Source organism: Chelonia mydas, chromosome 13 (assembly GCF_015237465.2).
Source record: "Chelonia mydas isolate rCheMyd1 chromosome 13, rCheMyd1.pri.v2, whole genome shotgun sequence".
Classification (NCBI taxonomy): domain Eukaryota; kingdom Metazoa; phylum Chordata; order Testudines; family Cheloniidae; genus Chelonia; species Chelonia mydas.
The window spans coordinates 21,409,087-21,481,175 of record NC_051253.2 but is presented as its reverse complement, the minus strand read 5'-3'; the positions used below and the strand labels follow the sequence as shown (position 1 = coordinate 21,481,175).

General features: G+C 43.3%; 1 protein-coding gene and 1 long non-coding RNA gene across 2 annotated transcripts; one reads left to right on the top strand and one right to left on the bottom strand.

Annotated features, from left to right (window-relative positions):
* Window positions 1-47,776: 47,776 nt before the first annotated feature.
* Window positions 47,777-50,681, top strand: LOC122462736. Its single transcript, XR_006285482.1, has 3 exons — window positions 47,777-47,810; window positions 48,742-48,851; window positions 49,463-50,681. It is a non-coding gene; the product is annotated as an uncharacterized LOC122462736 (long non-coding RNA).
* Window positions 50,682-65,049: 14,368 nt separating this feature from the next.
* MAFB (MAF bZIP transcription factor B) lies at window positions 65,050-68,782 on the bottom strand. The gene has a single exon (XM_037916056.2). It carries the CDS (start codon window positions 67,984-67,986, stop codon window positions 67,042-67,044), a length of 945 nt encoding a protein of 314 aa, XP_037771984.1. The 5' UTR covers window positions 67,987-68,782; the 3' UTR covers window positions 65,050-67,041.
* Window positions 68,783-72,089: the final 3,307 nt, after the last annotated feature.

Below are 72,089 nucleotides of genomic sequence, written 5' to 3'. Positions count from 1 at the left end.
TGCTTACTCATCAAAGAAACATTTCTTCTGTCACCATGAGTATAACTGAAGCTGTAACAAAATCTGTGCACATGCGTTCTGCAGAAACCAGAATAAATCCAAAATAGCCACATGTGAGTAAACCCCAATACAGCCAAATATCTTGATATCTGTGGGTTTGTGATCATATTTTCCACTGTGTTTTCTAATGCCTTAGGTAACCATTGAGGGGGCCAAAATAACGAGACCTAGTCTTCTTGTGGTATTTCCATTATCAAACTAAGATACAATGAGATGTCCAGCTTTTATATTATTTGGGACCCATAAATAGCTACCTAAGTCATTTAAAAAGTCTGTGGGGTTCCCTGGTACATTTAAAAAGCACCTAAAAGACATAAAGACGAAAAAGTACAAGCCCTTGAAATATAAATGATAGACAGCATGTACAGCCTTGGTGTTCAGCGTCTGATTCCATGGTCCTAATTCAGCAAGGCACACAAGTACATATCTAATAGAACTGCTTGAAAGTTTTCAACAAAACAGTTTTTCTCTAAAAACAGCTTGTTTTCAACAACGAAAAATTTTATGAAAAAAAAACTTGTCTTTGTTTAATGTTTTTAATCAAAATTTTACTGAAAATGATGCTAAAACCAGTTTTGAAGGGGTTATCCAAATTTTGCCTTCAAAACCCAGTTGTCCGAAAGTGAAAATTTTCCATAACGGTTTTGATAACATTTTCAATAAAAAATTGATGAAAAATTTCATGAAAAATGTTGAAATACTGGAAAATGGATCCATTTAGACTCCTGAGAAATGGAAGCAGTACTGAAATGTCAAAATTAAAAAGAAAAGTTTTGACCAGCCCTAAGCCAATATTTTCAAAGGTGATTAGTGGCTTTGTGGGCCCAACTTCTGATGCCCCAAAGGACCCTGGTTTTCAAAAAAGTGCTGAGCATCATCCCTCTGAAAACCAGGCCCTTTTACAATGTCTCCAGTTGGGTACCCAAAAATTGAGGACCCCAAAACCAGTAATCACTTCTGAAAATCTTAGCCCTAATATCTAACTCTGAGTATGTGAGTGGTTCCACTGAAGTCAATGTTTAAGGGTAGGCATTTATGTTGCTGAATCAAGGCCTTTCACGGTTCTAATACCACAGCTATATGAGAGTACATGCCAGCAAGGATAGCTAGAATCACGCCTGTTGAAGACAGGAGCAGATACTAACCCCTCAAGGATGCTTCAGGAGAATGTTCATCAGCGGTCAGCTACACCTGTTCTAAAGATGCAGATTGTTCTCCCTGCAATGGTGCCTCTCACCCAGTAGCTGATGCAGAATCTGCCCCCTCCCTATTCAAATAAACCTCTTTGGGCTGTAGGCACTGCAGGCAGTGGTGGCTGGCTTCCTATCCTTGCATGTTGAGAGCCATCCAAATGGCAGCTGCCTTCTGCATGCATGTGCGATGGACCCCACACCAGAGACTGAATATGGAGATTGAACCTCCATATCTAAAAGTACAAGCTGCTATAGCTTGAGCTAAAAAGCTGAGCTTCCTTAGCCAGCACTCAAATTCTCTCTGCACCAGAAACAGAGAGGGACCAGTGGGTCCCACATACATTGGCATGGAGAATTCTCCACACTTATTCACAGATAGATAGATAGATAGATAGATAGATATTCATAGGGATTGATGGCAATAGGTGTCCAGATATCTCAGTGATGGGCATGACATAAAAAGTAATTAAATTAAATTCATCCCAGTTTTAATTGAAGCAGCACAATAATTATTATAACTTGAATTACCCTTATGCCAAAATCTAGCCACTAACTAGTCTGTATATCTGATCATTTATACCGGTTTCTTTTTATTATTATTATTATTTATAATTATTGTTTGATGATTCTCAATTGCACGACAATCACAAATAACTGCTGTGATTGAGAGAGAGTTTTTATGAGCAAATATTAGGCTATCACATTGCTTCTTCTCAGCAACACTGTGCTGTTGTTAATAACCCAAGATTGAGTTGAAACTGGAATACTTAACCTTTAATATATATTTCCTGCTCCCATATATTTCAGCAAAAAGTATTGAATTTATTGGCAAGAAGGACCCAAAAAAAACAATCCCTCTCTAGAGATGTTAAGCACATAAGAAAAACCAGATGTTTCCAGCATCAGGAGGTGGAGTGTTTTGGGGTTTTTTTTTTTTTTCTTTTCTTTTGGTGTCTCTTTCCTGCCAGGCCTACAGGAAAAGACACACACACACACACACACATATAAATGAAATCCTTCTAAAACTGTGTCTTCAAGGAGAGAACTCAACAAACAAGAAAAAACAAACATGGTCAAAATCAAGTGTTTTCCTTTTCTGCCATTTGTGACATTACGGTTGCCAAAATCCAGATTCATACATGGGTACGTGTATTTCCTGCTTCTGCCTAGGCCTTGCTTATGTGACCTTTGAACTCATGAAGGGGATTTCTGTGTAAGCCACTCACAGCTCTTTCCTGTGAGATGTCTAAGTGATGAGTGCTTATTGATTCTGGGCCTACATATGGTGATGGGAGATAAAGTTGTGTTTGTTGTACATCTTGCTGTGGTCAAGGCATCAACATTATCTTCACTTAGGGTCAGGGGCTCTACTGTTTCTGTGGATTCTTGGAGAGGTGGGGTGGGGGGGAAGGAGGGGAAGGCCTTGTGCTAAGAACTAAGGAATTTCCCTTTTTATCTGATTAATCTTTAGGACTTCCCTGCCTTCCTTCCCTTTGTCTTACAATTGCATTGTGTATAGGCCTGGAGGACTCCAGAGACTTTGCAGGACACACTGATTTATTCATTGTTATATTATTGCATTAATTAGGGGCCCTGGTATTTCCAACTCAGTGGGTTATGTAGGCTTGATAAAATATACAGAGGAAAACTGGAAAACCTAGTGTACTGTTACAGCATTTTCTGCTCATCAGATCATCCTGGCTTTATGCATTAGGAAGCGGAATAATAATGCCTGATTCTGGATGCATAGCTATGTAAATGTGACACTGAATTGCAAGTATGGCAGGATGCTCTCTTGCAGGTGCTAGCTTTATTCCAGGAGCATTGTGTACCAACATACTATTCCAGCCTGATGCTGCACCACTGAAGTCAGTGAAATATTTACCATTGACTTCATGGAGACGTCACAATGACAAAACTCCCATTGAAATTACCCCTGAATGTGTGTGTCCAGGTCATTGTTGGTACAGAGAAATAGTTTCTGTTATTCCCTCACGGCTGTAACAATTAGGATATACAGCAAAAACCTGCCAGAACAGCTTAAAAGAGAACAAACATATATACATATAAAGTCAGCAAATAATATTTTTAAGTTTAAAGTATTAAGCAGGTACCATATTTTTAACGTTTGATGAAAGCAAAGCAAACTTTTTTTTGTGGATTATCAAATTGATCTAATCAAAATTGTATTGTACTTTGCTTGTTAAAAAAAGCTGGAAGCCAAGAATTTCTGATAATTGCACACATGCACAAATTGTGCACGCAATGCACAGTTACATGCCTAAAATTATTTTTTTTAAATCCAGACAATAATAGCTAATCAAGCTGGTTGAAGAATTGGAGGTGAAATCCCCACAATTTTGTAATTTTTTTTTCCTTTTTAATAATCAAAAATTGATGTAAAATATCAGAATTTTGAACAATTTCAGTCAGCTCTAATGGATAAATCGATGAGCTTCCACTGATCTGAATGTGTCCCAGAATTGCAAACTCTTGATGTGACATCCCTTGGTAGTGGAAGAATTTTGTCATTATCCTACTTTCAAAATTGTTTCCACCCACTGCTTCATCCACAAAGTTACATTTATGGAAATATTCAACAATGCGCACCTAACACTCAGGTAGTGTCAATAATGTGGATTGCATCCAGTATATTAACACACCAAGCAATGGCCAATGACCATCTGTCATTTGTCTCCTCAATGATTTTGCTTTTCAAGGAGTGAAGGCAAGATTTTTCAAAAGCTGGTGTGGTGCCGTAGTGCCCTGGTGTCAGGGTCCTGCCAAGCTTACTACAATTGTGGGAAGAAAGACAGTGCTCATACTGCAAGGGAACATGTTGCATCGAACCAATTTGACCATCTTAAAGGGACATCAGTAATGACCAAAGTCTCTGTTTTGTTTTCTAAGCAAGGTACCCGACTCAGGGACAGTCATCAGTACATTTCTGTTGCTTCTGTGTGCCTCAAACGGGCTGCCTACCCCACAAAAAGATCAAGGCCAAGATTTTCAAAATTGGGTGCCTGAAGTTATGCTCCCAAATCCATACCTAGGCAGCAAAATAAGAAGCCTGATTTTCAAAACAACTGAGCTGCACTCGGCTCCCTGGACATCTGTGGGAGTTCCTGGGTGCTCAACACCTCTGAGAATCAACGCACTAATTTAGCTGCATGAATCTGAATACAGGAGTCTAACCTTAGTCATCCCATTGTGAAAATCTCAGTCTAATCATTCTTGTAACAAAAGTACTTCTCATCACTTCCAGGCAAGCTGCTGCAGAACAGAACTGTGACCCATCCTTTCATATTAGCTTTCCTCCAGGCACAGAAAGGTCTTTAAAAGGCACTGTCCCATTTCTGGTTACATGCCAAAAACAGCCAATCTGATTGCAATCCTCACTGTTTTCATTATCTCCATCCCCTAAAATAAGAGGAAATCTCAGTCTTCCAGGCCTAGGATGCACTGAGATCAGCATCTACCTTCTCTCCATGAATTCTTTTGAAAACGATATTGTTTCTGTAATTCCAGCAGCTAAGCCAAGCTTTGGTCACTGTAAAATTTAGTTTCCCCACTGTTATTGCAAGATAGTTGGCTTTCTGGAGTGGCAGTGGACCAGTCAGCTGCAAAGAAGGAGCACGTGCCTGTTGCAGCCAGCATAGTAGCACCTGCCATACAGCTGGCTATTTGGCTTTTCCACTTGCAATTGGGTTTCAGATATGTCAGCCAATCACTCGACATTTTCCATTTGTTATGGGGGTTTGTGAGCATACAGACCCAGGGATATTGAAATGCTTTGCCAGATTTCTTTGGCTTGCTTTAGGCATCATTTTCTCAATAGGTAGACCTGTAGTTCCCCAAGACTGTTGACTCTAATTATTATGTTCCTACTTGATTCCAGCATACAACACAAACAGGATACACAAGGGTTTGGTTCCCTGAAACTGATCACTGTAAACATTAATCACTAAAAGCAAATTGAACAGCACTGAGAGAGAACAGGGTAGAATCAGGCTGATTAATTCACAATCTCTGCATTGCGAGCTGAATGTGTTTTCAGTTAGTGATACATACATTTACAGACAGACAGTCCTCTTTTTCTTTCACTTTAATTTTATTTTCATTTTTGCACTCATCAAAGCTAGAGTCAGACTTCTTGCAAGCAGGTGCTGTGTAGACGTCCTCTCCGCTCATTTCTCTGTCCATATATCTAACCCATATTACTTTTGGTGTTCTAGTCCTGCACTCCCATAGAGCTCTGTCAATGCAACCCACGCCTGCTCCTTGACCCTTACCTAAAATGGACCACCAAGTCATGCACATTAGCATGATGGTCTTGTGATGTGGCCAATCAACCTTCAGGAACTAGAATGAAAACATATCAAAGTCATGTTGGGCCAGATTCTCACCTGAACCAGACCTCTGTTTTGTACGCCATGAGAGGGTGTCAGAGAGCTGCTTCTGGCTCCCTGGTTTCCCAGGGGCAGTCCTAACCTTAGTCCCAGTGCAACTTAGAGCTGCTGCTGGACAATCCTAAATTTGCCTTACTGATGTAGAGACCTCGATGGACCGCACAACAGTGGAGAACAGGCAGAATGCAGTGGAGTAGAACACCCACTCCCCACAACCTGCTATGCCAAGAAGGAGGAGTGGAGGGAGGAGGGGCAGCTGGTGCACTGTCCAAAGCTGGCACACTTGCACCAGCAGGGAGTTCTGCTCTGACAGGGGAATTCTCTGCTGGGCATTTGCAGCCAGTTTCCATAATCACCTGTTTATCATTTCAGAGTAACAGCCGTGTTAGTCTGTATTAGCAAAAAAAGAAAAGGAGTACTTGTGGCACCTTAGAGACTAACCAATTTATTTGAGCATAAGCTTTCGTGAGCTACAGCTCACTTCATCGGATGCATACTGTGGAAAGTGTAGAAGATCTTTTTATATACACAAAGCATGAAAAAATACCTCCCCCCACCCCACTCTCCTGCTGGTAATAGCTTATCTAAAGTGATCACTCTCCTTACAATGTGTATGATAACCCCCCCGCCCCCGACGTTCTTGTTAAACCCTGGATTTGTGCTGGAAAAGGCCCACCTTGATTATCATACATATTGTAAGGAGAGTGATCACTTTAGATAAGCTATTACCGGCAGGAGAGTGGAGTGGGGGGAGGTATTTTTTCATGCTTTGTGTGTATAAAAAGATCTTCTACACTTTCCACAGTATGCATCCGATGAAGTGAGCTGTAGCTCACGAAAGCTTATGCTCAGATAAATTGGTTAGTCTCTAAGGTGCCACAAGTACTCCTTTTCTTTTTCTGTTTATCATTAACATTGAACAGAAAAAATATGCAACAGTGTACAAAGGTGCCTCAAAGAGCTTATAGTCGAAATCAGTCCTGATCCATTGCATGTAATATATAGGACCAGATTCTCAATTGGTGTAAATTGGTATCACTCCATGGAAGTCTATGGAACTACATTGGTTTTATTGTTAGCTGAGGATGTGGTCCATGGGCTTTGTAGGTGTGCATGTGTGATGTCACTCTCCACTGGCTAGCTCACAAATAACATACAACTAGTTAAAGGAGCTTGTCTTTTGCTCAGATGATAGAGACCTGTGTTTATGGAACTGGATGAAGAGGATTTTTGGCCCCGCTCCCAGGGCTGGGTGTGTGAATTATATTTTAGACAGCAAACACTATGGGGCACAGACTTTGTCCCCCTATATGTCTATGCAACATTTGGCATAATGGGGACCCTGATTGAGGCCTCTGGGTAATGCTGTTGCAATACAATTCAGAATAAAAAATAGTAATAGTGGCCAATATGTTCAAATGTTATTGTCTAACTATGGGCACACAAGTCTGAATATATTCCCTTGTATCTGTTGTCTGCAGCACATGGATGCCTTATAACAATGCACTAAAAACAGAACAAACACAGACAGGGGTGGCAGATTTGTAGAAATTTTGGTGGTACCCAGAACCTGCCCCCCCCCGAACTCTGCCCCCCCAAACTCCACCCCCCACCTGCCTAAAGCTCTGGGAGGGAGTTTGGGTGAGGGGAGGCGGTCTGAGGTGTAGGCTCTGAGCTGGGGCAAGGGGTGGGGGTGAAGGAGGGGGTGAGGGGTGCAGGCTCTGGGAGTGGGTGCGGCGCTTACCTGGGGTTCCTAGGCCGGGCGGGCTGGAGGTCCTCCATGTGCTGCTACCCCCAGGCACTACCCCTGCAGCTTCCTTTTGGCCGTAGGGGCGCTTGGGACAGGACACAGACCCACCCCGCCCAGGGGCTGCAGGGAGGGGCCGGCAGCCACGTGCAGCGAGCAGGCAGGAAGTCACTCAGCTCCGCTGCACTGCCGGTAGTGGGTGGGAGCCCCGGGCCATTTTAAATTGCCTGGGGGACACGCCGGGGGGGAACGCCCGGGGGCCGAAGGTGGGGCCGAGGGAGAGGCCCGGCCTCAAACGTTGCGGGAGACAGGCTCCGGGCCAGGAATATTCCTGGTGCCCAGGCACCACGGGCCCATAGAACTTGCTGCCCATGAGCACAGAATGACATATGGTTGTTATAGCCACAATGCTGCATGGAACTGATGTGTTTATAGAAGCTGTTTGGCGGTATTGAGGGAAGGAGGCTGGCATACTTCAATTGCAGTACTGTCTCCTGGATAGTTGGAGGCATGAAAGAGGGCAGGAAATGAGTGAACAAAGAAAGCAAAGGGAGAGGTCAGCTGAGAAGTTTGGGTGGAGTGCAGAGTGTGGGGTGGGATGAGCACAGAGGTGTAGGTGGCACATTGTTCCAAAGGGCTTTGAAAGTCCGGAGGAGAAGCTGGAATATTCATACAGGAAAACATGGGGAAGCCAGTGTAGACTCTCAAGGGGTTAGAGAGAACAGATGTGGCAGGAATGGTAGGAAAGGACCAGAATATCCAAGGTGACACGTGGATGTCCTCTCTGTAAATGAGACGCCATGAGCCAAACACATCCCTGGTGAACTCCATTGACTGCAGTGGGGTTACATCAGGGGTGAGTTTTCTCCTCCTAGTTTAATAGAATTTCCCCACAGGCAATGACTCTTGAATGAAAACCAAGTTTTGCTCACTTCTTTGGCTGACAGGACTTGGGAGTGTTGCTGGAAGTATCGGCCTCTGCCCTTGGTGGAGGAGAGAGGAAGAAACACCTCTCGCTGTTCCAAACAATGCATTCTGGCCTACTGAGTAAAAGACAAAAATGGACTCTAGAGGGCTTTATGTTCAAACCATCTTAGCCAGAGGACAAATCACTGCAACATGGAGTCTCTGTGGATGGGAACAGGAAGTAAAGGAGAGTAGGAAAAGGGGGAAGAATGGGAGGCATTCAGGGGATCTTCCCTCCTGATAAAATATTTTAACAAAGTCCTTTTATTTCTTCCGTGTCAGAGACTCACACTTAGGTATAAACAAGCCTTTTTTGGCTCAGCCTTCATTATATACACAACATGGAATTGCACAGAGTGTTTCCAAATTCTGCAGCATCCCCCACCCACAAAACCTCTCAGGGGCTGCTTACTGGATTTATTTCTGTTTGGAATTCCATCAGTTCTCTGATGTCATCCCCCGCTGGGGTTTGAATTCATTTCAAGTAGATTGGCCCAGCCCGAAGGAGCTTTGCTGGGTTAAAAATCTATCTATGGTACATAAAACAACACGCAGGACTGAGTGGCGAGAGAATAAGTGATAAACCCATGCCAAATATTTATATCATTCATCTGAAAAAAGGAATTTTTATTGATTGCATGCATCATTTTTTCCCATTACACATTTGGGGCCATTTAAATGAACTCTGCTCAGTCCAATTCAGGCTCTGTCTATTACACAGAACACAACTCAGTGATTGGAAGGAAGCTTATGAGCCAAGTTTAGTGTACTAATTAGTAGATACAGTCTCGTGTTTATTAGATTCCTTTTAAAACTGGTGCTTGTTACCTTTAAAAAGGAACTCAGGGCTTAGCTGTGCAAATGCTCCATCTGTATAGCCACTCACACACAGAGACTGCAAGTGAATTATTAGCTTTACTACCATGAAAACTCTGCAGAAGCATTTGCTTCAGTGCTATTGATGAAATGTTTCAGCATGTTCATTTTAACATCAAATGGGAAGAATTTGTGAACAATTTATGGCTCTTCAGAGCCTTCATCAGTGAGAAGTGAATGTTTTGTCCCAGCAATGATAAAGACCTCCTATATAGTCCTTGCCTAGGGTTGGGCTTTAAACTTTAAAGTAATGAATGTAGACAAATATGAAACAACTCAACAGATTACAGTTTCTGTTTTACAGTGGATTTTTCTCACAGCTTTTCAAGCCTCAGCCAGGGACAAAAATAATGTTCGATCAACATTTAGCTCACAATTTATTTACTGGGGATATTTTGCACTTCTGTTGGAAGCTTCTGCATCTGAAGGAAACATTGCTTGGCAAGATAGAGGAGGAGGAGTGAGCAATATAATGGGTGAAATGTTACCAAATAATTAAAATGCAGTGGTACTGTAAATCCTAATGGAAACAACAATGCGTCTTTGTGTACAATTAACTCTGGGCTCTGGTTCATGATAAAAATTCTAGCTTGTAAAAAGCCCTGACCTCAATACCAAAAGCTCAATGGAGGTTTACAGATCTGGTAACAAACAAAAAAAAAATCCTGGGGAAAAAATAATGGTTGGACTGGATCCCCTAAATATCCTTTAATTATTCAGAATGGTTGAGGATAAGAAGATACAGCAGAAGTAACAAGAGGGGGAAAAATCCCACAGCCCAGTGAAACTTAAAAAATGCTGTTTTATTTCTGTAGGGAGAATTTACTTCTCCCCCACTTTTTTTCCAAATCATACATTCTATGGGGCACCATGTGTGTTACCACTGGAGTCCTATAAGATCTTTTTTATTATTAGTTAAATAATTTTTTATTGTTAACAAAGCAGATAAAATGAGTTGCTCATTACTGCGAGCAACTGACAAGGAAACATGGAGGGCTATTCATTAAGTAATTACTACTTTTAGGCAGAAAAAGTTACAATTCTTAAAGGAGAAAAAAACAAACCCAGAATAAAACCAAATTGTCTATTCTTTTTTTTTTTTTGGGGGGGGGGGGTGGTAATGTTTCATGGAAAAGACAGTTCTACAAATGTCAATCAGTTTGACAAGCAATTATCGGCTTAGTTTAAGATGAGGACATAGGCTGCCAGTAGAACATCCCAGAGCAGACTAACTTGGTTGCTCTATAATATAATGGTAAGTAGACTTGTACCTCTCCAGTACAATACATCTGTGGCTTGTCAGAGTTCATGCAGAAAGGGGAGCAAATCTGTTTATATTTTCCAGCTAAGAACAATTCAATCTGCATAGGATTTTTTTTCAGCATCTCAAAATTACTAACGATAATATTGTTTCTTACAAAAAAGCAGTGTATTCAGTGGTTTTTATTTGGGAAATAATTTTGTTAAAGCTGGGCCAGCCTGCATTCCCACTTAAACAATCTGAGCCTGACTGGCCACTGCACTGAATTCAGTAGTCTTACACTGGCATGAAGCTGAAGCCTCCACCAAAAAAGGCATGAGGTAGAATTTTCAAAAGCACTTAGGTAATGTAGGACCACGAATCCCCATTGAATCGGTGGGACTTTCGTTCCTGGCATGGCTAAAAATAGCAGTGTAGAGGTGGCAGGGCTGGCTTCAGCAACACAAGTACATACCCAGCCCCCGCTGCCGCATCTACGCTGCTATTTTTAGCAATGAGGGTGTGGGCGAAGCTAGCGCAGGTATATCTATCCAAGCTGCAGTCACCCTCAGATTGTAGAAAAGACATATCACAGATGACCTTGGTGCTCTCAAAAATGTTGTCTAATACTCCCAAGTCACTTACGCATTTTTGAAAATTTTAGCAATAAATCCATGTTTAGGCACCCAAATAATAGAGGGCTGCTTGGTTGCTGAGCATTTACAGCTCCTTCTGGTCTCAATAGGAGTTCTGGATGCTTAGCACCTTTGAGAATCAGGGTATTTAGTTATGTGCCTAAATATAGATTTGGATGCCTCTCTTGCTCTCTCTCTCTATATATATCAACACAGAGAGAAAAATAGATACACACACACACACACACACACGTATAGCGAGAGAGAGAGAGAGATACAATATGTATATATGTGAGTTTGTGCAAGGTCACAAGGTTATGGAACATAGTTTTTAACTCTGGATACAATCTGTTGATTGAGGTTATATGAGTCACTCGATACATGTCATGGCAATTATGGTGCTTCAGATGAATTGTAGTCATCCTGGTTTATGAAAATATTTCTCACATTACAATCCCCACCATTACGTGTACTTCTCCATCTGAACCTACAGTATGAGGAGCATATTTGCAAGCCCAGTTAGAAAGGACCGTACACCTCTTCTCAGCAGACCTCAGGATCTGAACAATATTCCTTTAATTCCTTGACAGCAAACATTTATTTACTAATCAAACACAAGACATGAGCATTTACAATTCTATGTCTGGTTTCTTCTTTTAATTCATCTTCTCTGAAAGTCCATTAATAAAGGCTGCACATTTTAGCTGATGCTCAGGGTTGAAGGATCTGATTTTATTCTGCAGATTCAAGAACTAAAAGGATTTCAGTCTGTTTTTAACCATAGGTAACATTAGAGGGGAAGCTCCTTGTATATGTTACAATTCGTTAGCTTCTGACATCTGAATTTTATTCAGAAGGAATATAGTAGTTTCAGCAAGAGGTGGTTGCATGTTGCAAAAAGGGATTACTGACTATTTCCACAAATAAATGTAACAGTCTCCGTTCACTGCACTTCATGGGATCCTATTATTCATTGTTCATGAGTATTTGCGAGACAACTGGGTATCTGTGAAAATTAGCGTAGAACCTGAAAGCTTCATGAATTTTAGCACAAATGGCTATTTCTTCAATAACTCATACAGGAAAGTACCTTATTCACTATTCATTCATCATTATTCTCATGTTTAAAAGGTTTCAGTCATCCTGTCGTGTGGTGTACTGAAAACTGTGTTAAAAGTACAAGCTATCACTTTAAGTTTGTGAGGGGTTTCCTAGTCCTGCTTTCAGACTAGGGGGCTGTCTAGGGAAGCATGTAATCTGAGTCTTTTGCAAAGAGCTAGCCTAGAGCAAGGTCAGGTGAATGGTGCCTCTATGCCTTCAGGAGCAGTCTGCTTTCTCTCTCTCTGTTTTGGTTTCTTGTCTGATAGGGTTCTGGATTCTAAGAAATAAAGTTGTGTTCTATTTCAATCTTTCAGAAAGAGTATTTCATGTTTGTAACTAACTTCTCTCTGTGTGTGCCATGAACGTAACAGCAGAAAGCAAAAACAATGCCATGTGACCTATATGACTATAGCGGGGCAGTTCCCCACTCCTGGGGGGGAAAGGTAGGCTGATTGGGGAAGCAGCCAATCAGGCCACAGCTGGCCCTGATAGAAGGGCTAAGGGAGGAGCTGGGTCAGGCTCACTCCAGCCTTGGAGTGGGAAGGACCTAGCTGCCTGGGAGTACAGGGTACCTGAAGCAGAGGAGTTCTGAGGAAGGGCAAGAGGAGCTGGGGAGCTCCAGCCCTTGCAACTCTCCAGGATGAGGTCTTGTTAAAGCCCTAAGCAGGTACTGGGGCTGAAAATGTGCAACCCGGGGATAGGCAAAGGCAGCAGGTCCAACCCCCTTGCCAGTGATGAGTGGCCTTTACAGACTGCCCTAGAGAAAGGGGGCTAGATGACGACTGGCAGTAGCCACTGAGGCAAGGTGGGCAGTGAGGGTGGGGGCTTCCCCTGGGAGGGGACACCCAGCGTGTGGGGGTACTGCTGGGGGCAGAACCCCAAGGAAAGGGGCACCAGGGCCCGGTAGGGGACATGGGGGCCTGAGGCAGGAGAGACACTGGCCAGCAGGAGGCACTCCGAGGCTGGAATTGAGCTAATTCCCGGACTGACCAGCAGGAGGCGCTGCGGCGGTGAGGGCTCAATCTGCTACAGAAAGGGTGGCCAACTTGTGGTTCCGGAGCCACATACAGCTCTTCAGAATTTAATATGCGGCTCCTTGTAAAGGCACCAACTCCGTGGCTGGAGCTACAGGCGCCAACTTTCCAATGTGCTGGGGGGTGCTCACTGCTCAACCCCTGGCTCTGCCACAGGCCCTACCCCCACTCCACCCCTTCCCACCCCCTCCCTTTAGCCTGCCATGCCCTCACTCCTCCCCCCTACCCCCAGAGCCTCCTGCATGCCACAAAACAGCTGATCAGGAGGTGCAGGGAGGGAGGGGGAGGCGCTGATCGGGGGGCTGCCAATGGTTGGGAGGCGCTGGGAGCAGGAGGGAGCTGATGCGTGGGCTGCTGAAGTATTAATGTGGCTCTTTGGCAATGTACATTGGTAAATTCTGGCTCCTTCTCAGGCTCAGCTTGACCACCCCAGGGCTACAGTGGAAAATCACACACCACAAACAGTGGATAGCAAACAGGGAATGGCATGAGTGCACAGTTTTGCAACAATCTGTAAGCTAAATTTTGTTCGAGCAAAGGATTTGGCAAATATTTAGGTATACCAAATGCATTCAAGATAAGTTTGCAAATAATATGCGCACAATAAAATAAGCTACATTCTCAGTAAAGATCCATTAGCTCTAGTCTCAAGCTGTGTCTAAGGACTTGGGTATACTTAAAACACTGCTACAGCTGCACAGCTGCAGTGCTTCAGTGAAGACACTACCTATGCCAACAGGAGGGGTTTTCCCATCAGGGTAGGTAATCCACCTCCCCAAGAGGCAGTAGCTAGGTCGACAGGAAAATTCTCCCAGAAACCTAGCACTGTCTGCACCAGGAGTTAGGTCGGTTTAACTGTGTTGCTCAGGGGTGTGGATTTTTCACACCCCTGAGCAACGTAGTTATACTGACCTAATTTCCTGGTTTTGACCAGGCCTATGTCAAGCTATGTCTACTGTAGCTACACCAGTGCAAATCCCTACTGTAGATGTTCTGAACTGGTTTAAGATGCGGGTTGTACCAATGTGAATTCACTGTCAGTCAGACCTGTACAAGACTCATTTTACAATGGTGCAGTGTGCCTACATTAGGGTTTTGTACTGGCATTAATGTCCCTAATTATACAGCCCTCAGCTTTATTCCAATATTGGGCCAACTTCTATGCTCTGTTATAGCAGTAAAAATCACTCAAGTCAATGGCGTTATTCTGCATTTACACTGGTGTAACTGTGATCAGAATTGGACCCATTTTATAGAGGATAGAAATATGAGTGTGTGTGCATGCACAAGGCTTTTTATGCCTTTTAGGGCCAGATCCTGCACCAGTTAAAATCACTGGCAAAAATTTCTACTGAGTTCAATATTGCAAGATTAAGTCCTTCATCCCTGCACTATTTCCAAGCTTCCTGTTTTGAAATTAAAATAATTAAACTCTCAAGAATGAAAAAGCGCCAGATAATTTGCCAAGTTTCTGTCACGTTTTATCAGGTGATCTTATAGTAATCCTGTAAGTAACATATCATGGACATCAAGTCTAAGACTTAAATCCTATTGAGATATGGGTTAAAAAACAGACATAAACAAGAATCAAACATTGAAACCTGCTATCCTACAGCCAGAGTTAATCCCTTTGGGGAAGTGAATTTCCTCCAGAGCTATAGGAATCCAGCCCTATACTGCTTTTCTCCTATGGCTTCATATTTACACACAGACAAGCATTTTCTTTGGCATGCACAATCAGAAGGAAACTGCAGTTGTTGCTTTTTGCTCTTCTGCATAGAGCATATTAAATACACCCCAAAATTTTCTCCAAGTATTAAATGAACTAAAGAATACATCAACACTATCGAGCTGACCTGAATGAGATGGAATTATTATTTAATTAGTTATTTCCAATAGTGTTTGCAATGTGTTATATGCTGTAGAAACATAAAGAAATGCACCATCTCTAGCTGCGAGAAGCTTACAGTCTAACAATATCTAACGTGAGGTCTGTGGGTTTGTTGTTCTCAAGTCATTCTTTTGACTGCCCTAATGAATCTGCATAATTTGGCATAAGACCAACAAGGCACCATTCAGAACTGGCCCAGGCAGTGGATGACGTGACTCGTACTTCACGAGGGGGCACTACCCTACATCCAAGCCACATCAGCATGTGGAAGTGCAGTCCAGGATTTTGACCTGTCACTATAGCAGGTAAAAAGATGTAGTTAATAAAGTCTATGTCTAGGACCAAATTCAGTTTGGACATGATCTGCACTAGCTCCATGGCTTTCTATGAAGGTACATTTGCTTACATTAGAACTAAATTTGGCTCCTTGTAGCGGCTCTCTTTCTCTGAAAGAGATTTCTGTGCTTCCTCCCCATCCTGACCCCCTGACATGAACTCTAGCTATACCGCTAGTCCTTTTGCAAAACACTCAGAAAGACTGGTACTATACACTGCAGTGCTTTAGTCAGGCACCCCAGTAGAGAGCCCAAGCCTGCAGCCTTACTCAGACAGCCTCACTGACAAAGGGATACGTCCAGCCTTCTCCTCTACAGCTACTGTAGCCCCTGGGCAGTAGAGTGGTGAAGTTCTGTGCAATAATGAGCTGGATGCAGGGGAACAATGCAAGAGATGAGCACCCTGAGCCAAGTATCAAGCCTGGCTTTGAGGGTTTATCCTCACTTGGACATTTAACAAAATAGGTGTTCCAGTTATTATTCTGGAATACTTAATTTGGCATAAGTGCCTTTGTGGACACTCTTATTCTGGAATATGAATGTCCACCCAGGGAGTTATTCTGGAATAGCTATTCTGGTAAATTTCCAAGTGTAGACAAGCCCTCAGTGAGCCCCCTTCATGGAAAGTACTAGGGGAGAGGCACAAGAGATCCTCCAAACTTTCCCCTCCTGCACATGCAGCTGGTCTAAAGAGGCTCCACCAGGCATCCCTCTTGGCTAGCACTTGGCCCTGCTACTTTAGTTGGGTGCTGGGCAGGTGATTTGCCTGTAGGTGAGTAAGGCCTGCTGGTGGGGTCCTGTGTCTCCAAATTGTGCTTTGCACAAGCAGCTTCAGTGAGGAAAGTAGCAGTGTATCTTGCCCCTTGTACATATTAGAAACGTCCATCTTTACTCTCCCATTCCTTTCCTATAAAATGTCTTCAGGATAAAGAGGAAACAAAAGTCACGACATTTTTAGTCCTGGTGCGGTGCACTATGCATGTACCTCGATAACACCTTTCTGCCTCAATCCATCCAAGTGAAGCCACATCACCAATTACAGAAGGTGAGCACATTTCAGCTGACTGTGCCCAGGAAACAGAGTTACAATCAGGGCTTAAATTCAGCTGGAGCCATCCAGGGTGGAGCTCCAGTAAATATTTTCAAACCTGCGGAAGTCCCAGCATCATGCTCTATGGGGCTAAAGCCCCGAGCTCAACACCTCCTGCAAGTCTAAAGCCCCGAGCCCCGGCACACTCAGCGGGGATGAAACCCCGAGCCCTAGAGCTCCAGGAAATACTTCGTGAGTATACTTTAAGCCCTGGTTACAATTATATGCACTGTTGCAATAATTTCCAAAGAGCGCTCCTTTTTCTATGAAGAAGGTGGTCAGTGTGAATTCTGTGAAGAGAGGAAGACTCTTGCTCTTTATAGCTATAGATAGCAGATGACACATGCAATTTTCTAGGAACAACAGTCTAGCTAGAAGCTTGAATCTATCCTATGCTAACTGTAGCCAAGTAAACTAGTGTATCCAAAACCAGCTAGAAACATTAATACCCACATGGGAAAATATATATTTCAACATACACTACAGTGTGTCGTATGTTTTCAATTGATTTTAAACATATGTCACGATATGAAGTTTATTTGGCATTATGTGGTGTGACAAAATACATTTTAAATCTATCTCAGTATAAACAGATTAAATCTGTTTTAATTAGTTTTAAAATATATACACATGTATCTATAGGTATAGATGACATAGATCAAAATTAAGGGTATTTTTAGTAAAAAACATGGAAAGATCATGGGCAGAAAACAAAAATTCACAGCCCGTGACCTGCCCATGACTTGTATTATATACCCCTGACTAAATCTTGGGAGCTCTGGAGGGGGGGCTTCAAGGGCACCACAAGTGCTCTGGGGCAGCGGGTGCCCCAGGACCACCACTGGTACTCAGGGGGAGGGGCGGCGGTGCATGGCCTGGGACCACCACTGGTGGTCGGGGGAGGGGGGGAGGGAGAGGCACATGGCCCAAGACTGCCACAGCTGCTGTGGCGGAGAGGGAGCGCGGTGGCCTGATCCTACCCCAGCAGCAGCCAATGTGCTGGCCCAGGGGCCGCCCAAACTGCTTGGGTGACCCTGGAGCCAGTCGCACCAGCCACTGCAGAAGTCACAGAGGTCCTGGAAAGTCACAGAATCCATGACTTCCGTGACAGACTCGCAGCCTTAATCAAAATCCAAAGTGACTCCTTGCTCTGGGTATCCCAGTGCCTTTTGTCTTTGTGTGTCTGATTTCTCAGTTGTAAGCTCTCCAGTGCAGGGACTGCCTTGGTATTTGCCCAGCATTGGCTGCCTTGGCTGCACTTTAATAACAGTAATAATGAGGAGAGGGAATCATGGGACAGAAGCAGCATTTAGACACAGGCCTGCACTCCAGGTGGTGTGCAGCTGCCCCATCCAGGGAGAGTCTGGGGACACAATATTGGGCCCAAGGGCTGGTAGGAGACCCAGGGTTCAGCGGGACATAAGGAAGCACTAGCCTTGACCTCTTTGCCCAGCCACACTCTCTATACTGGCAGCAGAGAGGTTGGCTGGTGCTGGTGCCCAAATTGTATTGATCCTCCTAAGACCAAACCCCAGCAGAGGTTCTAGGCTACCTTAGCTTACCTTCCCATAAGGTCACTGGTAGAGCTGTGTGAGACAAATTTCTAAGAGGCTAAGTTTTCAAAGCAGTCCATATAGGGCCAAATTCTCACAGGTCTTGAAACTACATCCTTTACATTTGCCCTGGCAGTCTTGTGTGCTCAGGTGGCATTTGCTCACACAGTTAGCCATCTATATACCTGCAAGTTAGGGGGTATCTCTCATGCTAACTGGAGGCATCACATCAGAGTCTGTGTTGGAGAGTGTGCCCTGTATCATTTATCCTTGCCCCCTAAAATGTTGTCTTGAAATATAGTGGATTGTTGCTGTTTTCCTTCAGCATATCACTGGACAGACTTAGATCATGAAGCATTACACACCATGTCCTAGAAGGGCCACTCCTTCTCACTGTAATACCTGGGCTACTCAAGTTCAAGGCTGGTCTTGTTTTAAACACATTCCCAGGTCCCAAAGGTCAGTTTCCACTTCAGACACAGCAAGTCTCTTGTGGCTGCACTGCATATTGCTAATGCATTTTTGGAAGGAAATGCAACGTTAATTTTTCCAGATACCAAGATTTGTAACATAGAAGAAATTCAACTACAAATGAGTTCAGAGTGCTAACAAATGGGATGTAGATTCTCATTGGCTGGCAGTGATGTCACAGCCATGCACCTAATGCCCAATAAATGGCTGAGTTGTATGGACAAACTCCATTTCAAAATGGTAATAAGTAGAGCAAGCAGAACATAGCAAGAAGATTAGTGCACTTCTCAGCTGCTTAGAGTCACTGGTGCCCTCAGCCTTGTGCTTCATAACTGAGTGCCTGGCAACCTATAATTACATAGAAGTGAATTGCTTGTTGAGTTTTATTGCTTGAGAAAAAAGAAGTATTGGGAATCTGAGTTGAGAACATGCCTGCAAATCTCATCTCTAGTGCACAGATCTCTCCCCTGCTCTCACTGGTACAGCACAGAATACATTCCTCATAGTCTTGGAATTAGATGTGGGAAGGTTTTACCCTGGATGAGCAAAGGATTGAGACCTAACCCCCCAGGGGAAATCCCATCCATCTTGAGGCCAAGGGTGACAACTACAGATCAGGAGTCTTCAGTACCCTCTTACCTATTTTAATGTAAAATGCAGGGCCCAGATGTCCTGATGCCCCTGTCCACCTCTATCATTCAACTGGGCTGCAAGCTAGAATGCTCCAAATCCAAGTGCACCAGAGATCATTTATCCAGAGCACCAAGAATTCTTAACAACCAATATAATTCAAACATGGAGAGGGAAGGGAATGGGCAGCAGTCAGCCAGGAAGCTAAGCTAGAAACTAGTACTCTGAATGTTGTACCTTTTCCAGACACACACAACAGGAACTCTGCCTCCCACCCATAATGCTGGCTGTGCTGGTCCATCTTCTTGCAGTCTGCAAGAGCCTGTCAAGATCCAGTGGTGTCCTTCTGGATGCTCTTACATGACACATTGGTATCAATACTCCTAGCTACCCGCTGACAGCGGGTGTGGTCATCTGGTGTTCATGTAGCTGCCTGAAGATGATTATCAGAATATGAGTCCCATCCCTATTCAGATCCTCGCTTCTGCTCAGCCATAATTTCATATAACTTGGTTGCGAAGTTTCAAAGCTCCTAATGGCCAATAACAAGACAGAGCCATTCCTACAGTGAACACTTCCCCTCACATCGCTATCAGCAGCTGGCTAGCACCTTCACTTTCTTTGTTCCCACCACTGCTAGTTTGCTTAAAGAAATGTTGATCAGCTGACTTTTCAGAATTCATTGTAATGCTCTTACACACTGTTGGCTACATATGAACTTCGCAGGTGTCACTAGTCTACTCATACCAGGGTCACTCAGAACTTCACAGCGACAGTGCAGATAGAACTCAGACCCTCCTTTTCCAAAAGCCCAGGACTCACCATTTAGACGAATGGACAATCTCCATTAGCTGTTAGGGGCCTGTGACCTGCAGATGACCAACTCTGATTCCATCCAGTAGAGAGGAGTGGTATATACATACACTCTATGGAGCTCAACTGGAATATTATAGTTCAAGAATTATATACTCCTGTTGAGAGCAACATATCTTAATATCTTTTGTCTGAAAATCACTAGTGGTTTGTGTATGTGGGAGGCAGGGAAATATTTTTATACCCTGCTGCGAAAATGCAGGAGTTTCTAATTGTGCAGTTTGAAAGACACTGCTTAGCTTCTATGGCTAATAAGCCAAATCAATGCATTTAAAAGAGAATCTTCTTCCCTGTGCTTTTACTCCTCTGTATTAAACTGTATTTTATTTCCATTTCAGAAACTGTATTTACTCTGCCTTTTTCCCCACAGGGAATGTTTCTGCACAAGAGACTATTAATAAGCAGCACCTACTGTGCATTTCCTCTTCCTTTCCTCACACTCCCCTGACTATCTCCTTCACGCAACTTATTCTGCTTCTTATCCCTTCCACGCAGTTGATTTACAGATGTTGTCCCACTGAATAACCCCAACTTCTCAATACACCCACCCTGATCCTTTAACATGCTTTATACACGAAGGCTGGAGTTCAGCGTGCAAAAGCGGTTTCAAAATGACACAATGCCAGGCTTATTTGTGGAGAGTTAATGACAGAGAGTAAGTGCCAAGTTTAAAAAAAATCAATTAACCAGATCATTTGGTGAGAAGAAGAAAGAAAGAGACTAATTCCTCCTTTTCAGTGTTTGCCACAGTTCCAGAGGGAAAGCCCTGTTACATTCAATAGGCTGAGCGTCAGAAGGTTCAGAAAAGCCAGTGTAGTATGATTTATTCCATCTTTGGGCAAGGGAAAATATGATAGATTTAAAGATGATAGATCAAAATCATTTAAAATAATAGATTAAAACCTTTGAAATCTGGCCATTGTCAAGTTATTTTTAATGAATCACCATCATCCTCTTTATAGATAATCTGTTGAAGTTTTAAAACTGAAACTGATCGGTTCTTCAATGCAATTAACCACTTTTTTGTTTTTGAGATTTTGTTTTTTGGTTTCTGGGCTCTGGGCTGAGCCCATGGGTTTGTTATTGTAGGGTTGCCCAGGAGCTGGTATTGTACTGGTATTGTAGAAAGTGCTGGGCTGGGCCTGCTGTGGCTCAGACTTTCAAAACAGTTTGATGCTTGACTGTGCTTTCAAAAAATGGTGTCTATCCCGCAAACATGCACTCACATGTCTAATGGTCAGCATGTGAGTGGTCCCCTAGAATTCAATGGGACTAAAATTAAACACAGGTAGAATGTTGGCAGGGTCAGGGCCTATGTAAACAACTCTGTACCTACTTTGTACATAAAATTACCATGATTGCATGGGTGACTCAGGCAGCTGTGTGTGGGCAATGGTAATGAAGAGCATCTGCACATGTGCAATCATAGTTATTAGCCCAGCCGGGACTAATACATTTTTTCCACTGGGTTATAATGGTTTGGTCTGACATAGGTGGTTCTAACTTGTTTGGCCATAACCAACATTAGCAACCTCTATTACACTTGGGTATTGTGGCTAGGGCCTTATATGCCCATCCGTCCAACTCATATTAATAAACAGCATGCATATAACTGAGGGCAGAAATATTCCTGTACTATGTTATATAATGGGGAGGGAAATAAAAACACACCAAAGCCTTTCAGTCGTGTCCTTTATTATCATGGCGCCTGATCCTACAGAAGCGGAGTCCCTACTGAGCAATTTAACTCCCCTTGCAGTCAGCTACTGCTGTGAGGAGCAGCGTTCCCTTTCACTTGGCTAGCTGTTCAGATAGCCTCCAGCTCTGGGGAGGAGCATGCCATAGGATGCAGTTGTTCACCTGCCCAGAGCCTGCTCCATCCCCATATCCCCAAACCCAAACTTTCTGTGGTTCCTGTGAGGAGCTCTTCACATGGAGGGGCTTCCACTGGAATCTAAGGAGGGCAGCAGGCATTGTTTAGAAACAGCGCTATTCCTCTTCCAGGCTCAGTTGCCTCAGGCTTAGCTCCCTCCTCTCCCCCCAATAGCAGAAATTGAAGGGAGCGTATGGGCTTTGGTCTCTCTTCTGCAACACAAAGCCCCTCCCCACAACTTGGCATGGGGGCCAATTTCTGATCAAGAGAGGCTTAGGCTATGGCTATACTTCAGCTTAAGTCGACATAAGTTATGTTGTGCAGGGGTGTGAATTAGCCACCCCCTGAGGGACATAATTTATGCTGACTTATGCAGCGGTGTGGACAGCGTTACAGCAGAGGGAAAGCTTCTCTCACCCCCTAGGTACCGCCGCCGGCAGGGGCTGGAGTAATTAAGCCGACGGTTGAGCTCTCTCCCGTTGGCTTAGAGCAGTGACACTAGAGAGTTTACAGAGTTTACTGTAAGCTCCCTAGTACAGTCATACCCTCAAGTTAGGACTGGAATAACAGGGAGGAAAGCAGCCTCCTTCAAGGGAGTGTAGCATGAGTATCAAAGTTCAAGGCTGTAAAGGCCCTGTACTTTACCCTCAGAATGTGAAAGCACAAATATTTCAGCACTCTAAGAACATCTTTGAACTCTCTCCATTCATTGGTATGTCTCCCATGTGTTACTTCCGCTCTCTCATAGAGACTGCTGTCTTTTACCTCAGGGTCGTGCTACTTACTCAAGATATGATTCTATCCCCCTTTGTTACCAGCCCCCCCCCCTCTGTTTATACTTTGGTTTCATCTTTCTAGTCTCCGCTCCATCTCCGACTCGAGCACATGTCATAACTGGGGTCTGCTTCTCTTTTTTCCAGAGATTAGAAGTGATACCTGTTTTCGAGCAAATAAAGCCTAAGACACTTAAACATTACAGGTGGCTGCTTTACCTGTTGGTGCAGCTCTCCAAAGGTTTAGGCTGCAAAAAGTGACATTTCTCAGGCAATGATTCTATCATCATCATTATTAGTTGTATTACATTAGCTCCTAGCAGACTCGGCTGAGATCCGGATCCTATTGTGCTAGCTGCATTGCCTACCTATAATAAGAAACAGTGCTTGCCCTGAGCAGCCTTTGATCTAAATTGACAGGACAGACAAAGGATGGGCGAAAGGCAGCACTGTTATTATTCCCACTTTTGAGGCACAGAGAGGCTAAGTGACATGCCTGAATTCACATAGAAAGTCTGTGGCAAAGCCAGGAATTAAACCAAGGTTTCCTGAGTCCCACTTTAATGCCTTAGCCACAAGAACACGCTTCCTTCTAATGCGGTGTAATCTCTTTGAGTATTTTGAAAAATAAAATGGGTGAGCTATTGTTGACTGAAAATCATCTGACATGCCTGGGCACAATGGTTTCTGATGACAGATATTCATAACAGTTTTATTACATCTCTCTAAGTACACAGTTACATGATACGGTATCCCAAAGAGTTCAAAGGAACTTGTCCTGCCTTGTGATCTATGGCATAAAAAAATTACCCTTTTTAAAACAAAGAATCTGATTTGGGGTGGGGAGGTTAATGACTTGCTTTAAGAAAGTCACTACACATATTACATATTATTGCTTGTTAACTCTGAGCAGATTTCTGGCTCATGAAAGGTTTCAAATTGATAGCACAGCTATAGTACAGGCAATTGTATCACTAGTTTCCCTACATTGCCCATCGATGGGCTTCAGCCCTGGCCTGGAGGGACCACCTCTAGGAATGGCAGGGTAGATCAGTCCTTGGCCCCCTGCTGAGGCTGCCCACAAGGGAACCAGCTGTCATGGGTGATGTGAAGACGAATCTACTAGGGATGCTTGGGGGCAGGGCCGGCTCCAGCTTTTTTGCCGCCCCAAGCGGCAAAAAAAAAAAACAAAACAATTGAGCTGCCGCTGAAGTGCCGCTGAAGTGGAAAGGAGGGAATGAAGGACTCGCCGCCAAATTGCCGCCGAAGACCTGGATGTGCCGCCCCCATAACTGACGGAGTGCTGCCCCTTTCTATGGGCCGCCCCAGGCACCTGCTTCCTTCACTGGTGCCTGGAGCCGGCCCTGCTTGGAGGCCACCAGCTCATTTCAAATAGCCGTTAGGTGGTAACAAACTTGCGTCACTATTGGCCAGGGTCAGACTGGATAGCTAATAGCTTAGAAATAACATGCACATTGTTATTACCAGTTCACAATAAACGGCAGGGCCAATCAGAGGGGAGGGGGGAGGCCAGGAGGGCTATTTGGCCTGGGCCTCAAGCTCAAAGGGGGCCTCAAATTTGGACACTTGTTAATTTTTTGACATTTGATAAGTTTCGCAACTTTTTTTTATGCACATCCCTATCGGACCAAAATGTGACAAACTCTCTCAGCTTAGAGCTGCAAATTAAGCAAATAAGAGATGTGATTTGGTAAAAGACATAATTTTTTTGTTAACGGATATAGATTTTGCCATATTAAAGAGTTTAAAATGTTCATAAATATTAATTAAAATATATTGGTTCTGATGGCACAAGATTAGACCATGATGAACATGTCCTCTCAGATCATCTGATTATATAAACAAACCACTACTATTGGCTGGTGCTGGATCGAGTGCATGTTGAAAGGTAGAGAACTGTTACATTTTAGTGCCTTATTTTGGTGCCTTATTTTGTTTTCATGTGTCGTCTTTTTTTATTTTTATTATGGCTAGGGGCCTCAAAAGCTGGAAGTGGCCCGGGCCTCTGGACCTCTGAGTGGGCCTGATAAAGGGCATGTTATCAACAGGTAACTCAGATACAAAAAGCTCTTATTCCAACACCACCAGCTAAATCCTTGAATGTCCCCAGGCTTCTCATTCTTAGAGGGCTGTGCATCGTACAGTATCTTTGTATACTCATTGCAAGAGAATGCTCATTGATGACATGGAAATGCATGCTTTTAAAAACAATTGCTACTTAGGGTACGTCTACACTGCAGTAAAGCCCACGGCACCGAGTCTCAGAACCCAGATCAATTTACTCGGGCATGCAGGGCTAGGGCTCTGGGGCTAAAAATTGCAGTGTAGATGTATGGGCTCAGGCTGAAGCTTAGGCTCTGAGACCCCTCCCCCTCCTGGGGTCTCTGAGCCCAGGGCTTCAGCCCAAGCCCAAATGTCTACACTGCAATCTTTAGTCTCACAGCCCAAGCCCCATGAGCGTATAAGTCAGCTGATCCAGGCCAGCCATTCAGTCTAGATGTTCTTTTAGTAATGTGGATATATACAGAAACATACTCTAACAAATCCACCTCCACCTAGTTTTTCATGGTTGTCACCCATGGCCACACAGAATTTCACAACAGCAGTGAGGACAGACCTCAGATCCACATGTTTCCAAAGTATTTGAACTAAAGGAGAATCACCATTAACTGTTAATTGTATAGGCCCTATGGCATACAGTTGTGTAGTTCTAATTCCAACCAGCAGAGAGAAGTGATGCACATCCACTCTAGACAGCTAATGACAATGTAGCTGTTGTATTAGATTGAAATGGTATCATCTTGTCGGAGACAAAATAACAAACATTATCCACAATAATTTTAGATGCCTAAAAATATTCTGCCAATTTACATGCCTTTTTTTTTTACCCAAGAGATTATTTTGCAAGTAAATAACTGGCATTTCACGAAACTACCTCATTTGTATATGTGGGGCCACATTTTCCAATAGCCAGATTGCCAAAAGTACTTAGGACCCAGACACTCCCATTGTAACCCTTTCTGCCTCTGTGCTCCAAAAGAGCTCACAGCACCCAATGTGCGTTCAACATGCTGAGCACTTTGAAAATCAGACCACTTATTCTGGTGCCTAAATAAGAGGTGAGCTCTTTTGAAAAGCTGGCATCTAGTGTCGTAATATAAGGCAACAGCCATGAAGGAAAATAAAAATACAAGAAGTTTAAATACCATTACAGCTCCAACCCCTTATCAACAATGGGCAGAAAATTGAAAGGTAAAACTGACAATGCTTAACAGCAGCCATTATAGTTTATTTTTGCACACCAGGATGATTTAAGGACAGCGCGTCAGCCATCAGTCTTGAATTTCCTGCCTTCTGTTAGTCTGAGTCAGCCTTTTAATGTTATATCTCTGTAGGACGGTGTGGGCTTTTCTCTTATTTAATTTTTAAAAGCCCTGTGTCTTTAACCTTCAGGATAACCTTGTCTCATTCTGGCTCTCCTCATTGGGTTGTTCCTTGATGAGCTTTTTGTGCCTGATTAATTAGTAAGCTGGAGTGGGGGCTGCTCTCTTTAGCAACTCATGCCTCCCTCTGACTAACTCCAGATCCAGTATTAAATCTCAGTAAGATTTGCACTTACTTGCCTTGTCGTACAGTGTTTCGGTATCGATACATCTTTATAACTTTTGATTTTATTTTTTTATATTTATTTAGCCATTCACTGCGAGGGAAGGGGGCAGACTATAGACCTGTCGTTATCCCAAACACTTTTCAAAGAGACAACAATAATTTTTCAGCACAATTGCGTGTTTTCAAGTGTTAATAATTTTGCTTTCTGGAGCATTAAGCTTACAAATGCAGCTTTGGTCATTCCCAGGGCGTTAACAGACTTTTTCGGAAGACACTGTATTTGTTTTTATGTATGCACAATTATTGCATATGCACGTGCAATTGTGGTACTAGGTCATGCACATTTGTGGTCATGCATTTTTGACAAGCTGGGCCCAAAAGAATAATAGAAGTGTAATCATAACAATACTGAAGCTAGACAAATTCAAATGAGAAATAATACTCAAATTAACAGTGAGGGTAATTAACTATTGAAACAACTTACCTAGAGACATGATAGATTCTCCATCACTTGCAGTCTATAATTCAGGATTGGACATCTTTCAAAAAGAGATGCTTTAGCTCCAACTGAAGCTATGGGCTTGATGCAGAAATTACTGGGTGTGGTTTTCTGCCCTAGACTAGCTCATGATAATGTCCTTAAAATTTATTAATCTATTAACTTAAATTTGACAATGTTATGCATAAATGCAGTATTTTTGTCCCCATAGGGGACAGGAAAGGAGTAGATGTTATTTTGTCAATAAGATGAGGAAAAGTTTCTGCTTGGGACAAGTACAAAGTTTTTTAGCTCCTTACCTGAGTTGAGTTTGTGGCTGCTCTGTCCAAGTCTGTTATTTCATTGATCTTTAAAAAGACCAGTGTGTCAGTGGACTGAAAATGGACTTACATGAGCCACTTCAAAAAGCAGAGCCTGACACAACATTTTAATAATTAGCCAATATCTGATAGTGTTTTTCAAAGAAGCAGGAAGTGTGGGTCAACTTGAGTGCACCTCAGAGTTCAAGCTACTATGTTTGACTTAAATAAATGTAGATATGAGTTAAATTGGAAACTAACCAGCTCACAAAGATTTTACTCAAGTCACAAAACACAAAGAACCAAATCCATCCTTGGTCTGATGCCACTGAAACCAATGGAGTCACAGCAGGGATGAATTTGTCTGGATTGACTCACAGTTGTGGTAGGAGAAGATAGCTCTCGAAGTGAAAATATTCCTTACAGTGCCGGGATGGTAAGAAACTCTGGAGATAATAAATACATGTATCCCACCTGTCAGTCTGGCAGCCTGCTATCCAGTTGAAAACATTCATCAATGCAGGTAGAAAGCTATACCAGTGGTCAGCTATGAAATCAAGACCGGAGGGCTGATTTTCCTCTGCCTTGTGCAGGCAGCTACCCAATCCAAATGGTAGCTTGTTACAACCCCTTTTGAACTAGATAAATGACTGTAGTAAAATTCTAGTATTAAAAGGGTGAGACTGTAGTGAGTTAGGGCAATGGTCTTTCACCTTTCAAGACAGAGTCAAATCTTGATTTCAATTCATAAAGAAAAAATAAATGAGTAGATACCAATGATTGCTTAACACTTTTCATCTTCAGAGGAAGTGAAACGATTTTAGTGGTCTCAACCTAGTTCTGACTAGTGCTGTGGGAACCCTCTCAATTCCGGTTCGCACAGAACTCGAAGAACTTTCTTGTTAACCTGCTTCATGCATGAGCTGCGAGCTGTGACAATTAAATGATTCATGCATATGCAAATGGTGAGGACCAGAACGTCAGGCCAGACTATGCTGTGCTTCGTAAAGGACCTAGAGAGGAAAGTAGATCTAAGCAACCTTTCTGCTGTAGTCTTGTGGGCAGCCAGTGGCATCTTTGGCCCCTGGCAAAACTTAGAGCACCCCCATGGCTGCCTGTGTTTGCATTTTTTAGGTCTCAATTCAATTGAAAGCAGAAATCAGGTTAGAGGTGCACGTATGTTGATTCACACAATTTATTTTGTGGGTGAAAAAATGCAGGTGCAAGCCACTGTTCAGTGTGTGTTACAAGTTCCCCTCTGTGCCCGATGCACAGAGGATATAACCCCATGACAGCTAAGGGACTTAGTCCTTTAGCTTTGGAGTTTGTGGGTTCACTGGTCCATTAAACAAACACAAGATTTAGTTTTGTTGTCTCAGAACAAGTCCCTATATGAAATGAGATTAGGCTAAATAAATATCATAAAACAATTCCCAGACAATGCTTAAGGAATTCCCAGAGACAGTGCTACAAACCTGGGAGCACAGACCTCTGCCCAGGGTTAATGCAGAAGGGACCTCAGTCTGATGGCACATACAAACACTCTGATATCAGGAGAAAAAATACCTTTCTTCCTCTGAAACTGGGAGACATTTACATTAGCCAAGTATGAAATAAAAATAAGGTTGTCCCCAAAGAAATTACAGAAGGTAAAAAATATCTTAGGCCATTGACTGCCAAGGGTCTGAAAGAAACAGGGGCTGAGATTAGGAGAATTTTTGCAAGGAAAATTCCCCTCCTCCTCCCTCCTTTTCTTTGGGAAAAAAGGAAGAAAGTGAGAGAAAGTAGATGGGGCAAAACCCCATCAAAACCAAGGAAGAAAAAATGAAACAATTTTTTTTCCAATTCAAAAATAAAAAAATAATTATAATTTGTTTATGAAATTCAGTTTCAGTTTTTTGACCACCCTGATTAGTTCAGTGACCATTATACAAGTCAGCCGTATTGTCCTCCTTTACTTAGGAATGGCCCAGACCCAGAATAGCAAATGGTAAAGATGAACAGGCACTGGAAGATCTGTGCAGAAGAAACAAGTGCAGAACTAGTCCACATTATTCTTTGTTCTTCCAATCAGTGTCATCCCTTCCTTGTTTTCGTAAACACCGATCCTGCCCCATTAAAGTCAGTGGGAGCTTTGCCTTCAGTGGGAGCAGGAAGAGGTCCTAGCACTTTTACATCATCATCTGTTAACTGAAGATTTTTCATAGCTGTAAAAGCTTAAAGAAAAAGTATAAGGAAGAAAGTACATGCTACTACATGTATATAACATGAAAATATGCAAAACCAAATTATTGTTTATATTACAGTAGCATCTGTGCACCCCAGACAAGATCAGGGCACCTTTGTCCTAGGTGCCGTACAAATACATGATGAGAGATGGTCTCTGCCCTATAGAGCTTACAATCTAGATAGACAACACAATCACAAGGAGAAAGGCAAAGGCCACACAGCAGGTCAGTGGCAATGCTGGGAACTGAAATCAGGTCTCCCAATCCCCAGCACAGTGCAATGCCCTAGGTACTGGATTAAGCTGTGTGCTTCCTCACAGGCATAGACTTGGACTGCACAATGTACAAACATATCCGATTTCTTGGGGCTTTATATTCAAACCAGGTCTCTGTTTTTGTGGGACTAATGTTGTGTCCATTATTGATTTGTGCTTCTGCTTGCAATTCACTGCAGGGGTAAAATCTCACCGGAGCTGAGAACTGACCTGAACACAAACCAACAAACAAACGAAAATCCTCTCTTTTGGCCATTTATGCTTTAAACCACACAGGTACATTTCAAACTTTTTTTTTTCCAAACATTCCTGTTCTTTTAGCGGATACAGACTAACACGGCTGCTACTCTGAAACATTTCAAACTTTGTCAATCTAATGAACTTAAATAAACAAAACAAAAATGTAGGCCAAATTCCCTGGAGCCTGTGGCAGTGCTCAGAAAATAACCTGAGCGAAGAGCAAAAGGTCCAGGCGGACCAAAAAGAGAGTCAGACTTTACAACTGTTAGACATTGCTGGCTGCTAAAGGAGTGGAACAAAGTGAAAACCAGACAGTGAATCATCTGCATTGCTGTATACAAAACCCAACTGGGAATTCAGGCAGAGCCTTTCATTTTGTTGCACCCAGCCCTTGGTTCAAAAAAAAAAAAAAAAAAAAGTGGGTATTAATGTTCTCGTTAAACAGCCAGGAGAGGCAGCCCAAGAGTCAGGTTCCTTTCACTTAAAACTTCTCTTCACTCTTCAGCCTCCCCCTGCTTCTCTTCTGCTTGTACAGTTCACCGCCTTGGACTGCTACACTAGCATGTTTTAGGCATTTAGGAGCTGACCCAAAGCCCACTGAAGTCAATAAGAGTCTTTCCATTGACTTCATTGGGTTTTGGATCAGGTCCCTCGCTCTTGTCATGCTTCAGCTCGGCTTTTGGGAGAGGCTTTGAAAGACGAAATTAGACGCGTGAGGCACAGATTAAAAAAAAAGTGGGGACGGGGGAGGGAGTTGGAAGGAAAGGGACATGTTCTCTCCTGACAGACATGTCACATCTCTGGCTAGTTAGAAGGTTAAAGTCTGGGTGCCAAAAGGGAGACCATTTACAGAATATGTTGACTGACAGGCAGGCAGGCAGCTGCGGGGAGCAGAAGGACAAACTCCTTTGGTGGAGCCCAGTTGCTAGGGGAGGCAAGACCTTTTAAATGCTTTTTATTTGTGGGGTGGGGAGGCGGCTGGAATATGCATTGCAAAGCAGTTTTATTATTTTATTTTATTTGCATGGGACTTGTACGGTAAGAACACAGGAGCTGGAACGTAAAATATGACACCTTCTGATCTCTCTCACCTCGATGACTCCTGATTTATGCTGGTGTAAACCAGACCAGAATCAGCCCCTCTGAGGCTACATACGAACGCACTGAAATGCTTAATCTTGAGCTGTCTCTGCAACCTTTGAACAAGCCTCAGCTTACCATCGAGGTATATAATCACCAGCCTCAGCTCAGTTACAGAACCTGTCTGACAGGCTTAGGGTGACCCAGTCCTGCAAAGCAGAGCATCAGCCTCAGATCTTGTAGACAAGTTACGGAGGCGTTGCAACAGCACCAAGGATCCTGGAGCAATTGAAAACACCAATTATCTCTCAGCCTGCCTTTCAGCACGGCCTGTTTAAACACCTGTAATTTACTGAAGACTCAGTCAGGTTACTGGACTCATCAAGAGTACTGCTTTGTGGCAATAAGATATATATATATATATATATATACATATATATATATATATATATACACACACACATACAGTTTACCTTAATTTTAACCCCCTCTGTCAATGTGTAATGTATTTTAAGTGTATTGAGTCCAATTTTAGTTTATTTCCAAAGTGCTAAAATACCTTCTGAAATTGTACTAGGCTTAATTGCTGAAAATTAAGAATCATGATCCTTTTGGGGGGAATCCTCAGGAATTCGAGATTAAATTAACACTTGCGTGATGTATCCATATGTGAAGATATGAATTTTAGTTCTCTGGTTTTCACATCTGCCAGGTGCCTGGGTCCAGCTGAACTGTGCTTAGTGCAGGGGAAGGAGCGGTGGCTCTAAGCTCCCCTGATCTTGGAGATGGCTGAGGTTCAAAACAGCCCCCAGCATACGTAGGAGTCCAGAGTAACTTAAAGGTTGCTAAATTACACCAGATGGAACAGTCCTAACTAATGACTGGGGACCACCAGAGTACATGACACTCCAGTCAGGCCCCTTCTCCCTGGCTACACCCAGCCTGCCCAGGAATGCCTCCTCTGCCTGGGAACAAGTGGCAAAGACATTGCTACGTCACTTTTAGTGCCCTGGTGGAACTGGAGCCAGAGCCCAGGATGTGTCCCTGGATTTTGAGAGAGGTTTAATCAGTGAATGTGCTCACTGTTCCCTTCACTGTATTCTATTGAGGTCATAAATGAAATGAGTCTGATAGTCACAACCTTACTCTGGTGTACGTTTCATAAAGGCAGTTTGTCATGACTGGAAGCATTTGCCCAGGTGAGGCTCATGACAGCAATGATGCATTGGCAGAGCTTGCAGGGGACCACAGAACTAGAAATCTTGGGGGTGGTGCAGGTTTGGACTGAGAAGCATTGTACTGGGGGAAGCTCATACTGGTCCTGCCCTCACAATCCCTGGTTCCTGCCATTGCTATCCATCTCTTACTCTCATAAACACTGATGTTCATTCACAAATTTAAAATAAAACAAACAGGGAATAAACCCATTGGTACTTCCTATTTCTGGACTAACTGGAAGAGAGAAAAGAGGTTGCAATAGCAGGAGAAAGGCTGTTCTTGCCATATTCCATCCTGATTAGTACCAAGGAACAATGCAAATAGTAGAAATCAGGTAAGATGGTCTGTTCTCTTGAGCTATTCAACCATGTTTGCAGACCAAAGTGGTTCAGAGAATTTAAAAGTGCCAGGAAACAAACAGCCATGTCTTAGTTAGTAACTAACAAGGCCCTGATCTTGCAAACACCTAGGCAGGTGAATATCTTTAGGTGCATCAGTAGTCCCATTGAGGTCAATGGGAGTACTCACAGGTGTGAAGTTACTCATGGGTATAAGTTTTTCCTGAACTGAGGCCTAAAGAATTCCACTATGTAAAGAAATTAGTCATCTGGCTAGAAAATAGAGGATTTGTAAATATCATTTGAACTTGTGCCTTTCAAATCATTCTGCTTAGTTTGCACAGATATTCTAAGTGATCAATCAATTAGAGTAAAATTCTAGGCCAAGATTTTTAAATAATAGGAGCCTAAAGTTTTGGATTTCTGAAGCTATATTGTGGCATCTTCCTGATTTTCCAAAGCGTTGAGCACCCAGCACCTCCCATTGACTTCATTCAAAGAGGTGCCTAAAAAGGAGACTCCATTTAGGCTTCTGGTTTTAAAAATGTTGGGCTTTGTCTCTTTCAGTTACTATTTTTCCTTTGAGACTTCTGTACAATAATTATGAAAAATACCAGGAAACATACATTTATTTTTTCACTTACTAATTAAATTTAAACATTTGTTTTTAGGGAAAGGAAATTCCCAAGTCCTAAGTCTTATAAGATTTAAGACAGTGGGATTGTCTGGATAACTTAGATGGGTGGGTGTTTTCCCCATGATCCTCTATGATCTGATTGACTTCTAGCATGTGCTTGCTGTATGGAATGTGGAGGGAGGTTTAACGGATTGCTGTTCTACAGTATGTTTCATTGTTCTTTATTCTCTTACAGCTGTTTTTGTGAGTGTGGGTTTTGAGGGACTGTGTGTGGTTTTTGGATGTGGGTAGCTTGCATAAAGACTAAAAGGGCCACATATTCAAAGAAATTGAAACTTAGCCTCCACATTTGCATGCCTCGAACTACATTCCTATATACTTACTTTTTGGTGGCTACAAGTTTTTCTCATGCAAAAACTCAGATGGGATTCACAGACTATAACTGCATGTGCAAGCTGGACCAATAGATGCCTAACAATTGGCCCTCCAAAAGGAGAGACCTGTAATATACAAGCACAGCCAAGATTATGGGCCAGATGGTATAAATCTGCATAGCTCTGTTGAAGTCAATGGAGTTTTGCGGATTTATATCAGCTGAAGATCTGGCCCTGGATGTTTCCTGGGTGAACGCATTCAGAGAAAGAACTGTGCCATTCAGTTCATTTTTATGTGGCACAGTTTACAGAAAGTAAATGCTTTGCCAAAGTAGCAGTTCTCACCTGGTGAGTATTTGTATTCTTAAAGACATTCACACATTTGAACTCCCCAGTGTTTGTGGTGTGGTTCAATCCCATCTCTGATTATGAGGCTTTGCTGCTCTGATGGGCACCTAGATGGTCCCTCATGGAAATATACTAAGTTGCTTTCTTATAAAAACACAAGAACCATGACAACCCAGATAAGGGAACTAGCAGTATCTGCATACAGAGGCGATTTCAACATCATAACTTTAACCAAAACATGGGGAGAATGAAAACCGATAGGGGCTGAAAGTTGCAGCCTGGTTAACAAGAGACCTAAGAGAAGGAAAAAGGTAGAAGTGTGTTCTTAAGTAAAGGAATGTTCTAATTGGCAGAGATGGGAGACTGTGGGAGAAATAAAGATGGGGGCAAGGGAGGGAGAAAGTTAGGATTATTGCGGCTCAAAATCCCAGATAAAAAGCAGAGATGAGGCCAAACCAAAACAGTGGATGCAAACACTACCAAACTGTGGATAACACCAGATCTCGATTTGTACTGTGCATTTAGTTAGTATCTCTATAATAGACCTATCCTAAACCCCAACACCACAAAATACCCCTGAACTTTGAGAAAGTTTGAATATGCATCCAGTTCTCACTTTTGCATCTTTGGCCTAATCTCTGCTGAGGACATTAAAGTGCAGTCTGATATTAGGAATGTATCATGCCACATATCATCTGGGCAAAACAAGCAGTAGGGTGATAATATAATAAAGAATTGTCAGGGTTATAGCGAATTTCAAGTACTCAGGCCAAAAACTAGGACACTTCAAGGGCCTTCAGTAGGAATTACATGCATGGAAACAAGGGCTGCAGGATTGGGCCCTAAGTGGAATCAATAATAAATCAAGCAATAACATATCAAGATGAGAGAGCATTTAAGCAACAGTGACCATAATTTAGTGAGGTTTGTTGGTAAGATCTAAGTGAGACCACAAAAAGGGAAATGTATGGAGGCTGCATTTCCTAAGTGCAAATATTTAATGAATGTGTGGAGTGTTCGGAGGAGCTGAATGGGGAAAAATTATAACAGGAAAGGCCCAGAGCGAGGCAATGGAAAGAATCAAAAGAGAACGTTTATGTCTGTGCAGGGTGATGCCTGTCACCTGGCAATGAATATAAGAGCACAAGGAACAGGTCCATATAAACAAATAGGAAAATGCAAAAAGCTGAGTGGGAGTGGGGAAGGGCTGAGAGACAGAGAGAGTTTGTGATTGCAGGCATGAGTGAGGGGAGCCTTATGAATGATTTTGAAAGAAAAGAAGCTCTCTCCAATGTGCAATATAACAATATTATAAAACGAGAGTGGTTGTACACTGGAGCACATGCTGGAATTCTGAGGTTTTTCAAACAAATATAGCTGACCCACGAGTTAGAATAGGAGACTGAGAGGACTCCAGTGTTCTGTTCCCAGTTGTGCCAGTGGCTGACTTGTGATCTTAGATAAGTCACTTATCCTAAGTTTATTTATGGGAAGTTTCAGGCAACCTTAACTACTAACTCCACCTGTAATAAAATGGTGCTAATAATAATTGCCTACCTCCCTGGGGTACTGTGGGGCTTAATTAATTAGCCCAGTTTTTAAAAGCTCTGAGATTCTTTAATGGATGTAGTGGTCAGAGTTTTGCTATTATTATTTTCATTTTCGCACACTTCTCTAATTCCTAGGTTTATCAGGAGCCAGAAGGAGAAGTGCCAAAATATTGCAACAAAAGCTATTCTCACAATAACACTGACCCATGCTGGAATCAAGAAGTCCTGTTAGAAACCCCTGTTCTCATGAGGTTTCAAACCCCATTTCTAGGTCAGAGAGGTTTGGATAAACTCTGGTTAAGCCTCCCTTTAGCTGGAGATGTCCAAATGGAACCTCTGCCATCTCATAGCACAAGGGTCTTTATGTTCAGTTTCCACAGGCTAAAGAACCAGATGCTTGTGCATTCTTATGTCTTGAAGACTTGCCCAGAAGAAGGTCTTACTACATAAACATGGGGCTAAAATATTCAGGACCTTCAGCTGAACACCATGGAAAAGTTCTGTGGAATTTGATTCAAAATTATACATTTGCTGTAGGTTTTTGAGCCAGTCTATAAAACTGAAAGGGAAACCATTAAACCAGTAAACTAGATGCTAAAATGTACCGGGCTGAATTTTCTAAACCTTCTTACGATTTGTTATTTACATTACAATAGCAAAAACTCATGCAGGGTGTTGCATAAACATAGAGGAAGACACAGCCCCTGCCCCGAAGAAAAGAAGAGCTGAAGGTAAGGGAAAGGGATGCTACATAAAAACAAAACGATCCGTGTGAGGATGGGGTTAGTCCTGTTTGTTGATTATATTTCTTTTATTCATCTTGGAGCTGATTGAAATTTTTCAGTTGAAATAATTTAAATGAAAAATTTCCTTCGTGTTCAAACAAAAATTCAAAATGTTCTGGTCTTTCAACGAGCCCCCATAAAAAAACCCACTGGAAACAAAACTGATTTTCAAATAGTGAAACCAACCAAAAAGCAAACATTTTCCACGTTTTGATTTGTCATCAAACAACTGCAAAATGCCATCATAAAAGGCAAAGAAAATGTGAACATGTTTTGCTTCTTTCCAAATTTTTCATGGGAAATGCTTCTCATTTTCCAACCATCATACCTTTTTGACTGATCATACTTTTTATGGATCAGTCTTACTAATTAGTTTGTAGGCGTGGGTGATTCAGGAGAAGATAGGCTTCATATTATACATATTCCGTTTTAAGGGGGTCCTCTCCTGTGGTGATTTTTGATACCCTGGTGTACCGTTGATGCACTAATAGATTCCCTCCTTCCTTTCTGAGAGATCCGGGGTGCTGGGCAGTTACCCAGGCAGTTACTCAGACATAACCCCACAGGAGTCCCCTTTCACCCTTTAGTTTCGTCTGTGTGTAAAGTGGCGAGAAGGAACTGATCCATTTGCTGCTGATACAGAGCTCTTTGTCTCCTCGTCAACAAACACAGAATTCATAGCCTCATTACTGTACCCGCAACTGGCATTTTCCAGAGAAACCAGCTGCATCTCAGCCCAGGAAAGCTGGAAGTGATGCTCTTTGTTGTGGTATATATTTAGAAGAACAAGTGGATGGATTGTCTGTGCCATCTATTGATAATATATGCCACCTTTCACCAACATGGTTTGCAGCCTTGCGCTGCATTGGGTTCATCTCTTCTCCATTCACAGGTCATAGCAGCCCACAGTATCTATGATTCTGTCTAATCCTCTGTAATGCAGGCCTTGCAGTGTTCATGATTACTCTTTTCATTGCCGGGCTAGAATAGCGTAATGTTCTCTACTTAGGCCTATTGTCCTTGAAGTTCAGCTAGATGCTTCAGATGCAGTTGCAGAATATAGCTGAGCGGAACAGGGCCTTTGGAATTTATAACATACTGAGCCCAGCTTTGTGCTTGCTTTCTTCTGGGTGCAATTCAAGGTGTGAGTGATGACAATCTTCAAAGCTTTTTCTGGCAATGAGGCCTGAACTGCTCCTGGTCTCAGACGTGGTTTGCACCTATACATTGGCTCACACAACACAATTGTATCAACCAACCCTCAGTTGCCTGCAACACGCTCACCTTCTCTCACCCGGCTCCCCATGGCAGCTAAGTTACAGTTGTCTGGTAGGCTGTTGCTTTGTGTTTGAACATTCCATATCCAGCAGCAAGGCTCTCTTTAGCAGAGAGCTCCTGCTTTGGAAATTCACTGCCCTTGACGATTTGCCAGAGCTGGATTTGGCCATCTTAAGGGCATGATGCAAAGGCATATCTATTTTACCTGGTGGTTTTGGTTGATCTGCTTTTATTGCTATTGGCCCGCTTTGTTTTTATACATTTGATTTGCTTATCAGTGTTACTGCTGGCAATCCACATTGTGGTTTTATGTCATATGGCCCAATGCGGAGAGCTAACATCATTGGTGCTTAAAATTTTGGTATGAAGCACCTTCCAGAGTTGCCACGGTGATAAGTACTATACACATTTCCAAAATAAATAAATGCATGGTATTCGTGCGTGCACTGGGGGCAGGACATGTGCATTTTTCACGTTCATGTGTGTGAAAACTTGGCCCTAGGCCTTTGGGAATACTGCACCTTCTTTCCAGACGGGAGGGCAAGCAAGGACAGGCATATAGCAGGCAGAGCCACAGACATGTAGATGCACAAGGTAGCAGAGCTGAAGCATTTATCATTAGCTTGTGGTTAGTAACAGAGCAGAGAAACTCAAGCACCACCCAGTTTTCTGACTATTATTCATTTTTTATCTTGTCAGGCACCTGGAAAGGATTTTTTCATAGGTAACCAAAAAATAATCATGCAATAGGAATTAGTGATTTATTTAGCTTTAACTTTCAATGTGAAAATGTCTATAAAAAGCAGATAGATAGACAGATATAGTTTGGGGAGGAATTAGGGCACTGATCCTGCAAGCACTTATGCTCGGGAAAGCCATAGCTTGCAGGATTGGCTCATTAGTCAATAGAGGAAAGTTGTTTGTCTTATTCTGACATTAGATTCTGTGGCCTCTGGGCCTACTGCTATAAAATGCTGAACACTCACTACTTTGGCCAGTCACTGGGAGCTGTGGGTGTTCAGACTCTCCGCTCAGGATTGGGACCGCTGTGCTCCCTCCTGAAAACGTAACATAGGTCAAGTGAGACAACTAGCATCTGCCATGTTTGGCAAGTGTGGTTTGGTTTTAATTTACAGTGATACTCCACAGTGCAATGATAAATATTATAGGGGAGATGGTAGCCCTTCCTTTTACTGAGGTAGCCTGATGCTTTCCATTATAAGCCCCTAAAGATGTTCCTAACGTTGCCAGACTTTAACCATTAGGGCTGAAATTTTCTATGCCAGCAGTCCACTGGCATTGAAAGTTCAACCAATCAGCTGTTTACAAGAACAAAGGCACTCATATACTACACTCATGAGTGCGGTGTGAGATCCTTATAAAGAAGGGAAGAGAACTGAACTTACTGGTGAGAGCAGCTCCATTGTCTGCAGAGGTTTCCAGGACAGGGGAGCTACTTGGATGGTTTGGGACTGGAAAGCTGGTTTGACGGGTTAAACAGCTTCTCTTCTAGAGATGACACTGGGCACTCATGTATATCTAAATTTGAGCTGTCTATATGAAGTATCCAACTCACTTGAGTCTGTAGAATGGGGTTGTAGATCTCATGAGAACAGACTCTATCAACATACTTCCCAGTGGTGCTGGTTCTGGTGCATAATTGGAAATGAAGAAAAGGTATCCAAATGCTTCAGGAACTTTACTAAAGGTCTGATTCAGCTCTAGAATAGGGTGAAGGCTGGGGGGAAGGATGAAAGGTTCTTATTTTTTTCCAAACTGGCTCACCAATCCCTAACTGAGAAGCAAATACACCCCAGTATTTTCACAAGGATGAAATTCCATTTTCTCACTACAGTGTCTCTAAAAAATGTCTCATTCCGTGAAATAGCAACTGTGAAATGCTTAATTAGGCAGGTGTCATCTACTCATTTTCCATAGTCTTTTAGTGAAATTCACAGGGAAAACTACTTGAGCAGTTGCCTTTCAAGAACCTCCAGGATAGTTGCATGTTACAGTTGTTATTATCAGCAGAAGATGGTTTTAAAAAGATATTGATTAAGGCTCTGATCCTTGTGCTGTGTAAGGCTAAGATTTATGTGCTGTGTAGTTCCTGCACGAATGTCTGTAGAATCTAGGCCTTGTTTTGTTCTCATGACAATTCTGGACCAAAACTAAAACCCTTGATTCCAAACACCCACCTTAACACTGGGAAAGTTCTCATCCAAACCTTCACAGCTGATCCTCTCTCTAGAATTGCTTGTCTATAACAGTGGACCCCAAATCTGAGTGCCCCCACCTCACACTTTGGGAGACAACGTATCTTAGTTCAAACACTGCTGCTCAGGCCCATCTTTAGTTTTGGGTTATTGTGATTTTTAAGTGAACATTTTTGCCTGTGAAATATCAGAGGCTGTTGGGGCAGGAAACTTATTGTATATTCCTTAGGGCAGTGGGACATCTGCAGTGCTACTAGTGTTTTACCATGCTATCCCTATTCCGTACCAGTGACTTCAGCCCCGATCACTTCAGTCTTTATTGAATCACCAACCTCACTTGGAGACAGAAGTAATTATTATTATTTGTTCAGTGGCAACAGTGTACTACTCTCTGGTTCAGTCCCCCTAACAAATCAGAACTATCATTCAGAGACCACTGTGATGAGTATGGGACACTAAGGAAAAAAGACATTGATTGGTGAGTTTGGGGTCTTTGTCACACCTTTTAAAGGTCTATGTCAGTCACAGAATGAAGTGTAATGGCCTGATTTTGAATTTGCTTATCCTAGTGACCCTAAGTGACCTGAGTTCCTTGCCCTGCCTCTGGATCTTAAGACGCACTGCAGAACTGCTAATTGTGCAGGCTTCAGGGAGGAGTGTATGAGGGATACTTCAGCATGGAACTTCTTGCTCAGCTCCGGGAGTTGTGAAAGAAATCCAGCAAAGGCTTGAAAAGAGGGTCTGTCTACCTGCAGTCCTATAAAAGATGTGGGTCATACCGGCATTTGCACAGAGCCCAGTCTTACACAGACAAAATTCCCTCTGAAGTCTCTGCTTCCACTGTAGTCAGTGGGTGTTTTGCCCAAATGCAGAGTTTGCAATTAAGTGTGAGATGGATGGGAAAGATTCTAGTGGGCAGAGCAAGCTACCAATGCCATGCAATAAATGCTTTGCTTTAGTATAAAGAAGAGAGGCGCAACTCACACAGGTTCCAGCTGGCACAAGAAACATTGGTTGGGACTAGCCCGGAATAAAGTTGGGTGGTAAAATAAGCATATATAGTAACTGGGCAGGGGAGTCCAATAAAACATTAATTAAAAGAATAGCGAGCATCATAGCAAGGGTGAAGGCAATGCTAATTTGCTTTTCAACCGGATCAAATGGAACTACTGGCCCTGAGGGGTGCAGGCACTTTGGGGGTTGATTGCTAGAGTTAATTCACAGCTTTAACTTTGCAGCTTCGCTGCAGGCAGAACTCGTCCCAAGTGAGCTAAAACTTTCAATGTACTTATTCTATCAGAAGACTTTCTTTTATGACTGCCTAATTAATGAGGCGCTTATCAATATTAATATGGGGAGAAGTTAGCTGCCTTAAAGGTGTGTCAATATATACATTTTTCTGGGTAAAGCAGTTTGCCTGTGGCTACTCTAAAATATAAAAGCTATTAATTAAAGTGTAGAATACTTTGGAAAAAAAATGGATTCCTAAAGTCTAGGGAGGGAAATTGCTAGAGAAAATACACCAAATATCTCAATAAATTGATATTCTAAAATGCTTAACCAGAAGTATTTTAAAGGTTTTTCATAAAGCTTCACCTACTTTATCCCCCTCAAATGATACCATCAAGTGATCCCAACCAAACTATTATTTAGTCAAATAAAATTAAACAAACAAACCCCTCTATAGACCTGCTCTTGCAAGTTGTTCCACAGTTATATGTATTACAGTTGGGCCTGTGGGCCACAACCAAGCTGGGGCCCACTGTACAAATACATAGAAGCATAGAAAGAGACTGTCTTTGTTCTGGGGACTTTGCAATCTAAATCAACCAGACAAAGAAAGAGTGGGGGGAAAGAAGTATTATTACACCCATTTTACAAATGGGAAAGTGAGGCAGAGAGAGATTAAGGGTTAGATTTTCAAAGGTATTTAGGCATCACAAGATGCAAATAGGCATCATGGGGCACAAAACCACCTTTGAAAATACAGCAGGTGGCATCCACAGAGGTATTTAGTCTCCTAATGTCCATTGATTTCAATAGATGTTAGGAAACTAAATACCTTTGTGGATCTGGATATGAGTGACTTGCCTATGCTCACACGGGAATCCTATAACAGAGCCAGGAAATGCACCAGAGGTTCAGAGTCTTGGCCCAGTGCTTTAACATATGACTATTCTTCCTCTCTAGGGTATGCCTAGGTAGAACAACTAGCAGGATTAGGGCCTAAATTATTCCTCCTCCTCGATTTCCCAGTGCATCCCATGTTTTCAGCTCCCACTTAGCAATTCTGATCTCCTTGTCCTCCTGCCTCCTTGTTTCTAAAGGAGTAGAGAACAGCTGCTGTTTATTTACTTCCTTTGCAGTTCACCTGCATCAGCAATAGAGTGACATGCTGGGGCTTTACAATTGTCACTGAATTTCTGCATGAAACTGATGGAGCATCTCATGGTGTTCTTCTTGGAGTAGCCTGAGCAAAAATGCCCCTCTTACGACTGTCAGTGTCTTGGGGCACAAATTAGTTCAATATTCAGGGGAAGGGCGAGGGACGGAGGGCTGAGAGAAATCCCTCAGTTTAATTGTCTTGCCTGGCTGGTGAGTAAGGCCAGCTGATGTTCATCAGCAAGCTGGCTGGAGCAAGCTTGGGTCCTGAGTAAAATGCAGACACACCTGTGGTTGCTAAGGGAGGGTTCTGAGTCTATATATATGGCTATTACTCTTCTTCCTGAGAAGTAGTAGAGGGAGGAGTATGTCACAGTAATGGCGTTATTGGGGTTGAGAGATGCTAGAGCTCTCTATAGCTGAAATGGTATTGAAGCAGCTACTAGCTCAGGGACAGATGAAGGGCCCTATTTCCCAGAGTAGGTAGTAGCTAGATCTCATGTGGGGGTTGGGGGCATTTAGCATGCAACAGCTGGCTAGTCACTATAAGATGATAAAGCTGCTTTGCAGAATGGGGTATGGGTTGGCTTGAGGCCCCCTGTATTTGCAGCCCAGTAGGGGTGGAGGGCCTCTGGAGTCAGAATGGGGGTAAGAAGGGGACTTGAGGAGTCTGGCTTTCCTTTTCCCCTAATGCATGGCTAGGAGGAAGCCTCTTGTAGCATAGAGACTGAGCTGCTACTCTGAGTTGGGCGGATAGTTAGAGATCTATAAACAGCCATTTTTCTAACAAATATAGCGCATGGGATTTTCACATAACACTTTGCTGAGATCAAGTTACATTTTAACTGGGTTACCACTGCCCCTCTAACAAACAGTGTTCCCCAGGAGGCTTCTCCCCTTTTAGGAAGGGGGACAACAGAAAGCCCATTTTTTGTTTAAGCCCTACATAAACAATGGCTACTTAAGAGGGGAAGAAGAATGCTAACTCAGATCATTGCTGATTTAAAGTAGGCTAAACTTTTTCAGGGGCCTAAGAAGCTTAAACCTCTTCATGGTGTAGAGTTTATTCCAACTATAATGACAGAATCTAGCTAGCACAATGAGCTAGTGCCTTAACCTTTCACCTCTGGAGAGGGCGAGTCAACTCTTAATTTGGGTAACAAATGAAAGAGTCTGGAGAACTCCTCTTAGTTCCCACATGTCTGCACCACAGAACCACCAGGTTGGTTTAATAGTCTCAGCTAAGGAGTAAGGGCTATTTTGGGTCAGGACAGACACAAACTGGCAGTGCTGCAGTCATCAGGGAAGCTTCCATAGCAGATGTCTTAGATATGGTACAAACCTGTGAAATTACTCTGTATTAAATTCACTTGCAAACTACTTGGGGAGATGTAGGAAGACCTGCTTTCAGGAATATTACACTGAGCATTCTAGAAATGATTTGAGAGTGTTGTGAATCTGAATACAATGCTATTGTATCCAGTCTGCAGCCTTACATGCATTCAGAGGCAATTCTGTGCATAATGGTTTTGCAACACATGAGTGGTATTAACAAACACACATTTGCCTATAGTAAGGAAAACAAATATGCGTTGGGACAGTAACTAGCTTTGAATAGGCCCAACACATTTGGGGAGATAAGTAGCTTAATTTACATAAGCTACTTAAATTGTAAACTTTTGGGGGGCAAGAACCATGTTTTTGTGTGTATATGGTGCAATATATAGTGAGGACCCTGATCCAGGACTGGGGCTCTAAGGTGCTCCCACAATACAACTAATAATCTAGCTCGAACTGGGATGGATACCTTCCTCTGCTGCCCACAATTAGCACTGTCCAGTGTGTGTTGACCAGAAAAGGATGCCCCTTGGAGAGTGGGTATGATTTCCCCTTTGCACAGTGAGGCTTCTTGAGTGCAGTTATTTCTACCTCTCCTGAGCTTTGCATGCAGAAGTTATTTGCAAGGTGGCCTATTGTCTGAGGCTCACAAACTTGTTTTACTTATTACATGACCTAGATTCTAGCAAGGACTGCCAGAGGGGAAGCCCAGCATTACTGTCTTGTTCTATGGAAACCACCCAACTTAAATGGATTACTCCTTTGCCATGGGCTGACTTGCTTATGCAGGTTTGCTTCACTAATAAACGTTTATTACTACACAAGGAAGAATATTCTACTAAAACCATCCTGTTCACAGCACAGCCTCTCCTACCCCACACTCCCTTCCTGGAGCTTTCAATACAGGCTCTTCTTTTTACTATGTTGAAAGACCCAACTATAGATTAGGTGTAGGGAAGCGATTGACTCTGAAGGGAGGTGATGTTACTATAGTGACAGGTACCATTCCTGAATAGGATCTTGAAAATGGTCTTACTGTCCACTTGGTCCCATAGTCAGTAAAGCCAAAAGTGTTCTAGTGCTTGGAGCCAGCACTATAGGCCTGTAAAATCCCTTAAACTGCCTCTCCATTGGATTGAGTGAGGCAGTGGTAGGGTTTGTCTCTACAATTGCTCTAGAATTTGGTCCATGGAGGAGTAGGATTTCCCCTCAGTCCTGGTTCAGAGTGAGGGATTTAGGATTTCATTGTACACAGCTGAGGGCAAGGATTCACAAGGGTGGATAATAGAGGCTGTTTGAAGCTTTGGAAGATGAGTCAGGCTCTGAAAAACCATGAGACTTTAAATCATGAAAATCATGAGATTTTAAAATAACACATTTGGGGTTCTTTGTATTTGCCTTCTGGCTTTTGAGCCACTCAGGGTCACATTTTTCAAGCTGTTCTCTGCAATCAACGGACCTGGCAACTGATTTTTTAAGGAGCGGGGAGAGTCTGGTATAGTCACGTGACTCCAAGGTCTAGGATTTTAAGAAAAACTCCAACTATCATGAGACTTAAGATAACATCACAAGAGTTGGCAATAGTGACTACACAGTAATTCCGTAGTTTCAGTCTAAAATTGAAGTAATTTTACATTAAGGAAAACAAAAAAGAACAAAAGTAAAGTCTCCACCAAAGAGTCCCAGATGCCAAACTTCTTACAAGTGCCCTGGTTTAAACCTACGTGGAGGCCCCAAATATTTTACTGGAGGTCTTCCCAGGGCCCCTAAGACACTGGAGCAAAAAATCTTTAAAAACCAGGGGACAGTGGGAGAAGAAAAATAAAGGTTAAGAGAGATCATTTGGACACTTAGAGGATCAGACCTGGATGTTCACTCTGTACAAAATCACTGTTGCATCTTGAAATAATTTGACATGCGTTTCCCTTTCAATTATCAGTCATAGAATCATAGCATATCAGGGTTGGAAGGGACCTCAGGAGGTCACCTAGCCCAACCCTCTGCTCAAAGCAGGACCAATCCCCAACTAAATCATCCCAGCCAGGGCTTTGTCAAGCCTGACCTTAAAAACTTCTAAGGAAGGAGATTCCACCACCTCCCTAGGTAACGCATTCCAGTGCTTCACCACCCTCAGGTCTTTCTGGTGTCTTTCATTTCGTGTATCAAGGAATTTAAACCACTATTTTAAAAAGTGTAAATTATAAGAACACGGTAAGCTTCAAAATGACTATAAAGTAATAACACCTACATCTGGTAAATAGGAATATGTTCACTGCTGTCTTAGGGAGCCAAAAACTCTTACACTCAGCTGTGGAACATAATAGGTGTCTGAGGATATGAAAAGTACAAATATTATCCCATTATTTCCAGGTTTCCAAGAAAAACAAAGCCTAACTGTATGACAGTCATGCATGGACGTTTTACTTCTTACCAACTGAAAAATTGGTTTAGAGTCTGTAAAGCATTTACTTTTCTATGCCTATGTGGGGTGCCTTTTCCAAAGGGCTTTAGAGTCCCAGAGTAGCACTGGATCTTTGGAAGAAACTTTGATGCAGAATCTCAGCTGGTATAAATCAGCATAACTCTATAATAGCCAATGGAGCTATGCCAACTTATACCGGCTGAGAATCTGGCCCTCTGCCTGCTATATTAATGAAGTTTGCTACCTGTTGTAATAAAATGCAGAGTGATTCATGCATCATCTCAGGTGATCTGCTCCTAAAACCTGATCTCCAAGAAATGCTGAATTTTAGCTTAAGTGGGGCAGGACTCAGGTTAGAAACGTAACCCCTGTTAGTAACTGTGGCTTGTTTCCCCCAGGGACTGAAGTGGAAACACATGAAAATGACATCTTCCCTCCTAGTTTGTTGTGGAATTTTTATTTTTTGCCCAGAGAAGGCTAGAAAGAAAGGAGCTGGGATGCAGGGGGTTTAGCTCTTGAAACTAACCAACGATCCAGACTAGGTAGTAGTTTGAACTAGATGGGTAAAATGGAAGTGAAAGTATCTGTCCCTTATATATCTGATACTCCTGGGGAAAATAGAGCCATGGTCCACTGGATAGTTGTGGTGAAGAAAGGGACCTGTGGCTAGCTCAGCTCATGTTCCTTCTCCTGGCATGGCCATCTGTTCAGGTACTAATAAAATAGTTTTGGTCACCTGCCAAAGAAGAGGGAAGTGATTTTAAAGTTTTTCTGACCTCAAAAGGCAAAATATGGCAAGGGGAAACAGAGCTACAAAGGTCATCTAGCAGACAGCCTCTAGTAAGGGGTTTATGCTAATATACAGCAAATATCAAAAAGCTCTTAAATCAAAATTTCAGCATTTCCCCAACCCCATCAATATGCTATCCTGTGGGGAGGGGGTTAATCACCCAGGCAGACTTAAGACAACCCAGGGCAGCTGAGGGACCATACTCTCTGAGCCCCTCTCCTCTGACTGTCTTGTTAGGGCAGGCAGGGATCTGCACCCGCCTGGAAGATATGGCAGTTTGGCCAATAGAATCTGTAGATTTCATCCCCTTTCCTCAAGATCTGCTGGAGGCAAGGAATGTTCATATGAAGGTCCAGAGTGTAGCAACATGCATGGAATTTGGAGGAAGGAGCACAGGTTTCATGAAGGTAGAGTTAGGAGGAGACACCAGGAAGTTTTTCTGTGTGCACATGACTGGACTGCCAGCTGTAGTTGTAACATCTCTGTAAATAGATGTTGATAAAGAGCTGGTTGAGTTTTACATTCATGAAGCCTTTACATATTATTACTCAGCATGTGTTACATGAAAAGCTGGACCCCTTTTTCCCATCTCTGGGTCCCTGGTAACATGGCTACTTGAGCGATGGCATTAGGACGTGCACCAGAACGCCTTTGGATGAAGTTTAGCAGCACCAGAGGGATCTCTGCATAAAAGTTTCTCAGCCTGAGGTCATATTACCTTTTCAACAAATCCTCTGCTAGTCCCCATTGGGGGACAATATACCTGCCACATCCCAACTATGGAGTCAAAAGTCCTCATGAGTTCTCTCGATGGGGTCTGGAGGGAGCCGGGAGTGGCTGTTTTACTCCTCTAGTGCTGGCAGAGGGAGATCTGTGCATGAGGGGCTCCTTCTGCATACGGATCAGGAGGAGTGAAAAGGGAACAAGGTCTTGGCCTCTCTTATTTGCTACCAGGAATGAGTCAAGGTGGCCTTTTAATTTGCTACCTTGCATACCAACATCCTCCATATCAATACACTTCTAGGAGTAGGCTATGTTCAATGAAACTCTTCCCCCTCTCCTGGCTGGACGACTGCAGTATAGAGACATTCATTGACAATGCCAGTTGTTTTCAACTTCTCAGCAGCATCCAGGTAGATTTCAAATAACTTGACTGATCAGACCTGATATCTGAATGCTCTAAATAATCCTTAGTCAAGTTAAATTTGGGGCCGACCCTTCTTGACAAGGTACCTCTTTAAGAAAAGAAGTGGTTACTAAAATTGCTTGGCAGCTCCAAGAAATTCAAGTAGCTAATTTTGCAACACAGTCAATAGCTTCCGCACTAGTTGTGCGGCAAAGTTACAGTAGCTCTGACTGTGAATTACAGTGATTTGTCAGCTGTAATATGTAATATAAGCCCAGCTTGGGTTTTGATACTTTTGCCCATGACATGTAAAAGAAAATATTTGACACAGGCTGCCTAAGCCAGGTTTGGTAAAAGGAAAGAAAAAGCCAACTTGACCTGCCCGGATTTATTTCACGCTGTAGTGAAACCAGCCCACTGAGTGGATTAGAAACCGATGAAAACATTTTATCGATTGTATAACTCAGCATTAAGGCTGGGCTTTTTCCACCTTGAAATTCCAACATGATACCTTGTGTTTAAATAGGGGAATAATCTACTGTGTGTTTTCTTATTGAATGATCATTCTTTCCTTTTCAATAGTCTTTGTTCTTATGAAAGAATTTTTCTCATTGCAATTGCTACAGTTGGATATTTAAGAATTTTCTTCCCTGATAGGGGAAATGGTTATATTGACTAGAGCAGAGGACTGGGAATCAGGACTCCAAGTTTATACTCAGCCCTTCAACTGAGTTGCTGAGACCTTCAGGCAAGACCGATAACCTACCTATACCTCAGTTTACCCAGTAGTAAACTGGGTATCATGACACTTTCCTACTTCATTGGGGTGTTTGTGAAGTACACTGAACTTACTCAGTGAAAGGTGTGTTATGTAAATGCAAATATCTTTAATGATGATAATAGATCATTTGCTTGCCATTTCCTGTCAAATGCCCCAGTCTTGCAGTGAGATCCTTGCAGCGAGATCCTGTGCGAAGTCTCATTTTCTTCCATGGGGTTCTGCACTGCCTTGTCTTATTGAAGAAGCAGGTCCAAACTGGCAACACAGGTATGTTAAGACAATGTTCCCTAATGAGAAATATACAAGGTGATGCATAAGCACCCATGCAATTATGCTCTTTTTTATCTCTGGGTCCCACATACACTTAGTGACAAAATCCAATAGTGCTGAAGGTTAATTGTGGCTCCAGGACACTAAGTTTTTCCTCTTTGTTGTTAAACGTAATTGGGGTGGAGGGTGGGAAACCCTGCTATCCAAACCTCACTGGAAACATTTGAACAGCTGCTTAAAACAAACTTATGTTTTTGAAAGAACAAAATAAGTGAATGTTATGTTCTGAGATATTTCTCCTTTTAAAAATGGCTTAAGAACAGAAAAGTAATACTTTAATTGTCACAGAAGCTGCTCCCAGAGCAGCAACAGGATTAAGATTAAATATGCTTTTCACCAAGAGTGGAATCCTGATTCTGCTCTCACATTGATGTAATTACATCAACGTAAGCAGCTAACTCCCAGATTTACAGTGGGGTGATATGGGTCAGAATTAGGCCTGTGAACATGTAACATTAAGGGCAGGGGTGGGATGGCTGAGGAAGTGTAGGGTGGAGAGTAAGCAAAAGTGAAGTTGCCTGTTCCAACCTTATCTGCTCATTGTCCAGCAGAGAGAAGAAATTCTCAAAGATACAAATTTGGCAGGAGAGGGAAAAGGAATGGAACAGAGCTGAAGAAAGGAGAGAACACCCTGCAACAGGCTTGGCTGGGACTCAAACTTTTCTGACCTTTCCTTGCTGCACCATCCACCATCTTAATGAGAAGACTAGATGGTAACTTCCGGCCAGCAATCTGAGCTTAGTTCTGGATTGTTGCAAGTATTTTCCTGTGTGCCCTGTTTAGAGAGGGACAGAAAGAAAATCCCATTCCAAGTCAAGCTTAAATGGATCACCCTTTAAATGACGACACCATAATTCCCACTTCCAGACCAGGGATTATTAGCCTTGAACACAACTCGTGGAAAAGACATAACAGTTAGGCTCATGTTCTGGCTGATGAGCTGCCTGGGACTGTCTGGCATATTCATTTCTAACTCCATCCTTTAGCTTTCTTTCTTTCATTCTTCAGCCAAGAACCACAAGGGACTGAATATGTGAGGGCTTCTACCCAATTATGCCTCTCTTTAATGGCATTAGGAAACTTGAAAGCAGTTCAATACCTAGCAGAGGTAGATGGAATATTAGCATCTGAGAAGATTTATGTTCATGACCTTCTGGATGTAAGGTGACAGAACAGCCCATGCTATGCTACATCTGATATGCATATTCATGGCTCGTTTATTCATGAAAGAAATGACTGGATTAGCAATAGTTTGAAGGACGTTGAGCATGGAGTTGAAAGAGACTCTCAAGTTGTTCACCAGACAAATTAGAACTCCATCTTTGTAATAAATTGGTACCACTGTAAACCTTGCATATCTTTGTTGTTATTGGAAATACTGTGTTGTATTTTATTGGATTGGAAACATTGCACAGCTATCAAGCTGTCAATTATTTTAGCACAACACAAGGTTTCTGATGTTGATAGATGGTGATTCTAAATAATTTTTATAAAGTGTTTCTACTTCCAGTGGTGTCATGAAGCCTGCCTGCCTGCCTCTGAAATATTGTGATTTTTTTGAAGCACTCACTTGATAACACTCTTTAATTGTAACATTAATCTGTGTCAATCAAATGCTTGCAGACTTGTTATATAGATTTTTTTTTATCCGATGTTTTCATGGGGTGGAGAATATTAAGATCATACAAAACGGTTGACACCCTCTGAAGAGAGAAGTGATGCCAGACTTGCAACCAATCACGAAAATGCATGTTATGAAGTATAACGAAAAGATATACCCTGCTCACTAATGGACTCTGCTTCTACTGAGAACAAGGATGTCTTCTGACAACCAATTTCTCTCAGTAAAGCACAGAAGGGAAAACAGGGTCTCCTTTAAACATCTGAAGCAGAGATCCAGACCTTTTGGACAAATAAAACACCAAGTAAAACACCAAGTAACGAGTATCCCTTTTATAGTATGTCACATCTATACCTCTCCACAGGGATAAAAAAAATCTATGGCCCGGCCACGGTTTGGCTGGATCAACTGGCTTGGACTTGTAGGGCTTGAGCTCTGGGGCTGAAAAAATCACTGTCTAGACTTCTGGGCTCGGGCTGGAGCCCAAGATCTGGGAACCTGTGTGGGTGGAGGGTCCCAGAGCTCGGGCTCCAGCCTCAGCCTGAACATCTACACAGCAATTTTTTTCAGTCCCAGAGCTTGAACCCCACAAGCCCAAATCAGCTGACCCTGACCAGCCACGGCTCTGCCATGGCTTTTTTATCCCTATGTAGACATGCCAAAAGTGTTTTCCAAAGGTTGGTGACTATTTTCCCCCATTTTACTGATGGGATAACTAAGGTACCAAGAGGTTAAGTGACTTACCTAAGATCTCACAGTGATGGCTTTCATGCCCTATGAACTATATTTCCTCCCAGGGTATATGGTGTGATGGTTGAACCTTAAAATATTCAAGGGGTGTCTTGGCTAATCATTTTAACTCTCTAATCTGAACCCCCCAGGGCCAGAATTTGTGTTGGAAAGTTCACAAGCCTTCCTGAGATTTCCATCACTTCCCAGCACAGCCAGAAGATGCAAAAATGGCCGAGAGAGAAATCACACAAGCAAAACAAAACTATTGAGGCAGGACTGAACCAAACCTACCCCCGTGGTCAACTTTAGGAGATCTGGATCAGCTCTTCCATGCTCATGCCCCCCTTTTAATTAGAACCTCTGAAAACGTTCCATTTGAGTTGGTTTTAAATTTAGCCACAGCTCATGTGGGGTTACAGGGATGGCCGTGCTTTATTGAACTGATTCACCAGCTCTCAACAAGATTTACACTATAAAGTAGCAAGTTATCAACAGTGTGTGGCTGCATATGGCCCCCTGATCTATCTCTGAAAATATCCTAGCAGGTGTAACGAATCCTCGGCCACCTACGAATAAGTCACATCTCAGGTGTCTGCTAAACTGAAGCTCTCACTGCTACCCCAGTATTTTTGGTGTCACTGTCATCTTCAAATGCATCAGCCCTGCAGCTAGGTGTAAAGATCAGGCTTTCTGGTGAGGCGAGGCATATGGAAGGCCCAAAAGCAAAGATTGCTCCTGTGCTTGTCCTGCAAGTTTCCACAAATGCAAACTTCTGGACCAGAAAGGAGCATCTGGGTCCTCTCTCAAGGTTTCTGATTCTATGAAATTACAGCCCAAGAGCCTGATTCCACCACCCTTACTCACCTTCGTGAGTTAAAGCACCAACCAATGTGAGTAACAGTGGCAGAGCTGGACCCTCAGTAGTATGGCACTTATCCCTGTTTATACAGCATGCAGCCTGTTTCAGCAATTAAGCCGGTTTTATATGTGCAAGCCTGTTTCAGCAATTAAAACAAAAATCTTTGTAGACCTTTTGGTTTGAATTGGGCTGGTTTCAAACCCAGGTACTAAAATGGATAAAATTATCTTGAACAGCAAAGGAATTACTGTATTCCAAACTCCTCTGCATCATGTTATGAAAGACACAAGGATAATATTTGTATAAATTAAAGCTGTTGGACATGTATGGTATTTCAGTAACTGCTTCATTAAGTTGTTCTCCAGCCCTGAACATCCCCCAATCTATTCAGCAGCATTTTTCTATTTTAAATTTAATCTGCCCTGCTGAAGAATGAAATCTTAAAAGGAATTGCCTCTTTAAATTAAATGTGGAAAAATAACAAGGCTGAAGTTTTTGCTGTCATGAATGCAATCTGTTATGTTTTAAATTTCATACAGGTTACCGGTACTTTCATATGTGTGCAAACTTCTCCATTCAGCAGTATATTTCTTCACTGTCTTCTACTGATCCACTATGACCCACTATTACCCAATATTTTGTTCATTGCATCATCGATTATAAAAACCAAAAGGGGGCATTGTGATCATCTAGTCTGATCTCCTGCATAGTTCATAGGATTTCCCTGAATGAATCCCTGTCTGAAGTAGGGTATATCTTTTCAGAAAAGCATCTAATCTTTACTTAAGTACTGCCAGTGTTCCAATGATGGGGAGAACCCACCCACTACAACCCAAGCGAAACTGTTCTAGTGGTTAATTACCTTCACTGTTAAAAACTTGCACCTTATTTTGAGTCTGAATTTGACTCTCTTCCGCCTCCAGCCATTGGATTTTGTTATACCTTTGCCATCTCAAAGAGCCCTCTTTCAAATTTCTGTTCTGTTCTAAACTGTGGTAAATTCACCTCTTAACCTTCTCTTTGGTAAGTTAAATATAGTGAGATAGTTGTCTTTTTTGCTCCCAGGCATGTTGTCTAATCGTTCGGTCATTCTTATGGCTCTCTCTGAAACCTCTCCAGTTTGTCGACATCTTTCTTAAATGGTGGATATCAGAACTAGTCACAGTATTCTAGTAATGATCGTGGGAGGGTAAGTCCAGTATTGTCTTCTGTTGTGATAAGAACTTAATGTTTTCAAAGAAACAAAAGAGAATTCAGGATTTATACAATGGAGGCTAAAGATCATAACTCCGGGGATCAGCAAATTGCTGGATGTAGAATTTCCAAGAGGATGTGGTTATATGTGGATATTCAGGACATGGGTAGAAAAGGCTGTCAGTCATCTAGATAGAGTGTATTTGTGTGATGTCATCTCAGTGCATCCCAATGTGGTAAAAGGTTGGCTGGGTGAAATGGAGCTTTCCCTGTATTTTATTACTGGGAGGCTCCCTGTGAGTTTCTGTATGAAAAATCCATGGGGAAAGGGAAATACAGTTTGGGAGGGAAATAAAGCTGTGTCACTGAGAAACAGCACTTACAGACACCAACTGATATCTCAAGGAAAACCATTAATTCATCAGGCATAGCTGTTAATTAAAACAGAAACCTCATCTTCAAGTCTTTCTAATTCACAGCAAGCTTCTTCATTTGCTAAAGGTATAATCTATCCCATTAACAGCAGCTCTAGCAGGCTGTGGCTAAACAAAGTTTGTTTAACAAACCTTGAAACAAAGTTGTTAGTTCAGAAGTGGAGCAGAAACACCCCTTCCCTGAGGTCCCAGACTCTTGGCTGAAGAGCTTGTACCTTTGCTGTACTATGCTTGCAGGGTGGAGCAAACTGATTGAAACAAAGGTAGATACTGATAGGAGCTTAATTACTGCGGCAATATTTCTTTTTGCTGTGTTCAGCTGCCTCTTGACAGAAGAAACCTATCAGCACTGTGGTTGGTAATCAGGGATGAAATCCTAGCCCCATTGAAGTCACTGGAAAACTCACATTGACTCCAATGGAGCCAGGATTTCACCCCAGGAGCAGAACATAGCCATAGATTATGCACAGCCAGGGCCCATAGCCAGTTTTCTTCCTGGCCCCTGAATTATGTTTGCCTGTTCACCCACCAGATCCATTCAGTAATTGTCTGGATAAACTCAATCAACCAGAGCTGGGAAGTGGATGTGCCAATATTTGTAGCAAGGGATTCCCCCTCCCTCCCCCCCCCCCACACACACACACAAAAATCCTGTGACAAACTGTGTATGCTAGGGTTACCTGTGCCGATGGGTGGAGGAGTGAAAAACGAGGCAAACCTATTCATTAGATTCATTTAAACCATTCCTGTTTAATCAAAACTGTGTTCTCCTAACCATAACCATGGAGGGAGACAGCAGCACTTGGCAGACAAACTTCTATTAAGTGCATTTGCTGGAAATGTTTATGCTTTGTGCTTAACAACTATCCTGAGTATATTGAGAGTATTGCGCAGTGTTCCAGCTTGCATAATTGTGAATTGGGAGCAAAGTCCTGGTAGAGGAAGGTGAAGTATCGTTCCCTGGGAATTTTTTTAAATTTTTTTTTAATACCTGCCATTTGGAGCAATCCAGTCGAATCTAAAGGCAAAATATTTGCTCTTTGGCAGGATTTTCATGATCACCAGAGATTTTATCTCTGATGGGGCTGGTTTAGCAGCATCTGTTGGAGTGTGTCTCTGGGGGAACTTCATCAGAGGCAGGGAAATCACCCTCCTCTTCCCTTCAGTTTAGCAGACATTTAACATGGGTTCCCTGCCTTCCCTCAAAACTCCCTTCCAGCAGCACATCACTGTCTTGGAATTCTCCACCTTTTCCCCTTTCACTTCTGATTACTGCAGTTGTTTAAAGTTTGTATTTAAGCTTCTGTCAAACAGAAAAATAGTCATTGGCTTTGTGAAGAATAAATTTACCTCAGCACTTCCAAAATGTGATCTGTTTACTCGCCTCCAGTATTCAGCTTTCCAGCTAGCCAGCTTGTGGGGTGACATCTGTGCCTACTCTCCTTGTATATGACAAAGAAAGATCAGCACAGCAGCCTGGTAATGGGAATATGGACACTTGCCTCCTAGGTTGCCTATTGAAATCCCAGCCCAGGTCAGTCATGGGTAGCAGCCAGATATTAGGTGGCTGTTCATTGGCCATGTAAAATGAATCTGGTGGTCAGCCTCATTCCTAGAGGACTAGAGCCCACATCAGAAACTCCTCCACCAACACAAGTGACGCTTTGTCCTCCTTGTTGAGAACCTCCATAGAAAGGCCACACATGTAATGGATGTGGGGAGTGAGCTAGGCTTTATCCTTCTGGAAGGAAGTATGGGTGGGAATGACAGACACAATGTGGGCGGGGGGTGGGGGAGAAGGCAGCATGGGAAATCTTGTCGTCATGGTGCTTTCCTTGTTCTGTGGTAAATGGAGGGTGTCAGTCTGCAGCTCTGTCATCCCTGGCACCTTGCCCCAGCATTAAATTCCCACCCAAAAAAAAAAAAAAAAAAAAAGCCCTGAGGCAGGGAGGTTGAGGAGAATGAGATAACAATATAAAGGAGATGGAGCCTACAGATTAACTCTGAAAAAGGAGTTTGCTCTGAGTTAGTGAGGTTTTACAGGCAGCCCATCCTATGGGTACCATTGGCTAGATTCGGAGAAATGAGCTGGTGGTCCCTCACAGCAGTCTCAAGTGAGAGAACAGTTTCCATTATAAAACTGTCAGGCATAATTCAATATGGCATGATTGGAGTCTGCACTCTCTGCACTGAGCAGAGCCAGGGCAAAGCATAAAGACTAAATCACTCTTCTGACTCCTAGAGGGAATAGTCCCCCTCCAGGTCAAGAATGCGCATAAAGCCTGAACTGGTGGCCGCCTGCACTGATGACTTGCTTCTTGATGGTTACCTGGCAGCTGTTTCCACCACTGCTACCGGTGTCTTTACCTTGCCAAGAAAACAGATGCAGAAATGCTGAATGGTTAGTCCATGCTAGAGGCAGGAGATGGACAGCACAATGCAATGAAGAGCTAGTTTGTTTTTCTCTCCTACTTGTAAAAATCCTTTTTTATTTTTCCTGAATAACTGTGCACTTATAGTTATCACAAAATTAGCAGATTGGGTTTTGTGCCTCTGTGTATTGGGAGTCTCTGCAAACTCTCCGTACAACTTACTTTAATTACTTGCCAAACCTGCAACAAGGCATAAGCCCACATATTGTATGTGACATTACCAGTAGATCAAGTACTGGAATGCGAGGGCTCGAATAATTTGACAGCTAACATAAAGCACCATGATTTATATTTGGTTATATTGAGAATTTCTTTCCCCTCTTTAAGCACTTCATATAAACATTTACTTGGATCCTGGGACCTTGCTTAACCCTCAAAGTGCCACATTTATCTTTGTATTTTTATTTTCAATGGCCTACCCCAGAAACTTGCTTGATTTGTAAACTGCAGATGATTAAACCAAAATAGCTTCACCTATAAATGGCTTCATCTGTAAACACCTTGCTCTGGTAATTATGATATATTTACTGTAAAGTTCAATTGAAAACAGATTAGGGAAGAGACTTCTTTAAAAATACAAGATTCCATTGATTTATTAGAAACAGCATTGTTAGATTCCCTGCCAGAGACAAGATGATAACTCCACTATGTTTAAGTTTGATCCAGATTACTTCATTAATTATTGAATGGAGTGACATGACCATACCATCTGCTTATTTCAAATTTAACTCTTACCTACGATTTCATTGTTTGTCTTGCCTTACTTTGCTTTCAATAAGGCACCTTTTTTATTTTGTTTCCCCTGTTGCTTTAAGCATACCGGCAGTAACACAGAATCATTCTAAGAGAAATCTGTAGCAGCTAGTACAAAGGATTGGGAATCAGGACTTCTGGGACTTATTCCCAGCATTCCATGGTGGCTCACAGTGACACTTTGGGCTAAGTAGGCCCAAGTTCTCATGTGACCACTCATTCTGGTGGCCTCCGTTTTTGGGTGTCCAGCTAAAGAGGACAATTAGGAACCAAAAAATTAAAGGACAATCTGAAGACTTTCGTCTTGATCTCACTGCTGTTCAACTTACTCGGCTACAAAATGGGTTTAGTTGTCAGCTTCCTAGAGATGTTGCTAGTTTGAATTCATTACCACTTCGGGGTTAAGACATACTGTATAAGTGCAACATATAAATTACCTTTTGAAAATGCAAAAGAAACATCAATACTGCAAGGGGCTTGCATAGCAAGAATGACCGGCCATGTCAAAATGGGCTTCTCCTGTTGAGGTCCTGAACACCCTCCATTCCCATTGACTTCAAAATTGAAGTGACGGGTAGTTGCTGTAGCTCGCTCCCCCACTGTACGATTGCAGTAGTGCTAACCTGATGTGCAGACATGATCTGATGGCAAGCATGACAGATTCTGAATTGAATGGTAGTGTAAAGTTTCTTTGAGGAGCATCAAGGGGTTGGATAAAGCTTTCTCTTACCATGAAGGGATTGTTTGCCTTAGTGGTATAGATTCATACTGGCAATGTCACAAGTTCAGAGTCTTTTGCCTGTGGCTGCTGATCACCTTAAAGTGGGGGAGAGTAAACTTATAATGAGGGGAGGGGAGGGGAGATTGAGTGCTGGCTCAAAGGCCTGTTTGTTTATAATTGAATTGCCTCTCCTAGCTCTCTTAAGGCTTTAAGTATTATCTGCGCCACAGCGCAGGAGCAGCAGAGAAGCATGTAACAAAAGCACAGGGTACTGTTTTGTTGCTATCAGTAACTTCTTCCTTACTGCCAAAGGGCCTGGTCCATTTCCTTTGAAATCGATGGCAAAGCTTCTATTAATTTCACTAGGAACAGGATTGGGCCCTAAGACGTAGGGCTAAATTTTGTGCTGAATTGCTCCCCTGATGCCTGAGTGGAATCAATGGGATTGCACAAATCAGGACAGTACTGGGCGATAGTGGATACAGATTCCAGATACTTGAGGCCTATTTCTTGTGGTGCTCAGGCAAAATTCCCACTAAAGTCAATGGGCCTGGTGCTGCTCTGTTACACCTGTGTAAATCAGGAGGAACCACACTGAAATCAATGAAGTTACAGTAATGTAAAACCAGTGTGACATCAGAATCAGGCCCACTAGGAGTTTTGCTTCAGAGAGGCTGCCAGGTTGGATATTCAGTTTTCAGGAACAAACCCTGTGTGTTTACATTTTGTGTGTGTATATATATGCTACCTGAGAATTTATGTATATATGGGCAAGTCTACACTACAAAATTAAGTCAACCTGAGTTATGTTGACATACAGCCACCACGGAAATTGAATCAGTTTTACGTGTCCACACTATGCTCCTTGTGTCAGCGGGAGCACTTGCTCCGATTTAGCTGTCAGTGCAGGGTATTGTGAGATGGTTTCTGAAAGGCAGCAGCAGTTGATGTAAGCAACGCAGTGTCTACACTGACATGGTGTCAACCTAACTATATTGATTTACGTGCTACACCTCTCACAGAGGTGGAGTTATTAAATCAGTGTAGTGGGCAAGGTACATTGGTGGGACCTACATTTTAGTGTAGATGCTTACAGAGTTACTCTGTAGCGTAGACCAGGCCTACATGTCTATGTACATAATGTATATCATTGTCCTATATAAATCACAATGAGGGGACTTTCCAACAGGAATATTGTAGGAAAGCATCCTCTTTCAACCTTATGAATAAGGCCTTTTTGTGTGGACATCTCCCAGTATCACAGCGAAAGCAAGAGTCTGCAAAGAATGTGCAGTCAGTTAAATGATTTTATGTCAGAGCTGCTCAGTGACCTGGTCTTTTAAGGAACTTAGCTTGGGCTAAGTTCTCTTCCCCAGCCCCCACAAAAAAAAAGTTTGAAACATGTTTCTTTTAAGAAAGAACTAAACTTGGTAAAAGGACATAGCTTTTCTACCTTGCTCCCTGCCCCTCATGCCTCAGGATATCATAAATTTTTGATACCAGTAAAACAGAATTTTTGATGAGCTGCTATTTTGCATTAAAGCAACTTTACATGCAAAGATTGCATAATAGGAAGTAAAATTGAATTTCGCCTCAGAACAAGTTCTTATTATTAATTTAAATGTTTTGTATATATTTTAGCAGCAGCTTATCATTCTATATATTTAATTTCTTTCAAGTGAGAACACTTAGCATTGGTTTCCTTATCTAAACAAATATTTTAGGAGAACACATGTCTAAAGTGGAAATGTAATGTTTTGCATCTGTGCCTTAAGACAAATAGTGAAACTTTAAAAGAGGAAATAAAATGTTGAAGGACAACTCTATCTCTAAAACTTGGGCCTAAAATACTGTGTGACAAAAGGACATGTTGGGTTTCTTTACAGTTTGATATATGGTTTTTCCTTTGCAATGTTTGTTCCAACCTTATCACTCCTAAGACTGTAAATACAGTAAAACCCTGAGTGGAACGCTTGGTGTATATAAGGCAAGGGATCTGCAGTATCTTAGCTCTCTAACCCACTGCAATCCATTTTCTAACACTTCCATACAACAGGATGGACAGGGCATAGCACACAAATATAAATAGTTCCTTCCATTCCATGAATGCAGTTGCAGGAGAGGTTTGTCACACTTCTTCAGGCCGTGTTCAAAAATGTGCCATTTATTTAAGCTACCTGTTAAAGAAAAGTGAACACACACATTTTTTTTTTTTTTAAAAAGGAGAGAACAAGTCCAGTGTAGGATTTTAAGAGAGCACTGAATGCTACGTTCCACAAAACAGTAGAAAGGGTTATGCAATAAGCTCTTGGGGGGTGAAGGGGATGTGCTTGTGTTTTAAAAAAATCAGATTTACTGTAACTCTAATGGAGTGAAAAATAACAATTTTCAAAAAGACTGTGGTCCAAATAAAGAGGAAAAGAGAAATTCTCATTTTTAAAACTGAGGAAAGTTCTCTTAAACATCTTATATGTTCATAGAAGAAGTAGATCAGAACTACCAAAAAAAAAAAAAGGAACTTATATTTGAGAAGATAGCAGCTGCACAAATGTTGACAGTTTGCAAAGCATTGTGACTTGGAAACAGCTCAAGCATGGGCTTATTGGAAGGCATGCACATATATGTCTCTTAAAGATAAACTCCTGGTGATCTGTCATGCCAGTGATTTGCAAACTCACTTGTCAGTCCCATTTCCAGTAACATGGCTGAGCAAAACAGTCCTGTCTTAAACGGCACAGACACGTGAAAATGCCTGCCCTTGGTTTCTTTGCTTATGGGGCTCCACCATGGGGGAAAAAAATCTCCCTAGTTGTAAGATGTTTTATCTTTCTCCTCTGAAACCTGACACCAATACCCCTGAAGAGCTTCAGTGACCTTGCTCTGTCAATCACCAAAACCAACCAGCCTGCTAGAGCAAGACAGGCGTTTAGCCAACTTAAAAAATTAAAACCTAAAACAGCTGGGAACAGTTATCTCGCAAGCCCTGGCTCATCCTAATAACACATCTAGACTACCCAACCTAATGCTGAGCTCTCATCTACTGTATTGTAAGAGCAGCCAGCATCTCTGGAAAGTCTTAGCCTGGTGTTTCTATCTTTAGTCCAAAAATCTTCGCCTCATTCCTCTGGATTTTTTTTTATTTATTAAATCTAAGAAAATCGTTTTACATGCTATCTTTTTTTATTTAAAATGGTATATAAATTGCTTGGCACTTAACGCTTTTCATTTTTTATTTATTTATTTTTTTGAATTGCCAATTATTTCCTCTCTCTTTATCTTGGGAGCAGCCCTAGCAAGTAGTCACCTCTGTCCTGAAGGAAGAGAGCAATGCAAATCTCTCTACAGCTGTGAGCAATAGGTCTTGCAAGATCAAACAAGACGATGTGATTTTTTTTTTTATTTATTTTTTTTTTTTTTCACTGAAGGGAATCTTTCTGCTGCACTACATGAGATCACAATGTAACTGCCGTCCTGCGGCCAAACTGTGGCTTTTCATATAGTATGTGCATACACACAAGCCCTTGGATAGGACAGTAATGAAGTCAGACACATTGGCTTAGTGAAATTCAGGGAATCTAGTGAAATATCTTTAAGCCCTTAACAGTTGAGGACAGTTAGGGCCCGATCCTGTTTCTTTTGAAGTCCATTCCAAAATCGACAGAAAAGCGACCAGCATCAGATCCTTTCCTCAGCAAATTAGGGGAAAAATTCGAGGAGCACCGTGCACATTTGCAGCACTCTCGCTTTTATTGACGCTTATCTTTTCCTTGGTAGCAAAAGTGGGTGTGGGGTGGACTTGGATTCAGAGATCACTGCTTGCAGCTCTTCGCTTCAGAGCGCTTGAATACGAATCTGTAGATTTAACTCACTGTGCTGTTGGGAGTAAAGAGAATGCAAGTTGTTGTGGCGTCTAGCTTCATCCGATCTCCCCATGTCTCCGTTTCTTTCCTGTCACTCCCTCTCCTAGTGACTTACATATTTCTTGGTTTTTCTGAAGCGCTGTGCTATCTGTGTGGGTCTTTCTCCCTTCGTGTCATTAGCTGCGTGACTCAAGAGAGACAGAGAACATGCCTGCAAACCAGCACGTCTGGGGGCCGGGGGGGGGGGGGGTTGGGGGGAGTTGGGGTTAAAGAGGGTAGTTGGTTTATTCGCCCATGCTGGAAATGCAGTGTCTCTTTTAGTCCTAATTGAAACCAGTTAGCCAAAGCATTGGCTGTACAGTAGTCTCTGTATAAAACCACTGAGCTCTCTGTGTGTCTGGCTGGCTCTGGCACGCTGACTGCAGCTGTCTCCAGGATTCTAGGAGCATCGTGCGGACAGGACGTGTGGACTGCGTTCAGAGGGGCCGTCTGTACACAACGGTTAAAGAAACTTGTTTCCGAATCGGGCCATCCATCATCCCCACTGACTCCTGTGTCTACAGCCCTTTATGAATCAATAATGAGTCGGGAGATAGAAAAGTAAATATGCCGGGATGTCATTAGTGCCCGCTGAGCAAAAGCAGGGGTAATATTTAACCCTTTCGCGGCAGGGGGACGAAAAAGTGTCTCGAGTCCAGGTTTCATAAGCGCCAGGGGAAAGCAAACAGATGTGCAGGATGAGGGAAGCCCAAGAGGAAAGCGAAGCATGATAACCAGCAGCAATCTTGGGAGAGCGCCGGTACAACTTCACTGGAACCCTTGCTGGTTCTGAAATAAGCGGGGTCAGTGTTTGTCTGCACCAAGGTGTTGCATGCGTGGAATTAATTTGTATCCGCCTCAGCACAGACCACGGAGAGGCCATCTGTATAGAGCCACACTGGCGATTCGCATACATTGTTTTTAAGGGTGACCGCCTCTTACTGTCCTCACACAATTCCCCCTTCTGCACTGTTCGGCAGTCTGCCTGCTCCTCTTCTAACCACACCTCGCCACGTGTGTATTGAAGGGACTTCTCCCATCTGTGCTTGGTGACTGATCGGTGGGCTATTTTCCTTGTTAGCTTTACAGAAATATATACGCCCAGCTGAACATCATTTCTCTCGTAATTCTTCTTTAATTCTTCCAACAATGTTACAGAAAGTTTCATGTTTAACCCCCCTCCCCCGCCCCCCCAAATCCGTATCATTAGCATCTCCAAAGAGCGGGGTGGCGTGGTGGTGGTTTTACTGGTCACACGTCTCAAAGCAATGGGCTCCTAACGTGGCTCGTTCCTCCTGGTGAAATAAGGAGGAAGGGAGCGCTAGCTGTGAGCTTTTCGGAGCCTCAGAAGATGCCCGCAGAGCATGAGAAGTGCCAAAGCTCACACGGCTTTAATCGGGTGCAGCGTGTTTCTCATGGCACGGGAAGCAAATATGCTGCTATCTGATTATTTCAGGGGACACCCCGCGTCTCCAAGCGCAGCTGGCTTCAGTTCTAACCAGAACGTCGCATCCCTCCAGTTGTGTGTGCAAAAGTGCTTTGCACTAACTGTACACCCGCGCACACCCAAGCGATCGCGCTGGAGATCCCTTCTTAGTCCTCTGTGGTGCTGTTTTAATTTTAAATTGGTAGCTCTTTGGTCACTTTGGTATTTCCACAAGTCCGAGCAGTTTTTTTTTTTTTAATCAGATAAATTAAAATTCATTCAGAGCACTGAACACTGCATAGCCACTTCCTACATAAATGGACCTCTGCCCCTTGAACCTTTCCACTGACACAGTTATTCTGTGGGAATCCAGCCCGCTAAAGCCACTACAGTGCTCCTCTCAGGCCTGTTTTCCTATTTTTTGTTGTTCAATTAGCCCTGGTGATTTATTCAATGCATGCATGAGAGGACATTAATATGCGGTGGCAGTTCCCACAAACAATATTCCTCTCAGGCTTTCTGCAGCCATAGATTGGCAAAGAAAAAGGCAATACATGGAAAATAAGGTTCTGACATCTTTTCTGTATAACCCACTGTCTCCCTTCCCAACGTTAAAAGGAAGGATGACATTATATTCCTGCAGCGGTCTGTGCACTGAGGTGTTTGGGATCAGACTGCTGCCCCTTTTCAAAAGCTAAAATGCTTCGCTATCATTTAGCTGGGCTTCCTGCGTCTGACAAGGCAATGATGTGTATGGGGCTTAAGGGAGGATTTTGTTGTGGAGTTACTGTATTTGCTTTTCATTTTTCCCACACTCTGTTCTTAACTGATTTGTTTTCCAAACATGCCGTGTGTCATTCCTGCAAGGGCAGCTTGCTCTCCTTGGGAAGGGAGGATAGTTTGGGAGTTTTTTTAAAGATGGATTTAAAGTTAAATCCCCTGTTCACAGTTTGAAAGTACCACTCCTCAACCTTCCAGGCTGCTGCTGCAGCTTTCCTTGCAACTTTCTAATTCCCACACCAAGGCGCTGGGCAGAACATAGGCTGGCTGCAATTGACTTAGATAAATGGTCATCATCCACTTTGGACTTTAAAGCAACTAATTGCTTAGCTGTTGGGATAGTGGCGATGTAGGGGCTCTGGGGAAGGAGTAGAGCGGCAGTGTTGTATTCTCGCTCTGTGAGCACCTGCTGTTACTGAACACAAGGAGTTAATATCATTGTCATGTTTCAAAATGCAGGAATAAACAAACTGGGCAGATTGAGAGGCGAGGAAGACAATGGGAGGTGGAGTGTGCTGCCCGGATCCTAGAGGGACCCTATTGATCACGCTTTTAAGGTTCTAAACCTTTTAAAAATGTTTCGTTAGAGCATTTTAATAATGACTGATTTCTTCCCCAGCCCCCACTATAGTTCTCAGAGGGAGACATGTTAAACTTAATGGGCCCATGGGCTGCTGCATCAATAACTTTAAATTATCTACACATCCACAGTGCGAGCAAGGGAGTTGCTTCGGAGGAGTGGGGGAGACTGTTTCGCAGGGAAAGTACAGACCCTTTGAAACCAAGCTTCACAGAGGGAGCCTGGGAAGTGTTTGAAAGGGAAACTCTGCACAACGCCTCCACTGCCAGTGAGACCTTCAGCTCTTGAATGTAACAAGCAAGCTGCCACCGTTCTAAGGTTTGCTACAGTGAGTCCGTGCAAGTGTCCTCAGTAAGAACCATCCTGCTGTTGGATGCTGGATTTGAAAGTAGCACGTTTAGCTGCTTTAGCGTCTATCCCTGCACAGTAAATCCCATGGCATTGTGTTAGAGCAGAGTTTGAAGCCAAAACTACAGTGTAGCATAAACCATGTTAAGGGTTAGAGATGGATTTTGCAACTCTGCACAGATGTGTGTGGAATGATGACCCTCGTTGTAGAATTAAAACAACTTCCAAAAATCACTTAAAACCAAATGATGCATGTCAAAGATCAGCTTAGCTGGATCGTGCCCTTTTGATATATATTTAAGGTCCAAGAAAGTTTAAACACAAGACATTGGAGAAGTAAACCCTTCAAAGAAATGCCATTTCAATTATTTTAATAAGCAAAATAGGAAACAATTTTAATAACCAAAAACAGAAACCAGTCTGAATAAAACTACAATAGACCAGGTTTTTTAATATTTTTCATATCATAAGCAGGATTTGAAATTGATCCCTTCAGAACTTTACATGAAATAAAAACAATTTTTTTCGCTGCTGCAATGTTTTGATTTCAACACAGTTGAATCAGTAAAAACCAAAGATCGTTTTCTGATGCATGACTAATATCCACAATATTTAAAACTGCAAGCACCATGCTGTTCATTACAATCTTGTTATTACTGTTAATTTATAAACTAATACAAACTTAAAATGCATCTGGCCAGCAGTGCCAGCAATCCTAAAAGGAAACTAAAATAAGTTTTCATTTTGGTATTTTTGTCAGTGCAACGTAAAATCCTTTTTCTGACCTGCAGGAGGAAAAAAAGTAACACCCATAACACTCCAAACTACTACTACACAACTGCAAAGAAATTTGGCTAAAACTTTTGCTGCATGGGGAAACAGAGAAGCAGATTAAAAATCATTGCAAAATAATACACTTAAGTTGCAGTATGTCTCTTTAAAAAACGTTTCAGTTTTCTATACATTCCAAGCCCTTTCATCTTCTGTTGCCATTGATAAACCTAACTGAAATCAGAACTGGAACATGTCGTTGTATACTGTTCTGCCTACAGCGATTGCAACTGACTCATGTCATCCTGTGTTTTGGAAATCAAGCATCAATTGTTTCTTAAAATAAAACACATTGTAAATTCTTTGTTTCCTGAGTGTATAATAAATCAGAGAAAAATATAGCCAAAGCTATGAGCACTGCTGTCTGAGAACTGTCCTGACGTCAAAATAATAGGGTCACTGCCACTTAAATTGTGGAGTAGGATGTAGCTGCTTGTCTGCTGGCCCTTTTCACTATTATGACGGCCAGGTGTGTCAGTGCAATCGAGTTGCTTTTATTCTGCCCCAACAAAAACCAAAATGAAAACTAAAGAAAAAATTACAACTTAAAAGTGCACCAAATATACAAAGTTGTTTTCTGAATGCAAATGCAAAATGCCCATAACGTTTATTATCTCTTTACTTTAATAACAAACCATATAACCAGCCTGATGAAATGTTATTTTGTCTTCCTGTGCCGTGTGATGTGGCAGATATTTACAAGCTAACAACTATAACAAAACACAAAACAAAAAACCCCAAACAAACAAAAAACCCCAACAAAAACTGCACAAGCAGTAAAAAGTTGATAACTTGTGATGCTTTTCTTATCAATGAAACAAAGCTATGAACGATGATCAACATGCTAAAGTTAAACAAGAAAATGGTACAAAATAGAAATTATTACCATACATGTCCAGCATGCAGGATTAATATTTTTAATGCAGATTTTCGTATTTTTTTTCTATATAATCAAGCAGGCAATAAAACTGATGTTTTTTCTTGTCTCGTACTGAATGTCCCATCTGAGTCCCGTAACTACTTCTCAAAGCAGGCAATGTATGAAGGGTTTGCATATATTGTCCTTCCCTTATTCTCCTTCCCAAGCAGGTAGCATGTGCAGGAGATGCTGCTGCGTGAGTCTTCTTTCCTTTACTCCCAAACAGGTAATATGTGATCGATCGCTTGTTCATTGTCCCTTTTTAAAAAAAACAAACAAACCACAACGAGCCCCACACAGTTCTGAAAGCAAGCGATCTATAAAAACGCTTGACGTGTCCTTCCTTTCTTCTGTTTTCTTTAGCTGGCGAACTAAAGATAAAAAGTTGCACATCTTTCTCTCCCACCTCCCCCCTAGCCTACTTTTCACAGCTAATCTAGGAGACAGGATGCTGCAAGTATTAAGTCTCTCTTCTTCCTCTCCCTTCTTTCTCTCTACTCAAGCAAGCAGATGGATGGAGATGTCAGAGGAGGATGGGAGAAGCGGGGAGGCGGAGGGGCGGGGGGAGGAGATCGGGGGGGTTCTGTGTTTAAAGGACTCACATGAAGAACTCGGGAGAAGATGGGTTGTCACTGGTGGATCCGGCCTCCCTGAAGCCATTGCTGGCAAGTTTCTCACACTTGAGCTTGTAGGCATCTCTTTCTCTGGCCAGCCGGGTCACCTCTTGCTTGAGCTGTTCCACCTGCTGGATCAGCTGGGTCTTCTCGTTCTCCAGGTGGTGCTTCTGCTGGACTCGCTTATACCTGCAGGACTGGGCATAGCCCCTGTTCTTCAACGTCCTCCTCTTCTGCTTGAGGCGGATCACCTCGTCCTTGGTGAAGCCCCTCAGGTGCCTGTTGAGCTCCCTCACCGACATGGAGACCAGCTGTTCGTCCGAGAACCTGTCTTCCACGCTGTTGGAGGAAGGGGGCTGCTGGTGGGCGTTCTGCAGCTGCTGGGAGGAGGTGGAGGAGGTGGAAGGGGTGGGAGACGCCTGGTGGTGGTGGTGGTGATGGTGGTGATGGTGGTGCGGGTGCCCGCTGTTGACCAGGTCCTCGTGGGTGACCCCCGGGTACTGGTGGTGATGCTGCTGCTGGTGATGGTGGTGGTGGTGGTGGGCCCGGAAGCTCTCAAAGCTTTGGAGCTGCTGGGGCATCTGGTGGGACCCGATGAGGGCTTCCACCGCGTCCTCCGGGGTGAGGCTGAGCGTCTCGGGGTTCATCTGCTGGTAGCTGTTGGCCATCCAGTACAGATCCTCCAGGTGGGTCTTCTGCTCCGTGGGGCTGAAGCTGGGCGAGGAGGGCACCGAGCTACAGGGCGTGCTGATGGGGGTGGAGGAGACGGAGCCGGCCGGCTGCAGGCGGGTGCAGTGGCGGCCGGGCCGCTCGGCTCTGCCCAGGGGCTCCTTCTTCACGTCGAATTTCATCAGGTCGAAGTCGTTGACGTACTCCATGGCCAGGGGGCTGGTGGGCAGCTCGGGTCCGATGCTCAGCTCGCCGGCCATGGCTGTCTCGCAGGCACCTCTGGGCTGGAGCGCTCACTCCAGGGCACCGTCTGGGGGGAGAGCTGGCCGCGCTCCCTCGGACTCCAGGTCAACTTCGCGGCGGCGGCTGCTGCGGGCTGGCGGAGGGCAGCCGAGCCAAGCGGGCGGAGGAGGCGGAGGCACCCGGGCCGCGAGGCGTGGGGTAGCGGCGTCTGCAATGCAATGCAGGCTGCAGCGGCTCCCACGGCTAAGAAAAGCCCACGGGCGAGGTGGGAGGCAGGAAGCGGCAGGAGCCTCCCCTCCGCAATGCTGGCGGTGCAGCCTGGCCTCTCTTGCAAAGGAAAAAGCAGGAGAGATTCTGTGCCCCGGCGGGGGTCGGTTTGTAAGTCCTGAGCCTCGTCGTCCCCGTCCCCCCCCGCCCCGCGCTCCACTGCAGGCGCGGAGCCGGAGCCCGCTGCAACTTTCCAGGCAGAGCAGCGGGCGGCGTGTGCTGGAGGGTTGCTGCTGGGTGGGTGATTTTGGTGGCTGGAGTTTTTTTTTTTTTTTTTTTTGTTCGCTCGCGATGAAGGGAAGGGGTGGGGGAGGTGGGGAAATCTTGTCTCGGCTTTAGCTGCCGCCTCCAGCTCCTGTTGTGCAGCTGTGATTTGCGAGGCAGCCCCCCTGGCTGCTTATATTCCTTTCCCGATGACACTCAGGGAGAGGGGGCTGGGACCGCCAGGCAGCTTCTCCAATGGGAGCTCGGCCGCGGAGATCCTGGGGCTGCCGGAGGAGGGGCCGGGCTCCCACAATGTGACAGCTCCCGACGAGTCAGCTGACTAGCAGCTGGAGAACAAGACCAGGCAGCAACTCCAAACCTTTCTTTTTTTCTTCTTCTTCTTTCTTTCATGTTTTAATCTTCCCACTTTCTCTCCCCGATCTGCTCCCCCCCCCCCTTCTGTCTCCTTCCCCTCCCTTTCTCTCTTAGCCTGTGTAATTCACAAAGAAGAAAGGGGGGGGGGGCAGATCCAGCGCATGTTTCACTTGCTGGCCATCCCTTTGTTCTAAATATAACGAAGTCCCTCTGCCCACTCTGTTTTGTGGGAGTGGGAGGAGGGAATGGTTTGAGGGCAACTTTTAATTGTCCGCTTTCCAGGGGCACAGTCAAAACACTTAATTTGTTGGAGGATTCAGCCATGATCGCTGGGTGTGGGGGTGTGTGTGTGAGAGAGAAAAAGAGAGAGAGGGTTGGGAAAAAGACGAAAATAAAGAATAGTTGCCCACAGTCGGTGTGTGCCAGCTGTCGTTATATAATCGAAGAAAACCTCAAGTTAAAAATACCTCCCCCCAGGAAAGCAGTTAGCGCTGGCCCAGACTATTGCAAATATCGGGGCGAAGGGGAAAATGGACGGTAATTACATTTCAGTTCTAAGGAAGATCTTTGATTTCCTCTTCTGCTCCTCGAGTGACTGCATGCAAAGAAGAATCGGGTTGTAAGATTTTTTTGGGGGGGGGTCCAGTAACAGGACTGTGTTTTTGTTTGAACATTTTGTAACGATTAAAGGAGATTAAGGCTTTTTTTTTTAACTGTTTTTACGCTCAAACAGACATAAAGGACGACCCCACGTGGCCGTTTTGAGAAAAGCACCAGCTAGAGGAGACAAAAAGAGGAGCACAGAGAATTACAGCTGAAGATGTAGAGGGGGGAAAAAAGCAAATCGGTGCAAGAGGAACAGAAACAAACAAACAAGGAACATTTCTGAGATAATGAGCTTTACCCTATACCAACAGTGTTAATGTCTCCCTTTAAATCCCCACCTGGAACATAGAGAACGTGTTGAAATGATCATTCTCTACTTGAGTCTGCCGGGTTTCCTTCCTCCACCTGACTCTTTCGACATCCACAGTAATAATACCACTGTCGTTTTTCTGCCTGTGTCATTATTCAATTACTTAGTTTCTGATGCGCACACAAAAGTCCAGGCTGATTTTCAGGATGGACAGAGGCACCTTTCAGGGAAAAAACGTGGTGGTACTTTTTTTTTTTTTTTTTTTTTTTTACCCTCCCCTCGTGAAAAAAATTCTATTCAAATCCCAAACAGGGAAAAGCAAGAGTATTTAAAAGTAGCCCCAGGGCTCGATCTCAAGTCTGTTGCAGCACGGAAAGAGTTAAATGTAATATACACTGGGTGTTTTTTTTCAGCTCGAATCCCAGTGGTTATTTCTACTTTTCCAGCCCGGGCATTAGACAAGATGCGACGACTTGCTTTATTTGTGGTCCGTTTAAAATGAACCATACACTGGGTCGCAGACAGAAATGCAGAGCACCGGCTCTCAACCCGAAAGAAAGTTATAAATATCCCAGTTAGAACAATCAAAACTTCGGGGACAACCCAAAAATTCTGTGGGGGGGGGGGGGGCGTGGGGGAGAAAGTTGGGAGAGGATAATGCAATGAAATACCACCTTAGTATTAGGCACGTGTGTGTGGGGGGGGGGGGGTATTTTGTGTGGCAATGAAATGTCCGCTCGCTTCGTCTGAATTTCTCCAGTTACAATTGCAGTATAGATAACACCCCATCCATCAATAACGCTTTAGATCCCTGGTGTGGATCCGCGGTTCAGTCTTTAACCCCCTCTCTTCCCACGTACACGATCCAGAAGCTTTGCCCTCACCAGGGGGCCAAAGTGTACCTCGGCTGGTCCCGTTCCAAATCCCAACCCGCGTTTCATCTTAATCACATATGAGCAAATATAATATCCCCCCCCCCCCCAGCCCCCGCAGCTTCTCCTCTGCTCTAAACTCCTGCAGGCAGGCACAGTGGGCAGGGAGTTGACGCTTGTTCCTTTCTAACTGGGGCTGATTCTACTCGGCAAACTAGCCCTGCTCCTCCTCCTCCGCGAACGCGGGGAGATCCTGGGTTCGAATTCAGCCGGCTGGCCTTCAGGCGGAATGCTTGCGCCGTGGACATCCTGAAACCGCGGCGCGTTGCTTTGTTGTTTGACGGAGATGCTCGGGGATACAAAGGCGGTGGGGAGGGCTCTCTTTCAAAGGGGTAAAGGTTCGGAAGGCCGGTGGGCTCTCCCGGAGCAGGCTGGACACAAGTGGGAAAGTTTCCTAGGGAGAGAGTTCAGGGGCGGCAGGGCAGACACCCCTGCGAAGAGTCTCTCCTAGCTCTGGCACTGACTTAGGGCTTTTACGCTTCTGCAGCGGGCTCCAGTGTGAATCCCTTGGGGCGGGGGGTGATTATTTGGGTACTGCTGGGTGCCCTGTGACGGCAGCATTTTACCTGCATGTTAAACGTTACCCTTGCCAGGGGTGGGAGTTAAGGTTGCTTGAGAGAGGGGGGGGAAATCTGCCGAGCATTTCGAAGGTGTCGTTCATTTAAAGCAAAACCTTTCCAACGCGCATCAGGCGAGGTGATACCTCCGTCATTAACGGGAAAGTATATTCGCAAGGTGGAGCTACTGCCGGACGGAGGAAGCATTGATCGGATAGCTCTCTATCCCCTCATAATACAGCTCAGCTTGTCGCTGTGTTAGGTTCGCTTTGCTTTACCGTTTGAACTTTAATCTGCCAATTGGTGCTGTAGGTTCACGTCGAAGTCTATATTCGTCATCCTATAATATCTAGGGTCTATTTTATTGCCACTAGATACTCGCACGGTAATGGTACAGAAACTGCCGACCAGATCACTTGTAGCATTACATCACTTGGCTGGAAAAGACCTTTTGAGCCGTGATTTAGTTGATTGTGGACTTTGAATTCAGTCATCAAACCTTAATCAGCCTCAGACCTATGCATGGGGGAAATCTTCCCTTTGTCTGACCCCGTGTAGCGTCAGGGCTCTGAAGGGAGGTTAGACAAAAACCATACGCAGAGCAAGAGGACTTGTGAGAGGCGAAGCCTGCAGACGCTAGACCAGGTCACCAATACACACCTGAGAGAGGGGTCTTCTGCCCTAGAGACAAGTTACTGAACAACCCAGCGGGGGAGTGACGGCCAGAAACAGCCCCCTCCGACCCCTAAAGACACCGCTGCAAAATGTTAAGCATGCAACACTTCAGTAAGAAACTTCGGAGCTAATGCATCGTCCAGTACCCTCGCTCAAGGAACAGTCATTCGATCACGAATGGGATATGGACAGAC

Excerpts from the sequence above, each read along its gene's own strand:
- MAFB (XM_037916056.2), bottom strand. The coding sequence starts at position 67,986 with ATGGCCGGCGAGCTGAGCATCGGACCCGAGCTGCCCACCAGCCCCCTG.